Source organism: Symphodus melops, assembly GCF_947650265.1.
Source record: "Symphodus melops genome assembly, chromosome: 15".
In the NCBI taxonomy this organism is placed as follows: domain Eukaryota; kingdom Metazoa; phylum Chordata; class Actinopteri; order Labriformes; family Labridae; genus Symphodus; species Symphodus melops.
The window spans coordinates 12503114-12571577 of record NC_136705.1 but is presented as its reverse complement, the minus strand read 5'-3'; the positions used below and the strand labels follow the sequence as shown (position 1 = coordinate 12571577).

At 38.7% G+C, this 68464-nt stretch overlaps 1 protein-coding gene across 1 annotated transcript; it reads right to left on the bottom strand.

Moving 5' to 3' along the window:
• Positions 1 to 16987: 16987 nt before the first annotated feature.
• On the bottom strand, positions 16988 to 62529 carry LOC306835752 (contactin-associated protein-like 4). The gene is made up of 25 exons (XM_079362467.1): positions 62283 to 62529; positions 48319 to 48429; positions 41929 to 42122; positions 40323 to 40470; positions 35640 to 35843; positions 34307 to 34482; positions 34039 to 34185; positions 33097 to 33364; positions 32429 to 32578; positions 32149 to 32320; positions 30093 to 30199; positions 29398 to 29517; positions 28999 to 29196; positions 28378 to 28540; positions 27993 to 28120; positions 27692 to 27862; positions 27096 to 27314; positions 25411 to 25650; positions 24540 to 24773; positions 24066 to 24199; positions 22835 to 22922; positions 21801 to 22016; positions 20366 to 20437; positions 17380 to 18929; positions 16988 to 17346 (listed from the first exon to the last, which is right to left on the bottom strand). Exons 1-24 carry the CDS (start codon positions 62365 to 62367, stop codon positions 18730 to 18732), a joined length of 3945 nt encoding a protein of 1314 aa, XP_079218593.1. The 5' UTR covers positions 62368 to 62529; the 3' UTR covers positions 16988 to 17346; positions 17380 to 18729.
• Between the last annotated feature and the right edge of the window lie 5935 nt (positions 62530 to 68464).

The following is a 68464-nucleotide window of genomic DNA, read 5'->3' as shown; positions in this document are numbered from 1 at the left end:
TTGGTTGGTTGGTAGATGTGTGAGAACAGACATTGAACAATCAATGCAGACAATTAAAATGCAGATTAATTGAAGTGCCCAAATATTAAAGGAGCAAAGATTAGCATCAAGTGTCTAGACAATTGAGTGAAAACAGATGGGTGATCATGTCAACCATTAAGAAATAAAGGGATGACAGATTAGCATTAGGTATCAAACAATAGGGTGAAACCCAACATAATTAGGGTGATTGTCATTAAAGTGACCAGTGCTAAGGTAAAAATCTGAAGTGTTTACTTCATGTGCCATCTACAAACTTGTTTGCCTCTGTCCGTTGTAGCCTCACACTTTTAAACTATAGGAGCCGTATTGCTCATATATATATTTCTTGCACTCATAATATATGAGTGCAAGAAATGATGTTAGTTCATTGGATCTGGGAGTGGGAGGGGCTTGTGGATTTAATTGGTTTTAGTTGAGACAAGTAGAAAGTGGAGCCACAGTCTTTTGTCCTCTCTTCTCGTTTCGCAATGTTTTTGTATAGCCTTGGACTAACCTGCATTGTTTTTTTGTTCATTTTTCTTTAAGTAAACATTTACACTATGATCATGTGGTCCTGTTGGTTTTTTGGATGCAAATACCATACGAGAGGAGTTTTTGGAGCGTCAAGCTAAGGCTTCATTCAGTGAACACCTCTTTTGATTTTTCCCAGATTTGGTGCTCTCTTCCCCCCCCACAGTAAACAACAGATAGATGATGAGATGCGCCTCCACAAGTCACCACTGACTCACCATAGAGCCTACAGTAAACATACAACAAAATGTGGTTCAACAGGTCTGTGTGTAAATCTTAATCTGAAGCACATTAGCACTTCGCTCGACCCAGAATATAAAAATGTAGCTTCCAGCTGCCACGCCCTCTCCCTCAGTCAGGGTTTTAGTTCTTTGTTAGTACACTCTTCAACACCTTACCCCACTAATGCTGTCACACACCAACTTTCACCATTGACAATACAGATTAAAAGCACCTCATAGCTCTTGTTCTTAATAAATTATTCTCAACATTTCGTATCAAATTCCCATAAAGGTTTGTAAAGATATAGCAGACCTTGAATTTCCCTTATTGACATATCAGAATCGAGTGACAGTTTTGTATAAATGCTTAAATAGGTATGAGGTGTGGTACTCTGGAGCGTCCCTGGTATGAATGAAAAAATAAAGGCTGGAGTCTGCTGGTGCTCCAGCCTGAGGGCTCAGGGTGTGGCCAGCTGTCCCAAAGAGCCTTCAGAGTCACAGCAGACATGTCTGTTATGGAGCCTAACAACATGGAGGCAACAACAGTTATCACATTACACTTCACTTGAGTAAATCCATTTTAGTTAATCCTCTTCTTCTACATTTCAAAGGCAATTGTTGCCCTTTTCTATCTCATTGATTTTTCTTACATATGAATAATTGACACACGTGTCACGGGTGCGTTTGGATTGTCCCTCCTATCTTCTTTCACCCTCCTTTTTTCCTTAACCCCGGAAGCGTTTTAGTGGCAGGCATGATAAGAGTCGTTTGAATTCTCTAAAAGTTAAGGAAAGGTAGGTCAATGCTTCCTTAATAACCTCCTTTAGCATAGGAAACACTGGACCATCCTTTACGAGAGGAGATGAGAAAGTGCCGCCTCACCATTCCTTGCAGCCACAACTTTTATAGCGACTCGCACATCCGACCTCCCACTAAAACTAACGATCTGTTGGTGGACAAACGTGGAGACTGCATTTGGTTTCTATATTGATTTGACTGATAATTTGTCACATCCTTTCCTTTCTATGTGTGTGTTAATAAGGTCAACATTGCTTTTATACATGTTGTATCATGTTTCGTGGAGATGCTTAGTTGATGTTGATTTAATGTAAGAAATTGTAATAGGCCTAAAAAACCTTATTAAAAAAAGAAAACTTGATCAATCTCAAACCCAGAGGTGAACTATGAATGTGATGCTGGTGTTGTAAAACAAATACTGGTATGTTAAATAGCCTACCTTATATTTTAATTCCAAGCAGGTGGGTGATCTTGAAGTAAAGGAAACACAAGATGAGAATATGAAACAAAACTAGCACAAGAAACTCTTTTTGTTTTTGTTTTTTTTTACTAATCTTGCTAAGCCTGAGACATGGTCTACCGCAGTAGCTGAAACAATGATCTGGTGAAAAGTGGATGAAGAGCTGGGGTATATATTCTGCTGATTTGATGAGCTGATGGAGAGTAGGTGTGCAGGTCTTAGCAGGTGGATGCAATGAGCAGCAATCAGGAGGGAGTCATGACAATGGGGTGGAAAAGTCTCTCAGGTAAAACAACAACAAACAGTCAAAAGTTCACAAATCAGAATCTTCAAAGTTACCTTCAAAGTCAATTTTGCCTTACCTACTGGACATACAGAAAAATTGTGTCTATCAAATAATTGTGAATTCAATTTTGGCTCCCAAGTGGCTTTTCAGGTTTTTTGTAAAAATATGCATTATATCAAATGTTTATGATATAAACGCACTTTTATTTATACACTCTGCAGAGCTGCAGCTTGGAGAGAGGGAGAGAGAGAGAGAGAGAGAGAGAGAGAGAGAGAGAGAGAGAGAGAGAGAGAGAGAGAGAGAGAGAGAGAGAACCCAAATAAACAAGCGGCCCTGGCCAGGATTTTTGAAATATCAAGGTCAACATTCGAAAAACTTTTATTTTAGGCAAAACTGTTTAGTGTGTCTTTCTATGAGTGTGTTGCTGCAATCATAAACTATATAAAACTATAACTTAAGTATTGGTGTGTGCGGTGTTGCTGCCTCACAATAAATAACTATGGTGATCTCTAACTGTATATGAAGTGTTTGGTATAGGATACAGTGATTGAATGAGTGATATAGAGAGACTCTGGTCTGTGGATGTATCTGGGTCCTGGGCTGATAATGGGCTTCCTGGACCTGACTCCACATTCATCTCACTGGTTACTTCTCCTGCTCTTTCTCTCTCCTGCTCTTTCTCTCTCCTCTCCTCCTGTCTCATCCTCTGTTAAATTTTTGAAATGAAAAGCCTCAGTATACTGAGTCATGATTATTACTATTGTAATGCCATGTCTAGTCACAGTTTTACTTATCCATCCAAACATCCAAATAATATTATAAAATGCTGTTCAGCCTTGAACATGAACTTCAAATTTTTTGATTCATGTCCTTTGATTTTTCAGCCCAATCTACATTTACATCTTTATTGTCTTTCTGTTGCATCTATAGACTCATTCACTGTTTCTCATTCTCTTAGCTTATTACAGTTTTGGTCACCAAACACCTAAACACATAGACACTAAATGGTGACAATGTCTCAAAATGAAGGAACACTACACCAAATTCTCTTTCTAAAAAATCAAGTTCAAAATAAAAAGTTCTCCTCTCCTCTTTGCCTGATCATCACCTGCCTTTCTTGCTGCAACAAATGATAACTTCATTGACGCTGCCTCTTAAAACTATGTTACATCGTAGCTCCCATTCATTTAAATGCCGTTCTAAAAAATAGACCTGCAGTCATGTCGCGAGACTCGCGACCGTGTTTACTTTCGGTCTTAATGAAACCAAACTTAAAGAGAAATACAAGGAGGACATATGTCAACCTCTGTCTCTCCTGATCGTCTGCTGTGTGTATAACCCCTCCCCTCCCCCTGCTCAGTGAGGAAACTGACGCACATCTTCGGCAATGACTCCCATCTGGCTCCTAATGACGAGCCGGCTCCTGTCGTTCACTTCAAAGAGCAGAGTCATAGAGCCGTTACGTTTGCGTCAGATAATCTCTGTCTAATGTATAAAAGGGTTCAGGGAAAGATAGTCGGGGCTCAGACTTCGCGAACTGATCCAGCATCTGTCTGATGTCAGGGACACGTAGTGTTGAACCCAGAGACTCTGTAACTTCTATTCTTGATTCATCGGGTTAATAAACTCTGTTAACCTGAAAGAGACGCCTCCAGTCATTCCTCTCATCCCATCAAAAGAATGCGCAATGATTTGAGGTAATTATTTAGAGGAGTCAGATTTCGATTAACAACATTTAGGAAAAGGATCAAATACCAACTTTTATCCTTCAGTTCTAACCTCTAAAAGTCAATGGGGATTTTGAATGGGTTTGTGGTTAGACACCTGAAATAAGATCTGTGGTTAACACAAGCTAAAGAGATGTTGGTGTTTTGTTAGACGAGATAAACTACGTGCGCTAAGACCCCACTTGTGAATTTTAAAGTTTTTATGCGAACTTTAAACGGCGGTTGCTAACGAGTAGCTAACTGAAACTACAGTGGTTGTCACAGACATTAAACATCATCACGCCGGGAACTCTCTCCCTAATCCTCCTTACAGTTTCTAGTCATGTTTTTCAGTGCTCTTATAAATATTAGGTTAATAAACAACTTATTAAGCTAACTTTTAGCTATCTTGTCAAATCTGCTGATTAGATCGATGAAGCATAACGGTCGTGACGTCATTACAAATAGACCGCGGTGTAGTTCGCGAGCGCATAACGTTAACTTTTTACTTCTCTCGGCTGCATTAACTCTTCAAACTTCATATAAATTATGTTCATCAGTAAAGATTATCCCGCTGAACAAAACAGCAATGCATCAGAAACGTGTGTTTGACACAGAGCTTATTTTCTGCAATGATCCAAAATCCAATTAAAAAATCCCATAGGCAAATTTTCGTAGGAACCACCGGCGCCATTTTTTCGGGTTGGCCTACAAAAATACGTCATTACTATACCAGTCTATTATGTTAGGATGAAAGACTTTTCACTAAGGATATAAAACCTTCAGGGTAACCAAGTATTTCTATCTATAATCAGACTGCAAGTTGTTCCAAGCAAAAGGTGCTAAAACGTTCTTTACTAATTTGGGTCTCCCTTTGGTAACAACAAATTGCACAATGTCCAACAAACGACTGCTGCTTATGTCTAACTAAATATGATCTGGAGACAAGAAAACGTAAACACGATCACAGCTTACTAAAACACTTGACCTTTAAAAGTCCCTTTAACCACAATGATTCAAAATCAGTGAATCAGCAAAGAGCTGACTCAACAGATGTGCTTGGTAACATTTTCTTGTAATTTGGAGTGTAATGAAAGCAAAATATTTCCCAGCTTGCCCTGCTGTCACGTATACATTAAGATCGAAACAAACATGTACCTTTCAAATATGACAGAGTTTGTGGTCATAAATCTTGGATATCTACAACAAGATCTAGTCAAACATTTGGTCAGATGATCAATTTTTTTTTACTGTTTCCTTGCAACAAGGGGTGGCTCAACTTACCCTTTTATTCAACTTACCCGAGTCTCCCCTCCACGTGCTAAACAAAATAAATAAAATGAAGCCCATGTGACCACTTTTTTGCATAATCATTGGATATGAGTTCCCCACTCCTGATAGCATTGTCTGATTTTATTTAATAGCTGATTATTAAATAAACAGTACCATACTGGGCAGAGGACAGATGGGATGTAGGATTTATGGTTGTTTGTTCTGTTGGGGAATCCCAGATTACATGATGATTAGAGGAAGCTAACGTTCCCAATGATAGAAGAATATATATTTTTCTCCCTGTCTGCAGCTAATGAAGTGAAAGCAACTTCTAGTGATGAGGTAAGCTAAAGTCTTACCTCATCATTAGAAGTTGCTTTCATTTCATTCAAATGATACACCAAAGAAAAAAAAGGCATTGTTTATTGCCAAAGTTTTCTTATAAACCAAATGTTCTTTTTGATATAATCAGATTCATCAATCTTTTGGAGTGAACACGCAATTTAGTACTCTTTAATTGGAATCTTAGTAAAGTGTTAATGTATGTACAAACATTTTAAAATGATCTATTCCTGCAGATTAGGCAGACAGATTAGCCCCCATTTGTGTGTGAAAAACTGTGAAATCTTCTTCTAAGGGTTATTTCTGCCTACTGTTTACAATGCTGATGGTCTACTGCAGAAACTGATCTGTTTTGTTGTCTTTGCTGCTCTTACCCAGATAAAGTAGAAGAAGGATTTGTGTGCTGATGTTTCTGTTTTCTTCTTAGAATATTAGCGGTCCTTGTGAAATTTTTCTTTGGCTTTCAGACTACAAAGTGTGCTTCATTGTTTCCATGTGTAAAAGTGTGAACATTCTGCTGACCTCGGCTACAAGCCTCTCCTCTCAGATTGGTCCTGTGAGCCAAAGCAAATGCACTTCTTGATAAGTAATGTCTGCCTCGTTTGAAATATTCACACACCAGTTGTTTAAGAACCTGGTAATTAAGAACAATCTCTCGCCCCCCCCCACTTTCAACGTATTGTATATTTTAACTGCATACTGTCTATTTGCATAATTGATCCATATTTATATTATTATAGTGTTTTGGATATTTTGGATATGACATCTGCTGGACTGGTTCAACAGTATTTCATTGTACTTGTACAGTGACAAAGATATATCTTATCTCTTATCTTATCTTAAATAAGACAGACAAATAAGTGCCAAGATAAAACACAGAAGTTACTTGCTTTTCTATAATAGGAAAATAGAGTAATTACATTTTGTCCATAAAGGGCTTCCATACACACATTTGTCCTTTTCCCCCAGCTTTATATTTTTCAGAATGATACATAAAGGAGGCCTTTCACAAGGATTGATGTAAGTATCCCCCCTCTTTTTAAATGTTCATAGTATGTTAAGATTCAAAACCAAGTCACAGAAATTTAAAAAATATATATAACATGGGTTTAGTCAAGTTTTTCAAGTTAGATATTTTAATGTAAACATTTGCACGCAATTTTACATATTGTAACGTTACTAAGAAAGTTGAGGACAGCCCTGTGACTCAATCTATGAGATCTAATGACTCACACACAGTGCAGCATGACGAGTGTGGGAAGACAAAATGCTTCTGTGATACACAGGAAGGATTTTTCTGACATTGCAAATATCCTTAAGACACAACAGTCAAGTTTAGTTTTTCACTCCAGGCTGATTTTTTGCTGTGCCCACACTTCCCTTATCAGAAATATCCCCCTGTATGATCAATTAGTGTCTTTTGTAGCAGTAGTCTCAAAAACACAAAAAAATAATGTGAGGAAAAGATCAGTGATAACTACGGTAATTATACTATATTATTTTCCTAATCTTTAAACCTTTTATGATAAGCTTACATTTACACTTTCTTAAAACATGTTTGCACCTGGACAAGATTTGCTTCTAATCAATATCACATAAAGTCATCGCATTAAAAGTTAAGAAGATCAGGGGCGCTATCGTGTGAATGTGAAGGATTTAGACGTCTTTAGCCTGTGCTCTCCTCTACAACTTCTACAAAATTGCTTCACACCTCAGTAAACCTGCTCAGGGATTGATATTTTTTGCCTGTACACCTCTCATCTGGTGAACGTTGGAAATCTGAACGATGCCGCCAAAGAGAAACGCCTTGGGTAAAAACAAAACCATCGAGGAATGCTTTAGCAATGCTAGGGCTAGGTCTAATCTTAGTAATAGCCGTCCCAATGAGCTGAATCTATGGTTTGCATTCTGAATGACAAAACCGAAACATACAAGATATGTAAGAAAATGTCTAAGGTCAATTCTGGGGAAGCTTGATGAATGTTTTGATGCTTTTGAAACTGAGTTCAAGTCAATTCTCTTCGTGCAAACTGACCTGTGAAACTGCATGGTTAGTCAAGAGGAAACAACCAGCGCACTTGAGGAGCATGTGGTAGGTAGTTCTCTGAACCCCCTCTGCATATTACAGACTAAAACCCATCAGAGAATAGGTGTGTGTACCTCTGACTGCTCCTGATGCATGTGCATTCAGCATGCACTGCCTGCAGTGTTTAAGTGTTGTTTCACAGAGTCTGAGTGGAGACATTTACAGACTGAGACTACGATTGTGGAAGGATGTTGCTATCGTTATGTTAGCAACAGACATGCAGTGAACAGAGAAAAAATCGACCATTTGACTGGATCACGTTCGGTCCTATTGATCACGGATCAACTTTGTGATGTTGTACTAAAAGATAAGAGGGGTATGACACGTGCGAGCGTGTTTGTGTGTGTCTGTCTGTGTGTATTGGTGTATTAGACTCAGTGTGCAGCAGAGAGAGGAGCAGGCAGCTGCAGCTACATAAAATGTGCTCTATAGTCAAAGCATAGTTTTTATGACTTTATGGTAAAACATTTGTCTGTGCCAGATAGCCCTCTGAAATGTACTCGCAAAAGGGAAAATCTACCCACATTTGGTGCTGGGCTGGTGTTGATTTTGGACCCTGTTAATGCAATCAATTAATAAAGCGTCAATGTGAACCGGGACACGTTTGAATTGATTTTTAACTGCCCCTTTATTTATTATATCTTTAGTTTAAGATATGTTCAGCTGGAGGTAAGACTCCTTACACCTCACATTCCAGCGACCTGCTGGTGATTGGGTCCGTGTCTCTGAAGGTCATAGGCCTGGGCTCACTGTGGACCAGAGGCAGGAGCAGCACTGGGAAGACTAGAAATGTCAACACCTGGAAAGAGGAAGGAGACAGAAAATGACCGCTACACAGTATTAACTACCACAACCTAATATACTCCTGCTATATGTATGGAGAAAGTCAATGCAAAATATAAGGCACAAGAAGAGACAAAGGGGTGACCAAACTCAGTGTTACAGGGGTACTAGCCCCTGGCTATAACCACCCATTGTCACAGATACAGGCAGAAAAACAGGGAGGAGGACCCAATTCCAGGTAAAACAAAGAATATTTATTACACAACAGGCGAAAACAGAAACTTACTTAAACAATAAATCCAGAAAATCCAAAACAAAGTAAATCAAGGGAGCAGAGGGAAACAAACCTTCATGCATACGGGCCAAAATGCAGTTCAGGAGGACAGCCTGGAGGTCAACCAGACACGGAATAGTTCAGGCGGTTGATCAACCACGAGGACCAGTTCTGGGGGGCGGCCAGGTGACCAACCAGCAAAGGGCAGGACCTCAGCCAAGGGCCCAGGAGCCAGCAGAACCACCGATAATGGGCCAGGAGCCAGCCGGAACACCGATTAGGAGTCAGGGGTCAAGCCATTCCTCCAACAAGGATGAAACAAATACTGGAACCCCCAACGAGGAATCAGGAGCTGAAAGTACCGTTGATGGAGACACCAGAGTAGGCAAATCATCCCAAGGGGGCACAGGAGTAGACAGAACCTTCCATAGAGAAACAGGAGTGGATAGATCCTTCCACGGAGGCACAGAAGCGGGCAGGACCTCCCACGGAGAGACAGGAGCAAGGCAGACTGCTGAAGAGATGTCAGTATTTGGCCGGACCACCAAGGGAACACCAGGCATCGGCCGCACCACGGAGGGAATGTCAGCCATCGACTGGACCACGGAGGGAACATCAGACGTCGGCCAGAACACAGAAGGAAATGTCAGGAAACGGCCGGACCACCGAGGAGACGTCATCAGGTGTCAGCCAGACCGCAGAGGAGATGTTGTCAGTTGTCAGCCGGACCGCTGAGGAGACATTGTCAGGTGTCAGCCAGACCGCCGAGGGAACGTCAGGCCTCGGCCAGACCACTGAGGGAACATCCAGAGTCGGCTGGACCAACGAGGGAGGGTCAGGCCTTGTCTGGACCAACGAGGGGATGTCCAAAGTTGGCTGGACCGTCGAAATACCATTATCGGGAACGACGGCACTCTGCGGGACCAGGAAGCAGGAAGTGTTCTGCAGAATCAGGAACAGGAATCAGGGGGCGCTCTGTGGTACCAGGAACATAAAACTTGAAGCACTCTGCAGGACCAGAATCAGGGAGCGCTCAGTGGGTCCAGGAATCAGGGGACACAGGGGTAATATAGACACAGGGACCAGGTGTAATCAAAAACAGGTGAGACTGGTTACACAGGTAGGGACAATCTGGGCAATCAGACAGGTGGGAAACAGAAAAGGAGCAAAGAACAAGACCAGAAACACTAAGAACAACTACAAAGTAAAACATGGCACAGAAAACACAACCTAAACAAAATAAATAAACACTGAAGGCTAAACTAAGAAACAATAAACACCAAACTCAGAACCTTAAAACACAAGTAACGCAGGAAACAAACGTTCAGACAACATAGAAGGATACAAGGAGACAGAGAAACACAAAGTCCAAAATAAACATTAGATTAGGAAACATTAAAACACACAAGGGAAACAATCAACATACAGGACACAAGGGAAAAATGAAAACTAAAACAAGATGAAATACAGCACTAAACCATGACACCCATGGACTGTAGCATCCTCCTCTCCTTTGTGAGGCCTATAGGCAAACTGCCTGGAATCCAATGCATGTTTGGTGAACATCAGAATCTCAGAACTGACCACTTTCGGCAAAAAAAATTTATTAGAGCAATTAGCCTGAACACATCCTTTAGGGCACAGGTGTCAAACTCCAGTCCTCGAGGGCCGGCTTCCTCAGACTTTTAGATGTCTCCCTGCTCTAACACACCTGCTTTAAACCAATGTGAGGTCATTAAGCTCTGCAGAAGCCTGATAATGAGTCACTCATTGGATTCAGCTGCATCCGAGAAGGGAGACATCAAACAGTCTGAGGAAGCCGGCCCTCCAGGACTGGAGTTTGACACCCCTGCCTTAGGGTTTTAGGGCAAGTGGATTTAGAGACTGGGAAAAACCACAACATCTATCCAGAGAATGTTGTGTTCGCAAGAACTCATTGACTTAATTTATTCATGAAATAAAGATACAGTGAAATTCATGAAATTCAAAATCACATCTCTTTTGGACAGGACTACAGTAAACATCCACAGATATTGTCTGGGCCATGGCTTTCGGCGTTGCTGCCATTCCCAATCAAATGGCGCCACCCTGTGTCTGAAGGAGGAAGGTTTTCATGGCTTTTGCTGATAAAGATTTGTCTTTGTGAAGTTCGCTTGAAGAGGACTCTTAGTTTATTACTTGGATTAGTTACTTTTAGATTCATGTCATGTCCAACTTCATCAAAGTGAGCCCTCTACAGCATTCACAGTAGCTTACATTAGCTAATAACTTTCATGATGACTGGTAAGTGATAATACAAAAGCAGCAACTTCCTCTTTTGTGGGGCGCTGTAAGCATTGTGTACATTTTAAATATAGATGTGTTTTAGGGAGTCTTATCATTGACACAAAGTAACGTAAAGACAGGATTATGTGCAGCAGAGTTATGACAGTTTATACTTTGATGATGAGACATGGTGCTGAAACTAAAGTTTGCTATGCCACCCTAAGTTAGGGGAAAGAAAACAAGCATGACTTTTCACAACTGAATGTTTCTAAGGGGTCTAGAGAATAAAAGGAAGCTAAAGAAATCTGGATGAGATAGGAGTTTGTACTGCTGGAATGATGACTTACAATATCATACTACTCTGAAGTCTTGCCACTTTGAATATTGAAAATTTGATCATGAAAGAAAAGGGCTCAAAATAAATAATTCAAATTGGTGGCTTGGTGAAACACAATACAGAGAAGGAAGAGGCTAAGGAAATCTCTCTGGTGAGATAAAATGAAGACAAAAGCAACAATAAAGAGTGAGAGAGAGAGAGGGAATAAAGTTGTCAGTTGTCAAAGCAGACAAAAGGAAGAATCACCTTTGCTGTCTAAGCTGTCTGTCCTCTTTCCTTTGAAATCATGATAAATGAGAACACCAGCGCTGCTTTCAGAAGCTGACAGATGTTTGCAGCGACAACATTTCATTAGGTGTGATATCTAAAAGTTTATAGGTAAATATATGACACATTTCAAACATTGATGTCTTTTACTGATGAGTAAATCCTGCCTCTGTTTGAGATCTTTGTCACTGCTCTTATCCCGTCTGCCTCATCTATTCCTATTCCTATTCAAGTTAACAATTCAAAAGTTGCTTTATTTACAAAACATATCACATCACTCAGAAGAAGCCTTATCTCAACTACTTTACTTGTTTATGTTACCAAACTAAAAATTACCAATATAAACTTTTATACATGCTGCTGCGACCAGTCCTTAAACAAACTTGGGCTTCCAAAATAGCCCAGACCGAGGCCTTTTGGGTCCACTCTAGTGTCTTCAACAAAGGCAAACAATGATCCCATGTCACTTAAGTAATACTCAAGTTTGCATGCACTGCACCCTTGTGGCCTGCATGGTGCACAACACTAAATACATTGATAGAATACATTTATAATTAGATGCTTTAACCCAATCAACACACACATACTATTTCTTCCATAAATGACACAATCTGTGCTTAGTGTTTCCCATTTTATTACCCGAGGTCAAGTTCAAGACCAAGTTCTGAGAAGGTGATGATGGCTGTTTTCCCAGAAGCTCTGACAAAAATCGCCTGCTCTGATTGTTTTGACAGAAATCTCGCTCTCTCCAGCTCTCCCAATAGACAGAGCACATCACTGTTTTAACTTACTGACAAAATCAAACACACATACTGTAGAGCCAAGAATTCATATTAGCAAAAGGGCAACACAGAATATTTTATGGAAGCGAGATGAGCAGCTTGCTTCAGCTGAAGAGGACAAAGTTAAAAGCTCTCCCAGCTCTATGAGGCTCTACCTTCAGGCACAACTTTCTTGGATTTACACACAGGTTTTTAAAATAAACATCCTTACCTGTGCCTAAAACATGCTATGGGACATTTTACTTGTTTGGAAAAATGCACACCCCTCCCCTTATATTTGGTGAGGTTTCATGCGCCTAAGTTGTTTGTAAAAAATTATATTCCAAGAGGCTCCAAAAAACAATCTCATCACGTCATCACTCACAGTAAGTCTTGATAATTTTCCAAGTCCATGCACTAGAATTTGCTCTCTCTTTAAATGTTAGGAAAATGCTTCAGGAGTAAATAAAATATCTGTCCATTAGTTCAGGGATATAATGATGTTTAAAAATCAGAGTTGTTTGTTAAAGTACAATCTGTATCAAGAAATCAGAGTATTCAGTAACCATCAACAATCAAATCACATGTAACCAGATGAAAATGTGCCTTCTTATTGTGAATGGCTTTGACATCCTGAAACATGAGCTCAGCTTATCACTGCAAATAAATCCCCAAATTTTAAAATGTAATTGCAATGAATGGTGCAGGTTTGTGATTGTATGCACCAATAAATAACAAAGCAATCTACTGTGTGACCCATATGGCACCAGGCCTTTTATTTTAGTTTCCTAGGGAAATGAAAAGAAACACATTGTGTCATCCTACCCTCAAAATTAAAAGTTGGAAGGAGAGGTGCCGCTGGTTGCCTAGTGGCCAGTGTGCGTGCCCTTGTATGGAGGTTATAGTCATCCAAGGGGGCGGCAAGGTTTGATTCCCCACTCTCTCTTGGATCAGAGCCCGTCTTCTAAAATCAATGCATAATGTCTATGATCCCTGCTATTCCCCTTAGGGAAGCGAAACGAGTGGAGAGGATAAAAGACAAGGATCTCCTTCTGTCAGCTCAAGCAGCACACGGGTCTCTTCTGCCAAATCTGTTGTTCAAATAGATGCATCAGTTCGGAACGTAAGCTCAAAGCCACACCATCCCTAACAGCAACCAGCAACTTTAAGAGAACCACCTCTGTGTGTGTCAGTATCTGGCCCTTGAGCCAATTAGTAAACCAAGCAAAGTGCCCTATTGGTTTATAAAAACATCATTTAGGGCTGTGTAGTTAATTGACTCAGGAAGATAAATATGCCAATTTGTGCTTATACCGGTTTTAAATTGTTACTTATTGCAGCACTCTCTATGAATGTTAAAAAACTCTATCTGAACTCTAGATTGTTTTCAAACAAAAGTCCTTCATCAAAGACAGTGTTGAATAAATTAGGTTACGTTATGAAACTCAAAGTCAGTGGCTAGTTCAGATGAACTGTAAAGAGATATGTAGAAAACCGCTTTGAGCATAATTCAATATGTTTTCAGAGTTACAGGATGCAAAGTGTGAGAACCAAAAAGACATTCTCTGAAAGCACCAAGGGGCAATACACAAACACCAAAAAAGATGCATTATCACAGGGGACATCTGGGAAGCTCATTTCAAGGTCTAGTGTCACAGCTAGAGACAGTAGATGTTAACAAGTGCTCGAAAGGAGGCTTAATATTGGGGTTTATTGGGAATCAATTCAAATCGTTGATTTTCACTTAACTGATATGAAAGAAGAAGGACATATAGTCTGATTCACATGTTGTGCTCTAAAATGAGATATGTTTTTTCATTTGAAATGTATTGTATATTAGGACATGTGTTGTGATCTGTTATGGTTGTGTGGATAACTGAAACAAATTATTACAACAGAATGAAAAGAGAATTTAAACACATTAGACGAACAAAGAATTGCAGTAATGAGTCCCACAGTTTCTGTCTTTCCACAGTTATTAATGGTTATATCTTGATAACCAATGTAGCCTATTGGTCACACATTGGAGTCAATTTAGATGTTCTGGGTTAAAGTCCTTTGTTAAACCAGAAATTAGAATTTAGTGGTATCTTCCCATACTGGATTCTGCTGAAGCTTCAAAAGAGACCAAAGTGTAATACATTCTAATGATTGTATACTGTAGGTTAATTTAGATAATCAGTGGGGAAAACCATTAATGCTGAGTCCAGGCAATTGTTTACCTCAGCTGCAACCCATTAGACAAAAAAGGGGGGGGGGCAAAGTTTTCCTTCAGTAGACATAAGATTACAGTTTCCTCAAGGGGAGACACTTCATTTATCCTACAGGATGTTGAGTCCTCATCAGAACACACTTAAGAAAGTTCTGAGGCAATTTATCCCTAAGGCACACTGAGCTGTCAATAAGGGCTCATTTCTCGATTTGCTGAAATCTGTCACTGTCTTGCAGAGTTCAAGACCCTGGAAACAGTAATCCATCATTGCCTCTGTGCCCTGGACTCTTGGCTCTGACCTTGAGCCATAAACAGCATCACTGATGTGATAAAGCAACTGAGACTGAACAATTACCAAGGGTTCGATCACAGGACCTGGCCTGCTCATGGATGGTTATAAATATGGATGGTATGATTTGAACACTGCAAAAGCATTGTAAGCAGTTAAAGTTACTGTGGATGGTGATTGTGAACAAGCTCAAATAGAAACTTCCACACAGAGCTGCCACCTGTGCAACATAAATATGTACCTTGCAACAAGAAAGAGAAGAGAAGCTCAGAAGTGGTGAGTTCTTCGTTACAACAACAACTAGAACAACTAAGTTTCAGTTAGTTTGGTGATGTATTCAGAGTGACAGTTGATAATAAAGACATGAACATATTTACCAGTATATTTTTAAGAGCATTTTAAGGATGAATTGTGCAAAATCCTAACAACTTCTGAATCCTTTCAGTGAGTTTAATTGAAAAAAAAAAAGATTCATTGTGATTCTTCCAACTAAGTGCATGTGCAAAAATCAGGATTTACCCACTTTTAAACAAGAGGAGGGAGTAAAGTGTTGACAGTCAAACTGTGCTCCCTGGTGTGTAACTCATTGTGTTGCTCTATACTTGAGCAAGTTGATGAAAAACAAAGCATCCAGTATTGACAGCTAACACTGAAGCAACTCCATGATCCTGTGATCTTAGTGCTGTAAGGCCAGTTGCTCTGTTTCTTTCCGCACTGACATCTGCTGCTGGAAAAAGAAAAGAAAAGAAAAGTTGTTATGAACCAAATTTGAGTCAGTGGGAGTTTCGCATGAATGGTCCAACCTGTGGCCTGTGTGCCACTGACCCTTAACGACTGCGCTGTCAGCATGCACACTGAGGCAGTGAGCATGCTGTCAGCAGGGCTTTTTAACAGCAATGGCCAGCTGACACAAGGGACAGCTGGAACTTTAATGTGACACAGCTGGCAGTATCTTCCGGCAGAGAAATGTTTTAACACCAATAAAAGTTACATTTACATTCTGGATGCATTCTCCTGAATGATTATGATTGATGAGCAGTCAGTGAAAAATCAAAGCTGTGAACAGTCCATTTGTTAAAAGCTGTTTTTTGGAGCTGTTCCTTCTTGTGCTGCTGCAGACTCATGGGATTGCTAGTCAGATCACAGGCTAAAATGATGTCCGGTTGAAACCTGACAGCTTTATCAAGAGAGAAAATTGTTAGATTAAAATGTAGTTGTAACTTCTCAAAAAGGGTACGTAATGTTTACGGTTTCAATCTCCTACAACGTAAAGTACAAGGGTCAGTGTATCTTTTGCACAAAGTGGCTTTAGTGTCGTCTGATTTTTGCCCTCTGAACTCTACAGCACCTGTTTCTGCGAGTTTACCTTATGCTGAATGCAGTGTCTTGTTAAAACGAAGCTTAAAAAAAAATCACATTCAGGATAGTGTACTGTCAGACGATCCAACTTTTGTTGGAAGGGTTGTTCCTCATATTATTGTATTTGCTTCAAATCACTGTTTGACTTATTATTGGCTCTCTTTCACTGCTCCAGCACACTTCACTAAAGCATGTACATGTATTCTCTCTAATAAGATAAGATATTACTTAATGAGGCGTTATTGGAGGCATGGATGCTTTCCTCTCCGTTTCTAACACCTGCTGACAACTACTTTACACAGTCATCTGGAACATCTGAGTCCTAATGGCGTCTTAGTAAGTGTAAGCAAAGGGGGCCGACAGCAGGCATTTAAAGGCTTCATCACATCTCACAGCTCTGTGTTATTATTATTTCATATCCAGAGAGCCAAAGCTTGCTTGTGACTAAAATAAACCTGACGGCTGCAGCACCTGAATGCTTCACAAAGTAGTGGACAATGACGCTATCTCCTCTCTGCAGACAAAAGCAAGTGAATATTCCTTCAATAGCAACATGCTCAATGTAGAAATGTATGGTAATGACATTTGACTTTTACCTTAATTTAACAAATGTATTATTGATCCAGTTTCAAGTCTCTGGACTTTAAAAATCTGTTGCTTTCTGTAGGTTTTTAAAAGGTGTTCATTGATCATCCACAAAGTTTTCTTGCTCATTTAATCACAGACTTTTTTAATAGTGCTACTGGATGAGTCTGTAATGACTCCAATAAGGGGAAAAAAGTAAATAGAACTACACATGCACCATTGTAAGGAATCTGACTGAAAAGACAGAAAAAGAGCAGGCGTTTAATTAACACTGAACACAATTTTGTTTCTAACTTAAATAATTGTACACATTTAATTCAGTGAAGGCAAGTCTCTGAGAATTAATACAATTCTTCACACTGTCATCAACATTCGTACACAGTTCAAAGTAATGCCTAAAAGGAGGACAAACCACCTTTTTCACCTGAACCCAAAATAATTAGAAGTGACGTTCAGTCAGTAAATAGTTCTCACTGAAAACACTTGCTTCACTGACTCACATGACAGGACTTTGTCAAAACAACACCAGGCTGTGTTGGTGCTACAATATGAGATGCATGTATAAATGCTGGAGTCCATGTGTACTAAGGTTCCACTGAATTATACTCTTTAAGGGCACCTACAGGGATAAACTGTAGGCTACTGGTTGGTGCAGGTGTGTTTCTGAACCTTATTGGACAACACTTGTCATCCTCTGACAACCTGCTGGGTGGTGACAGTTAATTCTTTAACATTTGTATTCCTTTTGTTCTCCACACTTGTAACTACATTAATTTTATTAAAACAATTTAACAACTGTTTGTGTTTACGACATGAAATGTTCAGTCGGATCTATACATCTGTGCGTTCACAGACAAAAACGAAGCGATTGCATTGAAATATGAGTCAAGCTTTTGTTCAAGCCAAACGATTTAAAGTCAGTCCTTAAGAACTAAACGCACAGACTTGGAGAAAACTACAAATATGCAATGTGAACCTAGAAGAATGAAGGCAAGAAAGAAGAAGAAAGGCACAATAAATAAAATCAAACTAAAGCTATGAAAACAAGTGGGAATCAATCACTTACTAACAGCACGTCTTAAGATCATGTGAACATCAGATGCATTTGCATCTCATTGCTCAGCGGAGGATGCCGATTGTTCACACTACAGCCTTTAAACGTTCAGTTCTCTGCTCTATCAATTTCAGCTTCCCCTTGTAATAATGATGACACCTGGTGCTTTTGTTTTGAAAGTAGAGAAACGGAAGTATGGTGCTTTGTGCTCACCAGCCTTTGATAGGAGTGAGCCGAATAACTTTTAATCCAGTGTTAACAAAAGTCAAAACGAAATATTTTCACCACAGATCTAGTAAGGAAAAATCAAGAAATACTTTCTTGGATACTCACTGCGACTTATCCATCTACTTTGTTTCTCATCTTTCTCTACACAAGCCACACAAATAAAAATAGAAAAGGGGTAAAAATCTGATAGGTACATAAGACAATAAGAGACAGCTGATGCTCGCTTGAGCTGCATGTTGTTATGAAACAATGTATGACAGTGTTGTGACTCAATCTTTGTTTAAAGAAAATGCATTAAAATCTCTACCGACAAATGTTTTTACTTCTATAAAGTAAAGTGTAACAATAACATCGTAAAATATTTACAGTAATTGTTCAAATCTATTGACATAAACTCAAACCGTTCTTGTGTATTTACATACAGTTTTTACAAACACAACCACAGAGGCGAAAATAAAAGGAAACTATTATAACTATTGTGTTCTGTTTGCCCTCCTGTCTTGAAGAGTCAGTGCTCCGGCTCAGTTTTTTTCCGGTGTAAAGCACTAAGGCTTGACAAGGCATCTTTCACTCTGTGAGGTCAGACCTTCACCTAAATGAAATATTCTTTCTGGTTCTCTCTTAGACCATTCTGTGTGTGTGCAGCTGGGCTGCTGAATTCAAGCTCTGGGCTGTCCTCGGGTTTGACTGTTTTTGTCTCCTGGCTCTGACACGGGTCCTTCCTCCTGTAGAGGACTCGGGCCATTACAGCTGATGCAGACACGGTCACAAAGATCACCACTGCGATGACACCTACAGGGCAGAAAAAGGGGAAAAGTGTTGATGTGTCAGCTGTGTGAATGACGGCTTTCTGTACTCAAATTGAAGACTCTACTAGAGAAACAAAGACATTTCATGACTCAAATTTACTGAAGGCATCTTATCTTTTCGTTGGAATTTTTCATGATTTATTGTTTACTAACCATGAATAACTGTAAAACCATTTTTGATACTAATGAACAAGAAAAAAACAACTTTACATTGAAAGTGTGAACAAATGCATCTAACATAACATACATATGTTAACCTCTATCAAACAAATAAGCATTTTAAATTTTATCACGATAAATATTTTGACAAACTTAAATTTAAAATGTTACACTACAATATCTACCAGAGAGAATCCCATGATTTCATCATCTGTTGTTATATTGTTGATTGACCTCTGGTGGTGGAATTTAAAATACTGAGCATTTCACAATCGCTGATGCAGATAAATGGACATGTCTTTCTTTTTCAGGCTACTGTTAACAGAAAAACTGGAAAAATGATAGCAGAAATATCTGGAGGGGTGAATTTCACATCCTTTTTTTCTGAACACACTGATACCTCTCAGGTTGCTAATTGTAATCTAAAGCAGTCATGACCACGGTTCTCAGAGGCATGTCATTGCTTGAAGGCAGACGATTGGTTCTGAGGCCAAAAACAAAGTTACTGTACTTTATTTCCACTGACACAAGATGTCACAATCATTCAGTAGGCTACTTCACTTCCATTCTTTTGAAAAACTTCATTTAACCAAAACCATGATCCTATTGTAAACATTTCTCAAGTAGTTAATCTAACCAAACTGCGTCAATGGCAACGATTACCAGCATCTATTTCTGTTGAAAGGACGATAAGAGCAAAGAGATTATCCTATTTTCACAGCAGATGTGTCAATTATTACAAATTGCAGTGCGCCCTCTGGGCTGCTGATAGGTCACTTGGACTTTCTTTATATCTGTAAATGGGAGTGAAAATGACTACCAATGGGCCACTTAGTGGTTAGATTTCATCAAGGGCATTAACTTTGTTACTTTACCTTGGGACTGTAGTTTTCTTACTCACCCCATAATATATCATTTGGATCTTCAAGATGTCCGTTTCCTTGCATTTTTTTTTAACCCCCACATTTTGAAGTGAAACATGATAAAAATCCAACTTAAACTAGAAGTGCAGTCAATTTATTATTATACCAGCTCCCTGGGCTGTTTCAGCAATTTGGAGGCCTCTGCACCCATGTCAGCGATAAATCAAAGTTGTTTTACTTGGACTATTAAGTGATTTGCATTGTAGTAAGTTCTGCTTACTTGAACACAGTCATGCTGTTGAGGAGACAACATTTAAAGTGCTACACAGCAGGCAAGTTTGATGACAAAAGGACCACAGATAACCAAATAGATTTGAGTTAAACATTAACATTTTACCTCCAATCATGGCTGAGTCACTTCTGATGGCATTCACTAAAGGCTGACCCTGTCTCACTGATCCAGACTGGTCTAGAGTAAAGATAGGCAGGAGAAACAGAGTAAAGAAAGAGGAGCAGAATTAAAGGTACGAAGGAGACAAGACACATGAGGAGGAAGGATCACAGGAAAATAAATAAGTGATGAGGGAAAAAAAAAGTAGGAAAAGCTGGTGCAAAGATTGTGATAGAATAAAAGAGAAAGTAGAGGAGCACAGAGGTCCTTTGCAACATGGAAAATATAAATTAAGAGCAGTGCTGCAGTGAAACGCTCCAATACAAGAACCCTATAATACTCTGTATGTGTGACCTCATGGGACAGATATTCTAAAGGAAACTCATTAATTGCTTCATGTTATGTCCATTATCACAGTGTCCTTCCATTATAAAATACCCATTGGTCCCATTTTAAAGTTTGAGAGGTAGCACCCACACAGAAAGATGGACACGACCGCCTGTGAACACTTCAATAGTTTTAATTCATTTGGTCCCCTAGAGAGAGTGGGTGCTATAATTGCATGGCGCCATAATGTCTGTAAATACATTGAAAGGTCTTTGGGTTTGCCACTTGCTATCAATTTTCTCTAACTTATTACAGTTATTCTATAGATGGAGAGTCAACAGTACAGAATTACAGTTTGGAAATCAAGATATAGTTTTCATATTTCAAAGAAAATTAGAAAACTAATACAGCTTTTTATACCCTCCCTTTACACTCATTACTTGTTTATTTTTCTTTTAGATATAGATTATACATAAGAAAATAGGTTCTGAGTCTTAGCACTCCGTTGTCTTCCGTATTGCCCGACTGCCTAGTAAAAGGTCCTATTTTTAAAAGTACAGTCAAAATACCAATTTTTCAACAAGCAAACATATCATTGGATAAGTACTAGTTGCCAGAAGTCCTTACCTTTACAGTATTCAGCATTTGGAAAGACTATTCTTAAAGTACATTTAGTTTTAAACTCAGAATGTGGAATCAGGCCTTTATAGTTATTATTATCCGGAGCTGAAAAGTCTCAAACAAAATTGAGCATCTTCACTCGGTCACTCGTCAACCCTCCTATTTCACACAGTGAGAATAAGACTTTTTATATTTCCTCCTCTAATATATTCCTCTGAACAAATATGAATGATTTTGACCAAATTATGACAATCCAACTGTCTAATCTTTATGTTAATTCAAAATGAAACGTTGCTCTAAATCTGGCTTCAAACACTTCAGTGACGAAAACTGCCCTTCCTCCCAAGTCTTCTGCTGAAACTGGACAAATCTGTATTATTCTTTCAGTGCTATGGCAGCTACATCATTTCTTTCTGTATGAGACACTAAAATAACAACTTTAAATGAAGCTTATTGTGGAAACAGTGTTAAAAAAGAACAACATCTCTCTGACCTGACAGGTGATGTGTGGTTTCTGCTGTGTAAGAATAGGCAGAAGAGGAAGCACACGTGGACTGGATCAGCGATCCAGTGACAGTAACAGGGCTGGTGTCTGGATGGAGCAGAGCAGCTTTCAGAGGGCTGATGGAGTTAAAGAGGACACCAGACAGACAGCCTATAAAACCAAGAGAGGCAAGTCGAGACAGCTCCTGGTCCAAATCAGCAGATTCTGCAGAAACAGAGAATAATATTTATAAGTATGTCTCAGTAGTTCTGGATTATCACTGGAGAACCATCACACAGACTGTTCTTGAATATACTGCTGCATATATCCTAAACCCATGCAGGGGCATGTCAGGAATTTTTGGGTGGGGTGGCACTGGGTCACTGTGACCAAATCACCAGTATGAGTTTTTTTAATTAGTCCGGTCTCCAAATATAATTTATAACCATAACCCAAGATTCATTGAGCGCGTTTACATGGACTTGAGTGTCGCACAGAAATCTTTATTAAAACTTAATTTAAATAACCAATACACTCAACGTGCACGTCAATACTCAGTTTACCTGATACAAATGTGTTTTTTATATACAATATTAGAAAATGCAAGGGTCTATAGCATAATAAAACTTTCTGATACAAACAATTACAGACAATAATAAGCTACATTTTGATTTTGGGATAATCAAATTTACTTTGAGACAATTAAAATTGTTTTTCGGGACAGTTCTGGGACCTGGTGGGAAAAGTTAGTCTGGAGCCCTCCAACAAGGAAGAAAAATCCCTCTGTTCAGCAGAGTTTCAAAATGACCTACACAGGCACATTATCAGCACATCTGGAAAGAATCCTTAATGTGTGATCAACACAGAAGCTGTAATTGACACTTGACATGTAATTTCTATTATTCTCTTTGACTATTGACTTGTGTTAACAGGTGGACTGATTACTTAGATTCATTTCCATTGTTGTTGGGTTGGTCTGCATTTTTGTTTGCATGTTCTTTACAACATGCTTTACTTATTAAGAGTTTAGCTCTCTTCCTTACCTTGCACTCTGCCCAGAACAAGCGACCTGATGGCGTTGAATTCTACATCAGATGACAGGTTGAAGTCCTCTTTGGAGTTCTTGTCAATCTAAAAGGAAACTTAAGATTAATGGCCAATCATGTTTGCTTTTTTAGCAAATTAAAAAAAAAAAAAAAAAAAAAAGGAAACATAACCAAATGGAAAATTAACTACTTTTGTGAATGCAGACAAAAAGTAACTTTACATTTGTGTTAACATGATTGCTGATGTAAATTTCATTGAGCATGCCAAAAGATAAAACAAACAAAAAAAAAAACTGCATCAAGCAAAAGCACTGAATATATTTAAATGAGTACAACATTTTTATAATTTTGATGTACTTTTAAAAAGAGGATCTTGGATCTTTTCAGACAGCGCCATGGAACATCCTAATCTTGTATTTAAGTGTTCAAGCTCTTTAGAGAACCTTGTTATGACAGGAGCAAAAGTACAAGACAAGGGACTTTAAATAATGAAGGAATTTTGACTTTTGTCTCCATCATTTTTACCACAAACATTCATCCTTTTTCCAAATCTAACTCAACCTTTAAGAACATGATGCTGATACATAAGGAGGAAGAAACATCTACATCCCATAACATGACAGTTCCTAAATCAAACATCATCGCCAATGCTTTTTCTTTTAAGCAAGGCACCGAACCCCAAACAGCACTCTGACATCTCTCCATTTATGCATGTCCACCGGTCCTGCTTGTGCACGTGTGTGATTCAGGCCTGTATGTGTTAGAAGTGCATCTCTAAAATTACAGAGTGTGAACCACAATTTTCCCCTTGGGGATTAATAAAGTATATCAAATAAAATGTTATTCTTATGAAGCAAAAATGTTTGAACTTTAGCCACTTGATTCAAAGATGTCTTTGTAGGAAGTGTCTCAAGGTTAGTGTGATCTACTGAACAGAACAATTCTGAAGCCTTTGAATTGTTTTTAGCAGAAAGATTGGTTGCAGGTGTCTTAAAGAAAAAGGCCCTCTCGGAGGAGCCTATAACATGTTTTGTGACAACTTTTAACTGCAGCTCAACCTTCAATATGTGTGGACATTTTCAACAAGCGTTTCCCTGCAGCTTCCTTGCTGCTTATCCTCTTGGTCTCATATCCTCCTGAATTCGACTGATGGTGAGGAGACAAACTAACATACAGGCTGACTGAAGTTTTTAGGAAATGCTAAGTCTGTCGTGTATGTGCACGTTACCTGCAGAGAGACAACATCTGCTTGTCTACTGATGGTCACAGAATGTAGCTGTCCGTTTGCGAGATTCCCCACTTTGCTCCTCAGGATCTCAACTTCTTTACTTTTGTCAAGTCTGTACCTGACCTCCAGCCTGTCTGCAAACACAAATAGGCAGAACACACATTGATAAATGCACGTTAGATTGAAACACAGAGACACTATGAGCGCCACATGAACAAAATAAACGTTTCAAATCCAGTCTTTTAGATGTGACATTTCTAAAAACTTAGTTTATATTTATAGAAATCGTTTTTACTTTGAAGTTGATATTTCTCGATGTTCTTGGGCTCTATTTTGGCATGCAGTATAAATAGTAGAATTGAATTAATCAAAGAAGCATTTAAGATACTTAGATAAGGGAAGAGGAAATAGGCGAGTAAGAACAAGTGTTCCTGGATACAAACATAATAAATACAAGAGGATCGGCGCGCTCACCATGCTTGTTGAGCAGCACAGCCAGATACTCTCTGTGAAAAGAGCCGACGTAGAGCAGCAGGGTGGGACTCTGGCTGGTCCTGAAGCTCAGGGAGACATTTTCTGCTCTCAGGGTCGTGTCCGAGTAGATGGAGGAGGGTAGGGTGCTGCTGCTGCTCCTGTTGAAAACGCTCCACATCTGCTCCTTGAAGGTATAGGTGACAGATGTTTCTGACCTAAAGTTGGCTGAAACCTCTGCAAGGATGGAGAGAATGGTGGGTAGTTATTTTGCATGTGTGATGTATTATTATTTTTTTGTCTGTTGAAAAGGTTTAAACAAAGGAAAAATTTGGTTAACTGCTAATTATTTTCAGGTAAAAAGGCAAAATGAACAAACCTGTGCATTGCTTACTTCAGATTTCAAACACATTAACATTGTCTTCCCGAGATGGTGTGATTCGCATTTAAATTTGATTTAGCAAATAGGGTTTGTGTTAATGTTGAAGACATGTTGCAGCTAATCTCACATGGGAGCCCTATGAGTAAATTATCCTGTGGGTGAACAGCGACCCAGGAGCACTGACAAAAAACTAATTAGTAAGCTTGAGGGGAAAAAAAACGCTGCAGAAAACCATCAGATTGACTTGTCAACAACAGAATATAACACTCTGATAGTGTGCTGTTGTAATGACGTATAAAGCCTTCCGCCACCTTCCTTAGACATTGAGAGCAAAAAACGTACACATCCCCCCACAATGAGTGAAATGTCAATTATACATTTTCTGCATTCATTTTTTTGTAGTTTGAGTTGTTTTGACTTTTCAGAGTAATACTTGTCAGTGTGTCTCCGCGATGGCAGGTGCAGCTGTGAGATTAGGAACAAAGCCTGTACCTCTCTTGCAGAAAGCTCCTGTGAAAGCAGAACGGACACAGTTGCAGGAAAAGCTGTTTGGTCTTTCCACACAGCGACCTCCGTTCTGGCAGAGTGAGCCGTAGCTGTCGCAGTGTCCTGGACACCCTGCCTGAACACCGGGCGTGATCTTTGCTCTCTCCTCCAAGTCCAGAGTGACACCATTCATCTGCAGAGAGCGAATGCAACCCCGGAAGCCCTTCTGTCTGGACGCTGTTCCTCCTGAAGACACACGGGAGAAACTTCAGCATGCAATTTCTCCGTCCTCCATTTCTTGACTCTTCTCTTATATCTGTGTATATACAGGTAACCCTGTTTTTTTATGCTATGTTTATCATTTAGACCAAAAAATATATATATCAAAAGGTATCATTCAAAATACCTATTTTTTCATTAACTATTACAATGATATAACATAAAATTGTTAAAGACTGATATTTTGAGACAGTACTATTTCAGACTATTAAAAAAAAATTCTCTTCAAACTTCAAATGATGAGCTGAAATAAAATGCAAGAAAATATTTTTTTTCCAATTTTTCTAACCACTTCCTTGAAAAATTATAGCAGATAGGATTTTCTCAGCATATTGCAACGTGATATTCTTTCAACAATAAATGAAAAGCAACTCATCTCTTATACCCACATGGGGAACAACACTGACTCATCTGATTAGAACATCAACAAACAAAAATTCTCTGTCCCCCAACCTTCATGAATTTGAAACTCTCAAACTAAAGTTTTAAAATGATGGCATGATGTAGTACTGTATCCCACAAACTTTTCAATGGGTGGACTTTTTATGGGTTCTCTGTCAGGCCAGACCTCCTTCTGAATGTTGATAAGCTGTCAGTCTGCTTGTCCTTTCTGGCCTGCTGACCGTAACAGAACATACTTTTCTTTTCTTCCAGAGGAGAACTTAAACTGAAAAACAAATTGTTTTTTTTGAACTTTTATAATACAACCCCTGACTGTCTTCAGATGTCAGGCCCTGCAACATTATCATTGCCTCAGAGAACCAAATTATCAAGCTCAAGACTCCTTAAGCCTGTTATGATGAGATAAACAGCTTTCCACCACTGCATCGATGATGAGGTTCACATTAGGGCGTGACATCTCTCACTGAACACTGAACCGAGTTTACTGCAAAGAAACTGACATCTATGGCACAAATGCATTTTTTCCCCCTATATAAATACATATATACTTTTTTTTTTATAGGACTTTCTCAGTCCTGTGGATATACTGTATTGACCCTGAACAAGGAAGGACTTTTAACTCTCAATTTCAGTGGGGATCAATAATCACAGACAGCTATGCAAGTTAACCTCCTGTACAGGATGAAAAAGGATGAGAAGCAGAAATGTAGTCTTCAGTTCGGCTCAGGAGTTTTTTTTTTGCTGTCACAAACCACTTCCCTCCTGTGCAAAACAGATAAAGATGTGCATTCAATAAATACAAACCATACAAGTGTGTAAGTTGACAGAAACCTACAGAGTGAGAAAAGTAACTGCAACACTAACGGACGAAACAGAGTTGCAGAAAGGTTTGGAAATGTGAGCACACCTGTTTACCAGTTTGCACAAAAATGCAGCATTGATCTGCATGACTTCTAGAGCAGTGGTTCTGTCAAATGAAAATACATTTTGACTCACAGACACAAACGTACCTATAAACAACTGGCTGTTCAGCTGCAGGTGGATGTGCCCATCATAAGGCGCCTCGCGTGTCGCAGCAGGGAGGTCGTCCAGACGAAGCGACGCCTCTTTAATGTTACGCTCGGCTCGGATCCTATGCCACCTGTTGTTGTCCAGCGGGAAATCAGCCATCACACGAACCTCCAGCGGGCCGTTACCCACATCGAAGGAGAAGACTACCTCAGTAGAGGCTGTGTCAGGTAAGAAGAATAAAGTGATACCAACACACATTCCTCCTCATTCCTCACTTCTGTTTATCCCTGCAGTCCACACGTCACTTGCTACAGCTCGTCACTCAAAGGTTTGCTCAGGCAGAAACACAATATCCTCATGCTCCTGTCACAATTCAGAAAGGATAAGATCCAACTTTTTTCCTTAAATCTTCCTCTTTTCCAACAGTAACAAAGCAAAACAATCACGAAACAGAAGAAGAAACAACAATGCAATGTTTTGAGAACTTGAAGTTTAGAACTTGAGTTCACTCGGGTTCAAAATTGTATTCCAAAGACGAGCCACCTGCTCAAGATGTATTCACTTCTAAGAAAAGTCAGTAAACAGTTTTACTTACAGCTCAGTTCAATCCGAATGAAGTCTTTGATGCCCAGGTTTTCCAGAAAGACACCAGACGGTGAGGTTGTTTTAAACAGTAAGGAGATGTCGGCACTAAGCTCTCCTTGAAATGTGGGAAAGTGGAGGTACGATGTGTCTTTGTCAAAAAAAGCAGCATTCCAGGCGTTCTCTGAAAATAAATACAAATCCTATAAATCCCATTTCCTAATGTTTACCATTGTTTATCAGAGAATTGAGTTTATAGTTGCGCATTAACAAAAATATTGTAATCCTAATGCTTGGCTCTGGACTGGACTTACTGTCTCCATGGCAACGTAGATGCCCCACCCTGTAGGCGCTCTCAGAGCCAGGCCTCTGGACATCCCCCAGCACCAGGGTTCTAACAGGAAGGGTCTCCTTATGGGTCAGCAGACCTGAGTCATTAGCCCTGAAAAGGACAGGATGAAGAAGAGGAAGAGAGAAAACATCACTAGCAATAGAAACCAAAAAGAGAAAGACGATACAATAAAATCAGGGATCAGGGTGGCAATAAAACATTTTATCATTATTGTTTCCACCAGTGGAATAGCATATAAATACATTGGATACTTACCAGTCCAGGTGTTACACTTGAAAAGAGCATTTGTCTTAAACCAAGAAAATTCCCTTTTTTCTTCCCATTGATTTAAAGGAAACAGACAGTACCATTCGTTGCTGTCAGCATCACAGTTGCAGTGGCGTTTAAGGTCCACACAGTTCTCCTGCTGACCACAGGCACACTGCTTTCTGGCTGGTGAAGCCCCTCCCCAAAAAGTCTGCAACTGTCCTGCACCTGGACCACCTACCCACCAGCTGACAGGAGAGCCATCTGCAACAAATACATATTTTAAAACCACAACTGCAAGTACTCCATCTCAAATCGAACGATACCCGTCATCTTGTTTTTTCCCCCAAAATATTATTTTTAGTTTCTAAATTTAAATGTTGGTTAAATGGTCACCTGTCTCTCATTTATATATATATTTTTTCACAATAATTCAAATAATTTTCAGTACATATTGAATGTTATACCACCATGTGTTTGACATTTTAACTCTGCAACATTATTATGACAATTTACACTCACAAGTCCAATTATTAGCTCCTATCAAGTGTATTTTTAGAACCTATAAAGCTTTTTAGTATTAAAGACAACTAATGAATATTTTCATATGAGCCATATTTGTTTAAACTGATAGATGTGATACAGATTAAATGGTTTTAATCCATGTTAAAAAATGTTTTTCTATTAAAAAAGAGAGAGATGGTTTTAACATCAAGCCTTACCTGGTGTGTTGAGGCGTGACTTTTTGCAGTGATAAGTCAGTTCCTGTTCGCAATGCTCTGATTGGCTAATGATGGCTGACAGCTGCTCCTCTCCAGATGTGTACACAAAGTGAGCTGAGTGCTGAGTCTTTCCCAGTGTAGGTTGAACTCGGGTCAGCTCTGTGTTGTTATGCTGGATTTCAATCCAAGTGTTGTCCTCTGGTGGAGAGTGACACAAAAAAGAAAATATTATCCCTCTTTTCTATAGGTGTGTGTGTATAGGAGGGATTTGCCTTTCATATGCTTTACTCAGCATTACTACAGCGAAAAAAAGACAAAAGTGAAAAAAATATATAGGCTGAACATCATAGGGTCCGTATGGTGTGGAATGATATGTGGGTGTGTTATGATGCGAGCTACCTGACATATTGCAGTATATCAGCTGTGGTCTGATTGGTCCGCTGCCGTCCACATCGATGAAATAGTATCCTGAAGTGTTGCCTTTGTGTTTGTATGCTTCACAGGACTGCTCGTATATTGCTGAGAAGAGAAAGACGAACATAATCATGTCATCGCAGTTATCTCTTCTGACAATACCCTTACTTCATGTGGCAGATAACTGACAAGCAGACACTTAATTTGGTGTTCAGCAAACTATTCCACAATATCTGAGCTCTGCTTTCATATCTGCTTTAAAACAACTGTCACTCATACAGTAACCAACATTTATATTTTGAATAAAACATGGGCCATAAGGAGGGGCAGAGATGAATATTTTCTCTCTCCAGAGACGCAGCTGTGGGGCGGAATTTTTAGACTTATGAGCCTTTTTCAAAATTATCATTTTTTTTGGCCGTCTTTTCCATTCTTTCTGTATCTTTTTCCATTGTTTCTACTCCTATATTAGGTTTTTAAAGGCTACTACAATGATGGTCATATGTTTGAGCTTGACCTTCTGCTGCAGCATGTCTGCAGGGACCTCAAGGAGAACGCAGCAGGTTATCTCATTACACCACCATATGTAGTGCAAACATACTGTATACAAGTACACACAGACCACAGAGTCTGTACTGTGTGTGTGACCTTTAAACAACAACAAAGCTTGGTGCCCTTACAGCTGTGACAGGTGGCTCCACTGTAGCCGGTACTGGAGCAGTTACAGTGGAAGGTGCTCCATGATTGAGTGCAGCTGCCTCCGTGTTCGCAGTGACTCGGAGAACACCTAGGAAACAGAAACAAGCACTGATCTATAATTGATGCCTTGTTATATTTATTATTTGTGTTGAAACTACAGTGCAGTATTGTGTAATATAATAGATAGTATAGTATAACATAATAATCAGTCAGCTTAACCAGAAACAAGCTTGTTTCCTGTTGATCTGCAGCGCATTTTGGGGAAACTCTTCAGGGATTCCTCTGATTGAAAAACCTGCAGTTATTTTGTCCTCTAACTTCTTTTGACATTTCAAATAGACTGAGGCATCCAAAAAGCCTCCAGCAAAACATATTGGACAAACTTTTAATCAATACTTTTTACTTATGTGTCAGGACTCAGCTTGGGCTGCAAGAAAAAACAGACAAAGGAGCAAAAGGTGAAGAAAAAAAGGGGTTATAGGATTTTTATAGGATGGTAATAGGATACTTTGCGAGGCAAAAGACAAATGCAGGGGGGGCGACAGAGTGATATGTAAGAGAGGGAATCAAGGTCCAGAAATGGAAAAGAAGGAGGGAGGGAGGGAGCAACAAAGGGAATCAAGTTTGGGATGAATGGAGCTCAGCAGCAACTTGCCAAACTTATATTAGGAGGGGAAATGAGGTCAGCAAAATGTGACTGAGAAACTGAAAAAGAGAGCAGGAAAACTGCATGTTTTTTAATCTTTTTCTCTGTAGGACATTTAGTGATGGAAAAGTGCTTACTCAGCAGGCTCTCAGTTTGCTTTTTAGCAATAATTGATGTGGTTCCTTTTATTGAAATGCAGTTGGGATTAAGGCAGGTGCACTTTTCAATTTAGTCCACTTATTTGTGCTTTTAAATATACCCACAACAAATTCTGGTAGTCAATTGATGCCAGGATTATGTGCAAAAAGCGGGACACAAAATGTGTCTTTTCCTGAAACGATAAATATAGAATTTATGTGAGCAGTCCAGCTTGAGGCTGACAGTATGTCAGAAAAGTAGAACTGTAGGTTAGAGTTGAAGAGCCAGAGAAGTCAAATCAGTTCCTCAAGTTGCCATACTATTGTAACTACAGCTGTTCAGAGAAGAATATGGAAGTCATTTACTACGTCTTTGATTGATTTTATTGTTTTATTTATGGCATCGTCTTAGATTTATGCACTTTTGTGATTATTTATTTCTTATTGTTATATGGAAATTTCTGTTTAATTGTTTGGAGACATTTTTGTTGTTTAAATGTGCTATACAAATAAAGTGGATTGATTGGTACCAATAGGCTGTAGTGATTTGGAAAAAGTTCATGATTCCAGTCATGTACAAATAGAGAGCCCGTTCGTGCAATGCAGAAAAAGAGACACATTCTGTAATGAGCTATATTTAACTCAGTACATGATGATACAGAAATAGTGACTATTGATCATGTCCAATGCTAGTAATGGAATTTGTCAGTTTCTTGTTCAGTGCATCTGTGCCGGTTTAACAGTGATTTAGTCCCTCTGTGTTCTAAATGTATTTTGTTCATCAAGGGACCAAGATTTTTAAATCAAATAATGTCCAACTTTAAACTGACATCATGCCTCCTTTTATTGCAGTGCACACGGGTAAATATATCAGCTCTGAGACACAGTGCCCTCATCTTTAAATGGGCGTGTGCATCCTCAAAAGTGTAACGAACAAGGAAAACCACAAGGAAGCTGCAAGTAATATGATGCGTATAAAGGCAGACGAGGCCACAATCTTTTCTTAGACAGGAAATATTAGTCCATGTTGAGACGCTAGTGTCGCTCCTGTAACTCCCTCTGTTTGCTATTTGCTATTTGCTGCAGAGAAGGCTTCAAATTTAACAGTGGCAAAAAAACATAATGTTTCCTATTAGTTTTTCTCTTGCCAAAAACACTTTTCAAAATAAAGAAACAATGTCGAATCCCATTTAGCTGTGCAATTGCTTTGGTTATTATCCCATACGTATACATTTCCAAAGTTTTTCCTCTTACCTGTCAATGATGCCACACATGTCAATCTGCAGGTGACTGTAGTTTCCCATCAGCCTCTGCTGCACCATGATCAAATCCACAGGTTTGCTGTCAACAGTCAGTAGGCGCATACATCCCTGGAACGTCTTGTAGGGGTTCACACACTGCTGGCTGCTCCCTTCAGGAGGACAGCCTGCAGAGGACAGGGAAAAGATCTGTCAGATAATCGAACAACAGGAGGTTACCATGACGACCAATATTGACAGTGAGAATAATGCATGGGAATTTTTTCGTGTTATACCGCCAAAGAAAATGTGGCTTTCTGCGGTGACTAGGAATGAGGGACTGGCATGGGCAGTGGCTCCTTCCTCTCCGTCTACAGTGACAGCCAGAAGTCCTCGTCTGGAGATCAGCTCCACAGAGTGCCACTGACCATCACTCAGAGCTGAACCTGAGGACACAGATACATTATGCTTTGCACAAACATACACATGTTGATAATATTTTATTTTCATGACGTTTACTTCAACTGTTGCTTATTAACTACAGCAGGGAGATTTTCTCTCTTTTTTTCTCTTCGAGCACTCAATAAAGCCTTAAAGGTCTAACAACTATGTGGAGCCACAACAAACCTTTCTACTTTTTCACAAATAACCAGCGCTCATGAAGAAGTGACAAGCTTTTCTATGCATCTCGATTGTTTAGAGTCTCAACAACTTTAGTTCTTTGAGAGGTACAATTGGAGTCTGTTTATTGGTGAAGTCTAAAAGCTGGCATGACAACAGACTGTTTAATCACATTAATTCAAGCCAAAGAAGAAGCATTATGATACCAAAGTATAGTCCTTATGATACCTTCAGATTCTGAATGAATATGCAGAGTATGTTAAAAGAGACCAATTCCACACCAATGGAGGCAACAGCAGTGAAAATATTCTGATTGAAATCTAAAGCTTAGGGTCAAACTGACCTACATCTAGCTCCAGTGGCGCCCTGCCAGCTTTGTGGATCTGCAGATGGAGCGTTGCTTTGCTCAGGAACAACCAGACGGCACCTCCTTGCTTTGTGAGTTCAAAGGCCAGCAGCAGCCCTGCCTTGCCCCACGTCCTGAACTGAAGCTTCACAGACACACCGGTCGATGATGGTTCTGTAACAACTGGCAACCAGAGGAAGCTATGGGGACTGGTAAACGTCACGGCAATAGAAAGAGGTTCAGTGCAGGAAAAGGTCACATTACCCTGAGATGCATGAAAGAAAAGAAAGGAGGGAGTTGCAAATGGAGTAATTACTTTAGTGAAAGCGGGAAAACACAAAACGATGAAATTTCAAATATTTCAAAAGCTATTCCCCGATGCAGAAGTTGTCATTACCATGGTCATTAAAAAGCATGAATACATAACCATCATGTTAATATGCTGATTTAAATAAGCAGCTGCAACATTATACAACGAGTAGGAGCAGAAAAAGGATGAAAATGAAGAAAAGACAGTGGGAAATAAAAATCACTTTAAGAGACTTTGATTGGTGGGTCAGCTCTGTATGCAGTTTTAGTTTTAAGTGGTTGTAATTGGAGAGCATATTCTGCCAGGTAAACCAGCAGAGTTATTTTACAGGTCTGTCCCCACTGGGTTTCTATCTCCGGAGGAGTATGCAACACACAGAGGAAATGGCAGGTAAAGCATTATATAGTAATTCACACTAATGAGAATAGTTCTGTCGCGATTCAAATGGATACAATACATACGTGCTTACTGTAGGCCATGCATGCTTTTGCTTATGCACGCCAACATTTGTCAAATATATGTTCTTTTATTCCAGATCAAAAAATGTGTTTGCAGTACAGGTGTCCTAATATAGCCTGTAACCACACAAACAGACAAGCTTCTCATCAGCACACTGTGAGCCAATTTACCTTCACTGTGACCCGCTGGTCTTTCTGTTTGGCAAGGTCTATCAGGTTCACGCCGTTGTAAACAAGATTTTCCAAACAGCCATGAAAGTTTCTGTGCGACTCGACTGACCTCCGAGAGCCGAGACCCCGCGCCGCTCCCACACTCACCTGTGCAGGGAAACAAACATTAGCATACAGGCATAAAGTGGCAAATACAATTCAAGCAGTTTGACGGCAAGTGAATGCTTTGAAACTTGTGTGCCTTTAACACCGACACAGACAAACACACCTGGTCATGGTCCCATTGGGTTAATCTTTGAGGGATCTGCACCCATAGTGTGCTTTTATCTATGGTGATGTTTAGGTGAGTGCTGTGATGCTCCACTGAGAGGTGGTGCCAGTGTTGGTCATCCAACAGGTTGCCCAGAGACACCAGATGCTGACTTTCTGGTAAAAAACTCCTGCCTGGGGCACAGGAATATGAGATAGTAAAAATTATATTAAGTTGTTGAATCTCATAACTGTAATCTTGATATTAGAGATGCATTATAATCCTATAATGTATGACCTCTCTTGCATTATAAAGAGAGGTATGACCAAGCCTCTGTACAGCATGAATAGACTTACAACAAATGTGACTTAGCCTCGTCTTTGAGACTAAGCGCTCAGTTCCAACATTTAACTTATACGGTTTGTAGTTTAACATAGAAAGATATGTTTGGCATTACTAGATCACATAATCAACCTTTAAATATTTTTTGTAGCCTTAACCTTCATTTTCTTTTATCCTGAGGTAAAACAAGACACACAATGGTCCACATTAAATGCATATTAGTTTGGTTTACAGTAAATGTTCCCTGTTAAATGTTTAGATTAACTATTTGATAAATCGTTTCATTTCAATTTGTTTCCTCAAGAATGAGCTATTCAGCTTCTCTTTCCTGAACTGAAATTCTGTTCAAAGTTCTTTAAACCCCTATTTTTTTTCTTTGCAGGATGATACGACATCTCCTTATTGTCTGCTGTCAGCTTGGCATTAAGGCTCTTAAGGCTACACCTCAAAATCCAACTTCAGCAGAAGACATTGACAGGGTCTATCAGATCACTGCTTTGAAACTGATGCAGCATTCTCATTCAGTACAGCTTAATAATTAAACACAAATCTGTCAAGCAAGTCAAATATGCAACCTCTGAACCTGCCCACAACAAGGACACCTGAGGAACACTTGCTGAATGAAAAAGTCTGACAAATTAAAGAAATACACTGAAAGATATATTCAAGTTTACCACTGCTTATATACCTCTGTAGAGTGAGGCAAACTCACAAGTAGAAACGAAAAAGGGGTTCTTAAGCTGATAGAGAGGCACCCTGACTTTTAGTATCTAATATGTCAAAAAAAAGAAATGGTCTTTGAACAAATCTCAGTCCTGAGATAAAGGGAAACATGTTTATTTAGGATGAATTCAAGTCATATAAACATGTAAACTCTGCAGAAAGCCAAATTTAATACTGCACAGAGTCATTAAAATCCAACTACCAGGTTTCTTTAATTCCTTGCAGCACAAGCCTGATTTAGTGCTATCAGTCAGTGCGAATATGCACAAGAATTTAACAGTCATACCTTGTCTAAGGAGCAGGAGGAGCTTTCCTTTCTCTAACTCGAGTGTGAGGCTGTGCTCGCTCTGTCCCTCTGCATGAAGCAGTATCCCAGAATTCCTCAGGCTTTTAAATGTCACAGAAAGGCTCTCCCTTGTCATCTGCCTTGGTCGTTTAGTCAACCTGAAGAGAAGACTGTTTTGGCCATCAAAGCTCACCACGTCAGAGTCTGAAAAACAACAAACCACAGAGTTTCACTATTGATTTTCATAACAAAACATTTGTGAGCCGTCCCATGACTCTGCTTTTTTAAAATATTTTTCTCATCAGAAACATTAGTGTGCAACATGACAAGTGTGACGTGCTATAACACAAATTGTCTTTAGATCCTGACAGAAATAAGGAATGTGCTCTGAAAAAGGAAAAGAAAATCTGTCGTCCGTAGAAGTTGTAAACGTAAAAACTTTGACCAGTGTCTGCCATGAGCTAGCAATTTGATGAACCAATCATGCCTCCCTGTATCTCTACGTCTTGTGTGCACTAGCCCACACTCAAAGCATGTCACAGATAACAGAGTTTATACTGTGAGCCTACTTACCACTGAGTAAGACATGACTTAGTTATGCCATCACTGCGGCATATGCCACTCATGTGCAGCAGCATATGTCACTCATATGCAGTGTCTGGCATGTGCCGGCCTGACACATCTGTGGACCAGAACTGCATATGCCATCAGTGTAATTAATGCCACACGTGCCGCGGCATTAGCCATCAGTGGACAACATGGCTCTTAAGTGGACTAGACTGGCACAAGCTGCAGCCAGCCTGACGCAGCACATGACTGCTCTAGAAATTAATATGCAGTACAGTACCACTCATATGCCACCAGAACCTCCAAAAAATCCCCTAACATCCATAGTTAAAACCCAATAGGAAGAGTGCCAACATTTATTGAATTACTACGTAATGGCCAAAATTTCGCCTTTTAGCAGCGGTCATCCAGTCACCGCCAACTCAGTGTCACTGTTTTCTACACGTCAAAAGTTAAGTGAACCATGATTCTACCTCTAAGAGGCTTGGCCACAGCAAACTGTCAAACTTTAAAGAGCATATTGCAGGTCAAAAAATTTTTTTAATTAATATTTTATATAGTCTGTTAATGGCTGTAAAATAAGTAGGTTATTTTTTTAATATGTTCTACAACACATAAGTGCTCTAATTTAGAGGAGAAAGTGGCTGTTTTAGCATAGCCGTTTAGAACGTGCTTTTTTTTCAACAACGCGTCATATGACGTAACATGAGGGAGTCCCGTTCTCTGACTCTGCTTTGATCGGCTTTATGCGTCTGTGTATGAATGAATGAATGAAGCCTTTATTGCCCCTGGGGGAACTTGTCTTGCACAGAGAGCATCAAACACTTTACAAACAAACATTTAGAAGGCAGCACAAAAGAATTAAAGCACAAAAAACACACTAAAACATGATTAAAGAGGTGTGATGATACGTGGTAGTGAGTGAGAACAGACAGGATGCCTCCCTGCCATAGTTTGTAACTTGCGCGGCGCACATTCAGGTGCACAGTGTAAGTGGCTTGATTATTCAAAGTGTTTTTTGGTGAATTATTCCCACAACCTCAGAAACGATCGAACAGACACGTTGAATATTTCGGCATCAGACACAAAAGCGTTTCATTATTAATGATTTAAATCTCTGGCTGTTTAACATCAAATATTATATACGCAGACAGAAAGCGTTTAATGATTTGATCTGCTGGAATCCTCTGTTATATTCTCTAGTGTGAGCGTAATAGACACCGGACAGTCTGTTTTAATATATGTAGTCATACGATTTATTATAAATCCAACTCTGTTACAAGAGAGCGCGTGTGTGTGTGTGTGTGTGTGCGCAGTGGGGAAAGACGGAACGCGCAGTTTGGAAACGAAACGAAACACAACCTTTACTTCTGTCGGTCCTTTATCCCATTAAAATGTTAAACTTTTTGTAGTAGCCTAATATATGTGCACACATTAAACTGTGGAGTGTGTGCGCTGTTGTGCATGTTTGTGTGGATTACGTGCGCTGTGAACTCACGTCAGGAGAATCCTGCAGCATACACTGTATTTTCTATAACAACGTGAGCACTGGGCTGCATGAGGAATAAACAATAAAGACATGGTGCTGCATTTGCACAGGCCGTGTAATGGGTTCTATGTCTGTCTGTCTGTCTGTCTGTCTGTCTGTTTGTCTCTCTCTCGCGCTCTCTCTCTCGCGCGCGCACAGCGCGGCACCGTAATACGTTGTACAGATTTGCCGTTTTTACGAGCAACTCCCATACAATGTAAAGGTGAATGATTGGCACTTGCACCTTCTACAAATAGTTTTTTAATTGATTGAATGTGATTACAAACTTTATATATGCTGATGTGAACAAAGCACGAGCCCATATATGGCGAGCTGACACCTGTCACTCAGCAGGACGCCTGCTCCGGGTCTCTCCTCACACCACAACTTCACTTCTCTCCTGAGGCCGTTATTCCTCTAATCCTGCCTGTTTCTGCTCTCTATCACATCTAACAGGTTCAGAATAATCAGCCAGTGGACCATTATATGTAAAGGAATACATATTTTCTTCCTATTTATTGACGGGAATGACACTCGGATCCATGATTTTCTATGTTAAACAGACGGGGATTCAGCGGGACTCCCTCATGTTACGTCACAGCCAAATGCGGAAGTAAAAAGCAAAGACGTGCGAACACGTACTAAAACGTCTCCAGGAGACCCTGTGGGTTATTAATTTCAGAATTTCTTTAAAAACAGTATTGTTAACGTATTTTCCTATGATTAGTTAAGTTTTGTCTTTAACCTGCAATATGCTCTTTAATGGCTCTTTGCACCCCTGTGAAATTTAAAGTTTATTAACCATATGAGGGCTTAAAAAAATAATGGCGGACGTCCTGTTTTTTTGCAACTCTTGAAATAATGGCCCAATTTCGCGTTTCACAGGTGACCCATTTGATCATGCACTACCTAACTTTATTTGGTTTAATACCAGTTCTCATATTCTATCCATCAATCCACTATGGTCACGGTTATTCTTTCCGTGTTCATCTTTTTTATATAGCTCTAGTATATATTTAGTCTGTTCCGTTATCAACCATGCACCACTTCATTTTATTATTTAGTATCTGCCTACTTGCACATGTATATTTACACACACACACACGTATACATATTTCCCATTTACTGCACTATAGTTCTGTATGCTACTGCATATATTTCTGTTTACATCTTAGTCTGATTGCTTTGTACTTGCATCTTGAAACTTTATTCTTTTGCTGACACTTTATCTTTGGTACATTTTTAGTATAGCTGCACTCTCTTTCATTTACTGCTCTGTGTGCCTTTGAATCTCCCCCTGGGGACAAATACAGTTTTTTTAATTGAATCTGTCTAGTTTCAAATATGCAGATATTTATCCTTTCTGCTCAAAGCCATGAACCAAATAAAAATTAAAAAAAATCACAAAAAGAATTGGCCGAATTAGTGAATCAAAATAAAAAACATGACATAATTTGGACTACATTGAAAGCAAATATTTGATCTGCTGTTACTCTGAATTACAGCAACACAGCGTGCTCTTAAAAATCTCATGCCAACAGTGTCACTATCCAAGCTTCAAATTAGAAACGACAGGTCAGATGCATCAACTTCTACATCCAGTGAATTTCAGCTGGTGTTGCGGACAACGGCAATGGCTGCAGTTACAAACAACATTGTACATAAAACAATGAACGCCACTGTTAGTTGGAGTGGTCTTCCACTAACTGTCATTGCCACAGCTGTTGCATGTTCTCTTTCCTCCTCTGGCCTCACTCCCTCTCTTCACATGCTGTTTAGTGTTTTTGTTTTTTTTTACCCATTCCATACCTGTCCAGCAGGTGCCATGTGGGCTCCTGCTGTTCCCAACCCTGCTGCTCATACCTAATCAAACCCAAGATGCTGCCTCCTCTCCATCTGCTGTTTATCCTTCTCTAATGAACATTTTGGCACATTGAAAACACAGATAAAACTTATACTGAGAGAAGTCTCTAAGTCTGTGTTATGTTGGAGTTTCAGTTTTTCTGTTTTATGAAACTGTACAAAAAAGCTGATGGATTTATGGTTGAGCTGCTTCAATAACTCAGTTCATAAATAATAAACAGTGGCATTACGGTTTATTTCAAAAGGAAGGGGAAACTGGAAGCATGCTGTAGCTCACCCTCTGCTGCTTTGTGCATTAAAAATGCCAAATGACATAGATGAATGAGAAAAAGACAAATAAGACGATTGTAGTAAAATTGCATGAATGTCATCCGAGTCATGAAAATACCACATTGTATAATGATTTATTTAAATAAGGACAGTGCACATGAACATAAACATGTATATATGCCAGATTATAGCCATAGGCTAATTTCCATCTGCAGTCCCTTAATCTAATCATTTCTAAAAAGTAGATTCATTCGAACTTTGATTCTCCATTTACTCTGAACTCAGACAAATTACTAGAACTTCTTGTGGACTTTAAATGATTTCTTTTATATCTAGTTCATCCAGAATTGTTTTTCATCATTAATGATTTAAAAGATTCATTTGAATTCAGTGTAATCTCTACTGTCTCTTTCACAACTATTATAATGTGAGATTAAAAAAACACCCAAACTTACTGTAAGGACATCCGTAGGTCTCCAGTCTGAGTCCAATCCGACCATTGGGATTCCAGTCCAGGGGGATCAGGCGGACGTAGCGAGAAATCACTTGGTGCTGGAGTTTGTGCTCGACCACACTGTCTGCGTTATTGTTTCCTGAAATGGCCTGAATAAGACATCCACAGCTGCAGGTCTCAGTTTGATACGTTTCACACACTTGGTAAACACTTACACCATAGAGAATTTCATTTAAAAAACTCTGACTGTATCACATTCGTCGTGAATATTTTTTGTCTCTTGAAATTCAAGTCAGACAAATGTACACCCTTTTATAAAGAGCAGACATATTCTGTTCTTTATTCCACTTTCTTTGGGTGTGTTCTTTTCAAAATAATAAAAGTAGGTCAACATTTAGTTCAATCGTGTCCAAGTCTGAATATTGAAGTACAGTATGGGATCTCTTTGTCATTCAGAGTCTCTTGCCCTCAAAATAAATTTATATTTTTTAAAGGAAAAAAAGGAGAAGTATAAAAAGGAAATGCAATACTAAGAGTCAGAGGACTGATAAGTTAAGACTACAAATCAAACATATGATTCACAAAAAAATTGAGTGAAAAAAACTGCTTCTCATTTTTCGTCACTTTTCTCCTCTGGATTCAAAAATTTTACTGAATACACTAATTCTTTTGAAGAGTTGTTAAAAAACTGCTAACCTTTGGTAGAAAATATAGTTGTCTCATATTACAATCTGCAAATGTGTTTTCAGCGACTTATTTACAGACCATTTCATTATTTAAAATACTGGAAATCACTATCGTCTTCCTGTAGAGTGATGGAAAAGAATGACCTTGCTGCATCGAATGGCTGTTCTCAAGTTGTTGTTTCGTGAAAAGTTTCATTTTCTGTAGTAAAGTTAACATCATCACCTCCCATTACTGCAGGTGTCTTGTTTCAAAATAAAATCATGTTTTTATTAAATCAGGAAGTAATGTAACCTCTAGTCTTAAAGACGGTACCAAAATTGTACAAACAAGAAGCCCTTTTCTGCTCGCTCTTTTTGTGAAGAAGTCTCAGTCTGACATCCGTCTTATTTCTCAAGATAAAACTTGAATTTGATGCTGTTTCCCATGAAGATTGTTTTCAGTCTGTAGCAAGAGAGCATAACGTTTATTGAGGTTCACAGCATGCAAGAGAGCCTCTAGGTATAAAAATATGATTAGAACAAGGGATCTGTATGAGCGTATGAGATTCTGATTCCTTTGAATTTGATTAATTGGATGGTTTTTCTTGACATACAGCTTGAATTATTGGCCAAGCATTGTACACAGTGTCGGAGCACGTCTGGGAAAATGGGTTTAAGCTGATTTTTTTTTTGATGAATTTTGCACCTGAAGTGCAGTTATCTGTCCACTGTCTTGACTAACTTAATTTGGTTATCCCTTCTGTTAAACCAAACTCACTTTAAAAGGAGGAGAAAACTTGTGATGACTGGTAATTCCACCCATTAATTATCCATACAGCAGCTTATCCTGTTCAGTGTTGCAGGTTGTAGCTGGAGCCAATCCCAGCTATCCTTGGGTGAGAGGTGGGGTTGTTAAATGTTTATTAAAGAACATGCACTCACCCCTATACTGTCCTCCTGTCGATACTGTTTCCAATTGTGTCCTGTGTCGCTGAACATCAGCAGGTAGGCTGTCAGCCAATCAGAGCTGCCATAGCGACCCTGCGTAGCAAGAGCAGTGATTTGTGTCCGTTCACCGAGGTCTACCTCAAACCACTGATATCTGTCTGAATCCAGAGGAGACCAACCCCCTGCTCCTGGAAGGAGAAAGAAACACCTCATTGTGATCCAAAGAAGTTGTTACGGTCACGGGTTGAAAAACAGGGGAGGAAGACCCAACTGTATTTTCTTTATCAACATGTTTTTTGATGTTTAACTTGGAAGAGTCTGATAAGAATAATCAGTAGCTTTAGGACTGTTGTGTGCATAATAACTTCAGCTGTGCCATTTCTGGTCAACACTGCAATCCTTATACAATATTAAAGCGGGCAGTTCACAACATACCTTCATATTATCTAAGCACCAGGGCAGGGGAACACATGAAGACACACTGAATAATTAAAAAAACTAAAGCTGGGCGAGTGCTAAGCCAGAAGTGACAGAAAATCATACAGCGCAAGTTAATTTTGCTTTCACATACATTTGAACATGACAAAATGCACTCTCTTACCCCTGAACACAAAGACCCATTTCCTGATCAGCATTTTTGGTTCTTTTCATAAAAGGCTTTTGAGTGGCCTTTTTTTTTTGAAGTGTGGGCTTTCCCTCACTGTTAAATCTTCATATTTCACTTTTTTCCAAGCTGTAGTTGATGATTCAAACAAACTAAGTAAAGGCAGTTCAAGTTCCACTTGTAAAAATGACTCAATGCAAGATTTGATGATGATGCAATGCAAGATTTAATAACCAAATATGATTTTAAAATGCAAATATTACACGTGTTGTTTCAAAGGCCAGTTATTCCAGCAAAAATACTTGAAAATACGTTTTGTTTCTAAAACTTTACAATGCATATTAAATTATCCTTGAAGGATTTCATAAAGATGGAATACATGTATCCCTATTCACCAGCCACTGTGGCTAGTATTTTTCAGAAATTAGCTAGCATTTTCACGAGCCACAATTTTGTTGTTGGGAAAGCAAAGCTAAAGGAGAGGCGATAATCAGGAGTTTAGCAAGAGAAGGGTTAAAAAGAGGGAGACTCCAGCTTAAATTGGGAGTGTTGGCTGATTTGCAGATGCCTTTTGAGACGACCGCAATTCCAGATTTTTTTTCTGCCAACAGTTGTGTTGAAGAAAAGATCATGGTTAGGGATAAAATACGTCAGCAGCATATGCTCAATTACATATTAAGTTAAACTATGCTGGGTACAGTATATACTTTTGGTTCACAATGTAAGATTTTGTACAAGGCAAAGTCTTTCTTGTTTGCTCTATCATAAATAATACAACTTTACTGGATATCCACACTCAACTTTGAACATCAATACTGAATGCTTTTACAGTTTCTTCTTGCACAGATGACCTATACAGCCATACTTTTGGGAAGACAGTTTGATTTTCCCCCCCTTCGGCCATATCATCATAGTTTAATATCATCTGGACTTATTCTCCTAGTGTAAAACATATTGAAAAATAGGGTCAGGCAAAGCATGGGTAGCAGTTGCACATAAAAAAACTAACTCTTAAACTAAGTTTGACCCTTGATATGGAAGTGGCTACGTATCATGACTAAATTGATGAGGCTACTGAAATGTTGGTTTTCAAATTATCTCCACAGATAAGATTTTGTTGTTGGAAAGACGTGCGTTTTGTTTGTTTGTTTGCTGACTCGCTCGCTCGCTCGCTCGCTCATGTGGGAGTTTTGGCTTTTTGGAAATCTTTCTTGTATATAGTGTAAATAATATTTTTCCTGTTTTTTTTTTTTTCACATTTTTGTAAATAATGTTCGCTGCACTTTGGAGGCTGGTCAAAATAAATAAACCAATCACAGTCTGTGACTACGCCTGTGTTTTTACAACCTTTTTTGGGTGTTTGGAAGAAGAACCCTGTCACCCCCTCAAAGGGTCTTTTAAAGAGAGGACTAAATATCTTCAGGGAATAGGTGCTCACAAAAACCACCTCTAAAAATGATACCTCTTGGTGTTAACAAGGCCAATGAGGCTATAAATCACACTGATAGAACAAGGGCTGAGACATTTCCTTAAATTAAAACGTTCTCTATCTAAAAAAGGTGACCGCTCGCCTCTTAGTGACGTTAAAGACGAATCTCTCATTAATAAATGATAACCACAAACCATTTCAATGTCATATGTTCTGTCTCTACATTTATTTTGCTGTGCTGGTCAGATTCTCAAAATGTAATGATGTCTGAACAAAGTTATTTGAAAGCAAAACTTTCAGCTTGACTTTTTTTTTTTTTTTTTCATATGCTTTATTAATCCCTCGAGGGGAAATTCGGTTTTCACTCTGCATTAATGGAGAGGTCTCAGAGTGAGGTTGCTGCCCACAGCGGGCGCTCCAGAGCAGTTTTTGGGGTTCGGTGCCTTGCTCAGGGGCACCTCGGCAGTGCTCAGGAAAATGGACTGGCACCTCTCCAGCTACCAGACCAGTTTCCGGACTTGGTCCGTGCCGGGACTTGAACCGGCGACCCTCCGGTTCCCAAACCAAGTCCCTACAGACTGAGCTACTGCCGCCCAACTTGCTGCCTATTAAGGCTCTCATCTGTTTAGTTATAGACTTGTAAGAACCTTCAGTAGAAAATGAAAGTTTACATAAAGATACAAATATCCATGTGGTTTAAAAAAATACATTTTCGTTATTTTTGTTTTTGTTTTGTTTGTTTTTTTACCAGCTTCCTTTCCCATTGTAACTTCCCCACTGAAGTCAGAAATTCAAATTTTGGTTCCCAATCAGAATCTTATTATCAACGTTATAGAATTTATGGTGCAAAACTGATCATTCCCTAGAAAGCGGAAGTGGCTCTTTTTAGGTGAATTTGGAAGAACAAGGCTTATAAGAGAATATTTTTGGGAGAGTTTTTCCTCAGTAATAACCTGTAGTTGGTATTGTACCTGTGCTTTTTTCCATGATAGCATTTCAGCTAATGTCACCTGCGGATTAAACATAGAAACACAGCTGATCTGTTTCCTTTATTATAGCATGGGCTATGGTGGTGTTTGCCATTTTTAACAAACATAGGATAATATAGAGAGAGCCCTAAAAAGTCTGCAATGTTAAAGATTAGATCTATAAATCACTTAAGCCTGAACAACAAGTGAATGACCAAGGACACAAGCAGATCCTGTAGTTTCAGTTCTATAGTTGGAGTCTGGCCAAAGCATTTATTTGTATTTTATGGGCATACAAATATATATATAATGGTCTCTGGTTGGTTCTTACAATTAAAACGTGCTTCAGTATGTTTTGGGCAGAGAAGAAAAAAAGATCTTTAACAGGACTGTTTCCTCAGAGGCTTTTAATTTGGCTGGTAAATTAGAGGATGACTTCAGAAGATGAGGGGTGTTAGCAGCAGCTTGAGGAGATGAAAATATGCTGAGGTTAGTAATTTATTCGGTTAGGTTTCAGAAAAAAAGTTTTGAGAGTATAATTAAATTAGTTTGTATTTCACAAGTTTTGGTATATTGTGGATCCCCTGACACACAGTGTTGTGAATTGGATTATTAATTGACTGACGTGGCACATGTAAACCAGGTTACCACATTTATACAATTTCAGCAACATTTCCCTCTGACATGGAACAAAGGTCTTGTTTCTCCCATATTTAAAAATGGGGATAAATAGGATCCCAGTAATTACAGAGGAATAGATGTTAAAAGTAACCTCAGTAAACTCTTCTAGCATTCATTGTACAATATGTCCCAACCAGAAGCCAGATCAGCTTCTTATCCCAACCATCAAACATCAGACCATACACTTTGCACACAATCATCAAAAACCACACAAACGCAAATAAAGGGAAAAAGTTTGCTTGTTTTGTCGATCTAAAAACAACATTTGATACAATTTGGCACAATGAACTGTTCTTTCAACTCATTCAATGAGCAGGCTGAATGAAGTAATGAAACAGCAGGAGTGTTTGTTCACAACCTTTGACATCATACACAAAAAGGGAAACAGTTCCTGCCATCTTCCAGGTAGTACAATTCAATACTGTCTTTTGTTGTGTCAAAAAAACAAAAACAAAACAGCACTTCCATTTGATTTTGGTTCTTGTATGGAAATGAACAACTCTTCTTGGCAGATCTGGTTAAAAACCGCATTGTGTTTCTCTGAGCCTTTTGCAACAGGGTTTATTTTCTTCTGGTGACAACAGTTATGTTTGTGCAGAGTGTGACTGTCAGTGTGTTTGAAGCTGACACTTCTCTTTGAAGTTGTATGCTGTGTCCTGCGGACAAAGTCACTGGAAAGAACAAAGACAGAGGAACGTCTCCTTTTTACAGGCTATTTTATCTACACAACCAGCTAAAACACTTCAGGGGGGAATCGGTAAGACTAAAGTAAAGACGTACGTTATTGATGTGTAACTGCTAAATTTTAAATGGGAATAAGGTATCAGTGTAAAGATAAGGAAAAGATAAAAATAACCAATAGCTGATTTGTTGCAGGCTTTAGGCAATGCATGTTTTTTGAGATAACATCCAGTCTCTTGGTAATCAGTTAAAATATATAATCCCATGCTATTCCTTAATTGAACTTGAACTAGAAAATGTTTCTTTCAGTGTATAGGTTGAGAGTTAAATGTTGGTTGGAGAGCTGTTTACTTGCAGTGGATGCAGTAGTTATTAGAAAAACACTTCAGACCCACATGTGTGGCTTCCTTTCCTTGACCTCTCAACAATACACAATAAGAAACATCAATTATTATCCTAGTTTATTATTGCTGTGACTTGCACGGCCGCGTTCCTCACACTCTCTTTTAAAAAAAAAAAAGATTTATTTTGGGCATTTTTAGCCTTTATTATAGAGCGTGGACAGTGGATAGGGTCGGAGGCTTATTCTTGGAATTTTTATGTCCTTTGCAACCAGAGTCTGAGCAATAGGGTCCAGCGGGAGAGGCCCTGGCAACACTCCATTTCGCATACCGCTCTGATGACTTACGCAGTCCAGCTACGCCAACAACATGCATATCTTTACAGAGGGAAATTCATCTACCGACCATAGAGGTTAGTCCAAAACCATGATATATATTAGTCAAATATCTAAACGTAATCCATTTAAACACGTAGAAAATCCCGCTTTTTATATTAATTATTGAATTTAAACATGTTTTCTTTAACTCTGTGGGTTACTAAATAATTTATCTTTATCAAAAAAATTAACTAAATAAACTATTTTTAAGCAAAGTTAGCAACATTAGCTGTGTACAGATCGTACAGATCTTCAGATGTTGGCAAAAATGTGTTATAAAATAGAAAGGTAGTGGTAAAAGATGCATATATTACTAAAGTCATATTTGCTATCATTACTTCAGGTCTATGTACATTTATATGAAAACGGATGGAAATAATGTGAGAGAGCATGTGTGTGTGTTTCTCTGCATTACTGTGGAGTTGGTAAATGAATCTGTTTCATAAAGGTTTCTGTTTGTATGGACTTTTTCTCTGGTTCTTTTCCTCGTAATGCCAATTAGAAGATTTTGTGTATCTCATTATGTTTTTATTATCCTGAATTTAGACCAAAGGAAGAAGAAAGATGGCTGATACAGATACCAGAAGTAAGTGTAGTAATCAGGGTTATGTCTAAAACGTTATGTATCCCATTTTGATGTATGAGGTTCATTGGAGGGTTATAAAAAAATGCTGAATGTTTCATACATTTTTCATGCTGTACCCCTTGCCTTCTCACGTGATGTCTCCCTTACTCTTTTCTCCTCACAGCGAACACCTTTGCACTGTGGAAGGTAGCCGGAGAGAGCATGCAAACTCCTCACTGAGAGACTCCTGTCAGACGGGGATTCAAACCAGGAACCTCATCACTTTTATTACTGAACCACCGTTCAGACAATGTGTTGTAAATAAAGTAAAGTATACATTGATTTGAACCTTTTCTCCCCTGTTTTAAGCTGTAAAAAATATTACTTCTCATGTTCTTCTGGGGCAATGACAGAAGTCACAGCTGGGCAACAAATAGCTTTAAAAGTACTTCAACACTAACTGATATTTACAACGAGAGCTATGTAAGATCTGTCATATGTTACGTAAAATCCTGTTTTTTCTATCCTCAAATAACTTGTTTAAAACAAACTTCACAGAAAAATGTGCGAGAGACTTGAGAGCCCTGGATTTACCTGTTTGTAATTGGATAGGAAATGTGCAACCTTAACATCCGTGTGAAAAGTGTTTTGAAATACTTCACAATAAAAATGTATTCATCGAAACACATGAGAAGTAGAGATAAGTCCAGATGGTTTGCAGTAGTTCTTGTCACTCACCCTCTCTGCGGTTCAGCTTAGCGAAGCCAGGCCCATGGCTGCCAGACAACTGAGAGGAGCTTCTGAAGGAGGACGGCAGGAGATTGTGTACCAGCGGGCTATGGCACACTGCTGTAAACCATAGAACAGAAAAAAACAGTACATTTGATTAATTATATACTTTGTAAGAAATAAGTTACAGCTACAGTTACAGTAGCAGTGAACCAGAGTGTATAGAGATGTAAGGGCAAAGAGTGCCATTTTGTATAGCTCAGTCTTTCATTGTTTTTCACTTATTGTATAGGGTTTTATTTTTGTATGTTCTTCAGAGCCTGGACTTTAAATATGTTCCTGTACTTGTCTTTTTATTTTTTACTGTGAATTAATACGTTTGACTGCAATCTGGAATTTTTCCTAATTTTTGGTTCTAAGCCACGATAGGTCCTCCTTACAGTATAGTATTGCATACTAACATGAAGACGCTCACGAGGTACTGTATATGAGACATTTAAAAAAGTAAAGGGATATGGTCCCCAGGTCTGAATTTTAAAGCCAAAGCAGAAGTGTCTTAAACTTACATTCTTTCTAAAGGACTTCGTTGGACGAAAAAAGTTGTATGTGTTTCGATGTGTACGACACCGAGTGAATGCGCCATAAAATCCACTTCAACGGGAGTGGCCTGCAGGCATTGTGGGAGTTGCTGTCTTTCATCCAGATGAGCCAAAAAGACGCTTGGAGTGTATTATTACTTTACAATACTTTTTTTTTGCATTATCTCTATCTTTGGATTTTGCTCTTAATACATTTATTAATGAGTGTCTGCTTACACCATTTCCATAGGAAGAAAGTCTCTATCAACCATTTGTAACTTAAAGGGGTTTGAAAGACAATAGAATGTGTCAAGAAAAACATAATTAAAAACATTATATTTAACAAGGTACAGCAGATGTGCCAGTGACAGATTGGGAGGGGAATTGTGGTGTTCTGAGCGTCTGTCCCAGTTGTCTGCAGTAAATCTATAGTGGACAGCCCTGCAATTACATCAATCTGCAAGAGACAGAATACAAATGCAACCGCCCCCCCCACCAAAAAAAAAAAAAAAACTCAATTTACTTTGCAGCTGCAAATTGGGCTTTTGTTTACAAGTGTATCAACTGATACACGGTATGAGAAGCACACACCAGAAAGCAGAGAAAATGTAACAACCAAGTTTTTCCTCTCTCCACTTTATGGAGATATGTTGAGACAGACAGACAGACAGACAGACAGACAGACAGACAGACAGACAGACAGACAGACAGACAGACAGACAGACAGACAGACAGACAGACAGACAGACAGACAGACAGACAGACAGACACTTTATTGATCCCGAGGGAAATTCAGGATTGAGATTGAGTTTCAGCTCATACAAAGGGAAGGAACAACAACAGTTTTCATTCACCAGAATTCACTTCATTACTCAAGTAATGTGTTTTGAGTTGTGCTCCACATGAAATCTATGACTCTGCACAACATGGCCTAACACAGCAACCACTGAACTTGAGCAGTCTAACACAAACAAACACAAGTGCAGCATATCCTACTGTTCCATGATAAATTATACTTATTGACCTAGAAATGAGGTGATCTTGCTCACTGGTTGACAGAACCAACAACATTTATTTATGCAAGAAAGAGATTGTATGGAGGTTTCTTAAAACAAATCCAATTTTCTCTGCTTTGAATAAACTGAATAAAGCAGCAGAGCACAAACTCCCCGAACACATCACAGTAGAGCTAAATGTTGAGTAAGAAATGAACTACAATTGGACAGCACTGACCCTGATGGAGAAAATAATCCTTTAAAAAGTTAGGATTGGATCTTTTTGACTGTCCTTGGGGCTTTGGCGATGTCTTTCTTCTGGGATCTCAGTTCTAAAAGTTCTGTAAGGAAAAGGTAAGCTTTGAATACTTTTCTTAAGATCAGGAAATATATGCATGAGATTGAAACTGGTAATTTGTAAAGAAAATGACTTTAATTGTTGCTGTATGCCAGCTTTAGAAAGACATGTCATTATGCCTATTATTCAGAGAGCTGAACAAAATTTCCAATCTGCTCAGAGTGACGCTCAGAGTAAAAGCTACACATATATTGAATGTGTGTTGTTAAACACACATTCAAGTTAACTCACTTAACTTTTTTATCAAATTTGGTGTTTTTAATCTTAATAAATGTACTGAAATAGACTGAGTGTTAAGGAGCTCCATCACCCTCAGTCTTCACAGAGGTGTAGTAAATAATTTGTGCTCACATGAAGAGCACTTTGAGTCTGATAGCGCTCTTACCTGAAAGACTTGAATTTCCCTCGGGATCAATAAAGTAAGTATCTATCCATCCCTCCATCCATCTGACATCTCGGGTATCTTTGTGTCCTGCACATCCTCAACATGCATGTAACTGTTATTTACTCAGCCTGCTGAGCTCAAGTGTATTCTTTTCATGCATCTGTAATGCCTCGCCTACACCTCCACATTAAAAGTGCTGCTATAATAGCAGCATGCATGATTATATCAAGCTGATGAGCATCTGCCTCACAACAGCGTGTCTGATATTAGGAGTTTCAGAGCTTTTTAGGGGGGGGGGGGGGTCTAATAACTCATAGTTCAGTGATGTTACCTTTTTAGCCGTGCATCGCTGAGCACATCAGTTACAACAATAATGGATATGTGCCCTCTACCTTGAACTATAGTTGTATAAATCTTCTTAGAGAAAACATGTCCAATTGAATATACATATTACTTCTAATACTGTACATGTTTTTTTAAATTTAGGTCAGAGGTAAAGTACGAGTGCATGCCTTTTCCCGTTCATTGATGCAGTCAATAAAGTTTAAATATTGTAAAGAGAGCGAGAGGGCAGCATAAATTGCGCAGCGTGCAATGTAAATTTACACAACATTTTACATTTTTTTGGGTATTTTAATCATGGTGACACTAAGGTAGCCTGAAAACTCTGTGACTCTCTTCTCTGTTGAAGAAACAACAGTAATTATTTAATAAAAAACACTTTAATTGCAATGATGAAAGCTGCGTGGGCGCTGCATGGGTGGAAAAACAATCCCTGATATAATCACTAAATGTTTCTTCCCACTCATTAAAACTATTTGTAATCCCAGGATAATGACGACTTACAGGGGAGTTGAATTGTAGGGACATGTTCAGCCTAAACTGTGAGTGCTAATTAATTAAAATATTGAAAACCTGTAAGAGAAAAGTTTTCTGTGCCACTTAAACAATACTTTTGAGGTCATCAGTTGACTAAAATTCAGAAGGTGTTTCATTTACTATTCTGCGTTTTGTAGAGCCGTTTTTTTCTGCCTTCTTCCTATTATGCCTTTCTGCTCTGTCAAACAGCAGCTGAGCTGTGAGGATCAACTCATTCTCTGCAATGGGTGCTGATGTCAGAAACTGTCATCTATCAGTCATTAACACACCACGTACACTGGTGTTTTGTCATTAGTACTACCTTGTGACCTGATCGTTCTTCAGCTTATCCAGTCAAAAAATGTCAGTAGTTCCATATATTATCTTTGTACACTCTAATGTCACACAAGCCGTTGTCCAAGCTATTTTTTTTACTTTATATATATTTTAATATTTTTCTGGGAGTCTAAAAGTGTGTGGGTGGGGAACAACATGTAGGAAAGGAACTACAGGCCAGGATTTGAACCCGGGCCACCCTCTTGGAGGACCAAAGCCTCTATGAGGAGCGCCCAGTAACCAATGCACCACCAGCCAAATGTAAGGAAACTTGTACAGTTATCCAATGAGAGTGTAGGTTAGGAGCTTTCTAAAGCCTGTAATGTACTTGAATAGTTTTAAATTGAATTGGATGCTTCAGGGTCTTCAGATAAACTGACCCTTTAGAACATGTGCTTACCTTAAATTATGCTATGATGGGCCGTAAATCGAATAGATTAAGTCAGGCTCTAAACACATTACCTGTAGGAGCAGTGAGCGTTCTTTCGACTTCTGGTTTTACCAAACCTGACTCATTCTGAGAGGACTAGACAAATATAAGGAGGCAGGGAAACATGAGCTTGTTTCCTGGCTCTGGTTAAAAAAACAAACAAAGAAACCTGGTTTGAATTAAACAGTAAATGCAGTGATATTTAACAGGAATGGGAGCAATGTTGTGCAGCTGTGTGTGTAACAAGTGGAAGTGCATTGTTAAATCCCCCACCTTATCAATGCCCATCATATTAACAGGATCATACTGCACCAAAGACTTTTAGACTTTTTCTTTTTGGACTTTGCTGCAGTCTCTGTGCTTTCAGTAGCAACACACTGAACTGCTTTGTAATAATCGACACACACAAATCTATTGCAAAAACCATGACACAGAGAGAGCACACAGAGACTTAAGAAAGTAAAAAAAGAGACAAAATAGCTCCGCATCACAGATTAATGATCCTCTAGGCTTCAGCAACTTTGAGCAGAATCTGCTTGTAGTCTGCTCTCCCACTGAGAGGGCCTGACCTTCTGTATGGGGAAGAATGTTAAGTTTCAAAAGTGTATGTTATTCATGCGGGATGTGGTAAGGGACAGAAAAGTTAGATGTTTTTTGTGGGGGCTGCTTTTATGATCACTGATGCATGTCTTCAGTGTACTCACTGCCTCACCCATGTATAATTTAGGGTATCGGAAAGCAAGTAAGTACAGTAGCAGTGCAGGAGGCCCAGTGAGAGATTTCTCTTACATTCGTACATTCGTGGCAGCCTTTCATACTGTTTTGTCTTGATAACTTTCTTTCTTCGCTCACAAAGCTTCCGACCATTTAGGTAGTTCAGGTAGTTCCGATTTTTCTCTGCTTTAAATCCTGTCCTGCTAAATTTTCTTCTTTTCCTTTATTTTATTTAAGTTCTTGCTATTTTGGTTTTTCTATTTTGGTTAACTGTTTTTACACCAATACTCCAAGACACTTTCCTTGTATCTGAACATGTACTTGTTAATTAGAAAAAAATGTGATTCAGAAATTTTGACAGTTTTAAATTTGACAGGGCTGAAATTGACTTGTAAATCTTTAATTATGAATTCTTGGGTGTTTGTATCTATGTCTAGAATTCGCTGTATTTTTCCACAACTGTTTTCACACTCCAACTTTTGTAGTTATTTATCGGTCATTAGAATACGACGAGATCACAACGGGTACTGTTATTTTTAAATGTTTTATATTTATTTTTACTTAAGATTGTTCTCAAAGTTTGCGCTAGCCTTAGACCATCAAAACATCATCTTATGCATGTTTTTCTATTGTTATAATTGCAGTTGGTAGCTATATGAAATCTTAATTGGAATGAAAAGTTTGGTATCTTTTTTCCAATTGCACTGCCCTTTTGTACTGTATGTATGCATGTATGGATTTTTGTGTGTATGGCTACATTACAGTACACATGCCTCTGACCAGCAGTTCCCACAGGGTAGCTTCTGTCCGCGTCACTGGAGCGTGAACACAGCCATGAGCAGCTGTACTGTTTTGATGTTTAAGTGATATATTGATGTGATGTACAATTGGGAGTCTTTATACATGTGTTGTATTTTGATCTGCTCTGTTCGGTTTGATGCATTCTTGCAGCGGGCTGAAATTGAACAGGCATGTGGAGACAAAAAAACCCCAACAACACTGCATTGCATGGATAGAAAAAAACACTTCACAATGCTAATTCTTACGATGCGTAACACACCTAGCCTTCTTAGACATTGCAATAGCCCAAAATGTACATAAACATTAATGGCAGACGATGATTGTTTGTGTGTGCATGCATTTGAAGTGCATGTTAGTGACACATGAATGTCTAGTTCAACGCCTACAGTGCTGCTGCAGTCGTACTTCATTGTGGCTCAGTTTCTGCCTCTGCCCCCAGGAAACATTAAAACATAATCACCTGTTGAAAAGTTCTGCTCCGATAACTAACATCTCTTCTTTTATTGATTTCTGAGGCATTAATGAGGCACAAACTAAGCTATTCATCAGCACTTCTCGGGTTGGCGGGCATTCAGAGTCACACACAAGCAGATTTTTAAAAGGGGCTTGTTGACATTAAGAACTCAACCCAGGCTTTCTGTTTGAATGCGCAGATTTGTCAAATTCCCCCAAATGTCTACAGCCCATGAAAAGTAATGCTTCAGTTTAGACAAAATGATGTACAGATGATGCAATCTGTGTTTGCAATAAAAGGTATTCAAATGGGCACTGAATCATTTCAGGTAAGTCATTGATCAATACATGGATCAATAACAGCAATGCTAATTACTTTAATTGGCCATGAGATGACATGACTGATTCAGTTATACCATTATGACCAATGTATGTGAGCAATTATAAAAGAACCCCTCGGTAACTTATGTGTTTGACCTCAGCATAACATTTCCTGAAATATGTGCTTATGCATGTTTTTAAAAGTACTCATCTCTGTAGAGCATTTGTGTTGCAATAACTGAGTCACACATTTTCCTAAAACGTACCCTTAAATTTTGTTGTAAACATAGACTGATGAAATCCTTTTATTTGAAATTCTTATTGGTGAAATGCAGTCACTCACTGCTACACCAACAGTTTGACTGAGTGTTAGACCTACTACACGTCCTCTAAGGTGATGACAGTGCTGTTTGATGAATGAGTGTGTGTTTAGGGAGTTGGAATCAGCCTTCAGCAGATATCAATGTGTCTCAAACTCAGATGGATGAACTGCCCGTCTCAGTCGTATCACTTAACCACTTGTCCCTGGGTAAATAAATCTAGATTCCAAACTGACGGACATAACGTTACACCTGATGGCTGCCACCGCTTTTATGTAGCCTTGACTTCATCAGATCACATTCATAGGTCCATTTCTCTGAACACTCATTTTCATAAATGACAGTAAAAAAGAAATATGAGCGAGGGTTTCTCCCCAGCTTCCTCTCCCTTTTAACATCTCCACAGTGACAAACTCAAGAGTCTCATGAATCTTAAAGGACACAGAGGACTTGAAGTAAACAACAATCACACTAATTAGATTCACTAGTCACAGCCACATGTAACTCCAGACATTCAGCTCAAGGAAAATATTACACTCTGATATCCTTTGTGAAGGCATCAACCAACTTCTTATTTTTAAATGATTATCAAAAGTTATTCTGTAATATTTTACAAAGAGAAGGTCTTGGATTATGTTTTTTATAGAGACATGATGACCTCAGCCCACCATGAGAAAAACATTGAACTATAACATCTCCTTTTAACTGTCAGAAACATCAGTTATACAGTAAGCGAACAAATCCAATTGTCACGGTGGGTGTTGAAAAACACGGAGGACCCAAGTGCAGAAAACACTGAAAATGATTTATTTAAACTAGATGGTCAAATCAAAACTTACTTTCCGAAACAAAATCGAGAAGACACTGGAGACACTGATCAAGAACATCCAACATAAGAGAGGTTACCAAAGACTGAATAGACAACACGAAAGAAGGAACACTAAGATTAAATAGACACAGAGGTAATCAAACACAGGTAAGACTGGTTACACAGGTGAGGACAATCAGGGTAACAAACACTGGAGGGAAACTGATGTGAAAAACATGTATTTGTTCTCTTGTTCTTAAAACGTTCAATGAACTGGATTTAAAATGACAGAAGGTCAAGGGAAGAGATTTCAAACGCACCTTAACATAGCTGATATAAACACAAATCTGCCAGATAGCTTCAATGCTCAGAAGATGAACTGAAATCCCATTTTAGATAATCCTCTTCCTGCATTTTAAACATCTTTCATGTATTATTTAAAAAAAAAAAAAATGATAATGCACATCATTCACCAGACATTTTCTCTGAACCAAAAAGATCTTCAGAACTTAAATGGTTACACATGCTCACTCTCATTCACACTCGTCATTTTTAAAAAACGGGTCTGGACAGTTTGACTAAATTTGAAAACAACTAACCCAGTGTGATGAACCAAACACTAAACTTTCACCATTATTAATGATCTCATTGGTGATGAGATCCAAATGGAAATCAGACATACAACAGATGATGCACTTTAAAGTCTGTGGAGATGGTAAACTGAATTAGAATGATTTCAGCAGATATGAAGATAGTTAAACCCTTATTTGCGTGTCTGATCTGTGTGATGTTATAGTCTAGATGACTTTAAAGCTGTTGTTTTACCCTTTCATAATCTCGCACTCCCAATATTACCCCAGAGTCTCCCACATCTTATGCAAGCTGATTTAAACAAGAACGCATGCTAAAGTTAATAAAAAAGAAATGAGGGTAATGAAGGGATGATTAATTTATTCAGACCTCTTCACACTGGGCACGGATCATGCAACTGCAGAACAGCACTGCTGGAGCTGGTGGGGATTCTGAGATTTGCTCAAGAATTGTGGAAGCATAAAACAAGCTACTCCCTTTACTTACTCAAAGAAGAGAGCTCTGCTCCCACTGTGGCTTCTGTAAAGGTGGTTACTGTCCTGTTCACTAAATTGTGCTGAAAAAAACACATGTGAGCATGTAGTCTTGAAATACTCTCTGCTCAGTGAAAAGGGAGTTTAATACTTTTTTCCACATCATGAAAGGATCACCAAGACAGCCAATAGTTTAACTTTGATGTGGGATTCAAGATACGCAGCAAAAAAACATACAGCAGAAGCAACATAGAAACCTCTGCAGTCACTGTGAGAATGGGTGTGAATGGGTAGGTGTGTCCTGCGGTGTAAAAAGCGTTTTGAGTACTCTGAAGACTAGAAAAGCGCTATACAAGCTCAAGTCCGAACATGTCGAGATTTGATTTGACTTTGGATTTGATTTTTTTCTATAATATTATTTTACAGTGTGGGGTTGTATAGGTGTTTGCATAGCTTACAAATTGCACTGTTAATGTCAATAGTTGCAAAAACAATATATTTTAAGATCAATAGCAAAAGTTGGAAGCTCATTCATTCATTCTTTTATTTGGCTGCACAGTAACAACTCCAGTAATACTGCACATCTTATTGTCTTTATGTGGGGTCATTGTGCAATGACATTGTACATTGATCATTTATATAAATAAAAATGATATGATTTAGATTTAGAAAGTTGCAAATTTCCATCTGTAGTCCCAAATAAAAGTTTTGCAGGACATACAATATGACAATAATAGGACAATAATAAAAAACACCTGAAAACACAATGTACAATATCCGTTCACTGTTACCACTCATTATTAGCTGGGATGGTTCATTATTTTTTAAGTTATGTGTTTGAAAAAAAAAAAAAAAAGGGTCCTACCATTTCACTTTAAATATATCGCTAGATGAATGTAACTGGTATCTTTTCTAGCTGACATGTTTGTACAATGCAGCTCTGAGGCCTTACAAATAACACACCACAATCTTTCATCAACATCTGCAGTCTGCACCTCTTAACCTTCATACAGCTTTTGGACAAAACAGCTGACTGTGACAGAAGACACAAACAACACTTCCTCTGTCTTCTTTCTTTAGAGGCAGAGCCCACTGACAAGATAGTTTTAAATTGAGATCCTCTCCTCTGAGACGGGTGACTGTGACTGGTGAGTCAGTTGTTATCTGAAAACAGCATGAGCACAAAATATGTGGACCAGCCACATTTGTAGGCATTTGGTGCAAACACACAGCATGGTGCTGCTCAGTATTCCCTGGCTTTCCTTCACGTGCAGTTATCTGTTTCTTATCTCAGGATGCACACTCACACATTAACCCTCAAACTGATACATGTGCACCAGCTAACAGGTTCAAGGAGCAGCGGTGTTATCTGTCATTACAGCACGCACGCCACTCTGAATCAGCTGAGAGGAGAGATAGCAATCCCAAGGAGGTCTTGTGCAACCACTCTGAAGACATTAAATAGAGAGAGAGACATACACGCACACACAGAGAACGAGTCTCCTGCGCCTCTTTTGTGTGTCAAAAGTTGCACGAATTTTCTCCGATAGCTACCCAAGAGCTTACTTTTTCCTCTGCAAAAGCACATTCTGGATGTCAGCAGCAAGGACAGCTTCTACTTACTGCTTGTATGAGGAACTCCTATGTGTATAATTGAAGGAGATACTGGCCGTATATCCCCAGCTGGACAAACAAGGTTCACACAATTTGTTATTGCTCTTTTTTGCATGGAAAATTACAAGCCTAAAAGTAGGTGTGAGTGTAAATTAGCCTGTGGAGGAAATTAAGTATAAACTTTGAATTTTAATTGACAGAAAATATGAGGGTTTACCAAAACTCTAAGCTGATTTAAGTATCTTGGATTCTTTTTTTTAAAATGCTTTGCCTCCCTTTGTTACAGTATAAAAAAAATCCTTGCAATGCTTGTGCTATCAGAATAAAATAATTATAGTCACATTTTAACCTCACACAAGTTTACAGTTGCATGTGTTCACAATTACAGCAGTTTGACTGATTAGCCCCCTTAGTTTTTTTCTTAATGACACCTAGTTATACCAGAAAGTGGCCCAGCAAAAGTTAAACCTGTGTCTTTGGGAATAAAAGACGCTTGTTGTTTTAATGAATGTAGCTGTTGAGCTAACATCTATCAGAAAGCTTGTTAACTGGGAGCATTTAAGTACAGTACAGAGAAAAAAAAAAGACAAAAGGGCCTCTGCACTTTCAGTATGATTCTCTGGCATGAATTTGACAATTATTACCGAAGCATACAGAACATCACAGTTTACACAACAGTTTCATCACCACAGTTTGGCTGTTTAAGATCGTATAATAAGGAGGATTCATTTCATTTTGTTGCTACGCACCTTCAGGTTACAGACATTTCCTTCCACTTCCTGTCAGTATCTATCCTTTCAGTTGCTTTTAATCTTCTGTTTCTGTTGCAGAAACATCAGCATCTGCTACAGCAAGTAGTTGATCGTCTGAAATGGCTTGAGAATGCTTTGTAAAGTGACAAGGTGTCTGGTTTGAAATACAAGTCCCAAACATTTAAAAATGTCATGATGCCTGCCAATTCTCAACCATCCCCTACCCTGCAGTTTTCATGACACATCTTTGGTTTGTAATATATCGCTCCCACTCCAGATGTTACTGTTGAGTGTCAGCTAATATCTGTTATAGAGGTCTCTCAAGTGATTCCTCGATCAAAGGCTCAGCTCATTTCATGACTACAAATGTAGTTTTTATCACAATCTGTTCTAGAATTTAAAAATCGACATATGGGACCAAAGTTGCCATAACACATGTATATACGTAACATCTCTGACTGAAAAATGTCGTCAACACCTAAGTTTAAACACAAGGAGAGTGTGTCTCTAAAGCCAATTTCTATTGCTGCATTCCATTTACCTCTAAACTGGGAAGTTATAGCTGGGAATAACATCACACCCAAGTTGAGGGTGTTCCAGGTGTGGGAAAAGCAACATGGACATCCACAGAAGTAGCTTTGTTTTGTTGGCTAATGCCAAATGATAACCACACACTACATGATAGTTTGAGCAAAAAAATAACATGACATGTCCACAGAGAGCACTTACTATCAGTGTGATTGATTTAATCACACAACAGAGGAGCAAGCAGCTAATAAACTTAGTTGCAGTTTTCACATATGGTTAATTTACTGTATATCGTAGCCATGTTGGATTCTAGCTCGGGCTACTCCGAGTTCCTTCGACTTTCTGACTAGTAAATACGACTTCAGAAGGCGTTCCAGTTGACACTTCCGACTGGAAAATTTAAATTTCCTACTTCCCAGTTCAACCGGAGTGCATATGACAGCTGTATTGATTGAAACCAGGGATGATTTTGTATACATATAAACTGACCAAACTATACTAAAATGTAAAGTAATGCAACAGGGCCAAAAACTGCCAAATTTTTAAGCTGTACTTCAAGTGTTAGACACAGCCAAGCTAATTCGGGCAACATAACTTAACCATCCTGTGTTCATTTTGTTGGAATGTTTTTAGATTTTCCTGCAAATATAAGAGAATAAAATGTCTGGCTGTGAGATAAATTGCACTGCAACTGTATTGCGTCATACAGACTGTCCAAAAAGTCTGATCGAGGTGTTTTTGTGTTAAGAAAGATTGTGTATGCATTTTATTTCTTGTTGGTCAAATTTAATTTCTTCCTTGCTTAAAAATGACAAAACAGTTACAGTATTCAAACTTTGTCATTTAAAGTCTGTCTCTGTGTATGTTGTAGATCATCAACCTCCTGTATCAAGATATTATGAAGACCTTGACTCAGTAATCATTATTGGGAGAAATTGGACTGTTTTTTTTAATCCAGTGGTGAATTCTCCTATAAAATCAGGACAACCACAGTATGGTGAATTTTAAGGTCCTGATTACATTAGATTAGATTAAAAAGCAAATAAAAAATATAACCTTTTTGTGTCGAGCGACACAAACTCCAAACTCCTTCATTGGTACCCAATATTGATATTGTTTGCCAGTGAGGTGTAAATAAGCCCATTATTAAAGTATTGGACAAATCTCCAATCACTTCCATTATTTCTTCGGGTTTTTTTTTTTTTTTTTTTAATATAGTAAGGCTGCTCATAACAGCCTGTCAGCCATCATAGGGCTCAATCATCCTGTCACAGAAAGGTCCTTCTGGCCACTGCTTCCCCTAAATTTGCTTCTTGCTGTTTTAGTGCTGGGCAAGGTCACTGTGACCATCTGCAGAATCTGAAACATCTGCCCTCTCACGACAGTTTTACCACCTCTGTTCACTCTGACAAATAGTTGGAGACAGACCTTGCCTGCGGCTCTGGCTGAGCATAACACAAAGTCAAATAAAATATAAGGAGAGGTCTGGGCACCTGAGATTATTAAGTCGGTGATGTACTGTTTGTTTGTCCCTTTTTTCAGGAGGTTTCTCAGAGATGTGTTATGGATTTCAGAGAGACTTTGTGCTTTTCTTCAAGTAATGGTTTCGACTTGGCACTGAACTCGTCCAAACAATTCTTTTTTTTTCAAGGTTTTTAAAGCTCTTTGTTTTACCCTTTTAAGCCCACAATGTCCAAAGATCTCTCTCCAGCAGATATTTTATGTCAGCAGGATTCTAACACTTTATGTATTGTGCTCACACTGAATCTTTAGCTGTATTTAATGTCTAATACTATGAAATCTTATTGGCCGAGGCATGCTGACTGAGCACACATTTTAGACCCATTTACCCTCAGGTGCTGATTTCATTCATGTGTTCACAGTATTGTCACAACTGTTAACTTCATAGCTCAGTTGACATTGCCACCAACTGCGAACATCGGCTTTAATGGACTTATATAAAATACTTGAGGGTCAGTCTAAATTTTTCAACCACAACTTACTTATGAACAACAACATTAAGATTTTACAATTACAGCTGATATTTGTGCATAATCACCACCAATCCTTTGCAGTGCTAGGTTCGCTATTATGGTATGATTACAGATCTGGAGCCAAAACAAAATGGGTTCTTCTTCAGGCTAATCAACACCAAAACCAAAGTTTGATAAAAATCTGTCACATAGTGAAATGCAATCCTGCTGACAAGCAGCAGAAAAAAAACAAACAAACTATTTGTTTCTTTGTAGTTCTAAATTTTAAAGTGCAACTATATATAACTTCTGCAGCCTGTGCAGCTCCAGTGGAGCAAGTTCGGGTTGTGTGCCTTAATAAAGCGCAACTTTTCTATTTCCTGAGATTAAAGGTTTTCATGCTTTCCACTCAGATTCTCATTGTTCCAATAAAGAACTGTGCCTGGACATCCGCGCATAGAATTAATAAGACAATGCATTTAAACATCTGTCTATTAATATAAGATTTTTGTTTTCAAATGATAAGATACCTTTTCAAAATAATATTTAGTTGGAATGTGCATTATGATGTGAGTTCACACTTTGTTGAACATGTGAGAAAGATGAACTCTGCACTCAGCATCAGTTCCACAACCTTACATCTGTCCCCTACTGTATACTTAAAAAACAAAACTCACTTACTCACCAGTTCCAGTTGCCACAAATGAGCAGAAAAGTATCAGTGTGACCGGTGCAATAGTTCCCCAGACTTTTTTACTCCAAAAATCCATGATGAAGCAGAGGGATGCTGCAGGAAAAGCAACAAGGTGAGATAGAGGGACAGTGTGCCTCTCCTCTCCTTTTTACTCCAACTCTACTCCTGTACAAGCTTACACCCTTCCTGGTGAATATTACACTTGTACGTCTGCAGCACTTGCCAACATTTGCCTTGCTCCTCAGAAATGACAGCAAAGAGCAGGAGGCTAGTTTCTGTTTGGCTGCACTCTGCAGAGTGAGGGGAAAGAGAAGAGGAGGAAGAGAAATAGGGGGGGAGAGAGAGAGAGCGTGCAAGAGAGCTTTTCACAGCTGTTGTCACAGCTTCAGTGAAAGGTACTTTAGTCATTAAAAGGACTGGCGTGCTCTGCTAAAATATTCCAACAGTAAACCTACTGCAGTCTTGACTATTGTGACCATTTTTGAGAAGTCATCCTTTCAGGTCTCAGTCGGTTCTGAGCTGTTGCCCACAGCCTGTCTGACATCATGTTAAGCAGCTGTGCAGGTCTACTGGCTGTGAGAGAGATCCCAGGCAGAATGAGTCACTACAAAATAAATTCAAAGCCGGTCGCTGACAAAGAATACATAAATTAGTAAGACTGTTTAATTGTAATTATGTGTGTAGTTAAAATTAATTGTTATATCATTTATGCTGTCACGTACAGTTATTCTCATTCCTCTGTATGTTATGTTTGGTTAATTTAATGAGGTACAGTAAAACTAGAAAATGTTGACCAAATTAAAAGCAGAGTTAAAAAAAAAAAGTTCAGGCTTATAATGCCTCTGGCATTAAAGTTAAAATGAGCATAAAACATTGAATGATTTTCACTTCAATTCAAATCAACTGGGAACAGAGATGTTCTTAACATTGCTTATTACCATTGCTAGAAATTTGACTAGATTTTCAGGCAATTTTGATGAACTTCATCCAAAGTCAATCTTTAATTCTAGTGTAAAAACCAGGACATTTTGTCTCTTAACTGATGTTAAATGTATGAAACTGATCATTTAGGAGCTTTCTGTAATTTGCCTGACGTCTGACCATGACACATATAAACATTGATGTTTTGTCGCTGATGGTCTGGTAGACTGTTGAAGATCAAAAAGAGGCACTCAATTTTATGTCAGTCTTTTTGCATGATAAGATTAACATTTCTCACATTAAGCTAGGGTTTTCTGCATGTTTAGAGGACTGGGATAGACTTGCAGGCTTGTGTCAACCTGCGGCAGACGTGTCTAGGACTGTTTTTTGTATATTAGGCGCTATCGGCTAGTTAGGTTCACCAACATCCCAAAGAAAAGACATCATCTTTTGAGACAAAAAGCCCTCAAGAAACCTTATTGATGATCAGGAACAACAGGAAGTCAGATCATGTTAATGCGGCTCTCTTCTTCCGTCCGTAACAGATACCCACAAAAATGGATACTCTATAATAAAACAGTGAGCCAATTTGCAACCATTCACAGTATTATGAAACACTGCTGGTTATACCATGTGGGAATTTGGGCGAGGCAAATTAATAAATATATAGTCTGCTGGGAGTGGCAGTTTGTGGCTGGTTTTTTACTTTACTTTAATCTCTTGATTCATTATCACACGGTTTTTGTGCAACAGCTACAGTAGACACCAAAACCTTTGTAGGTCAGAAAAACAGACAATGGGGATGTAAAATCAGAAAATGTCTGATGTTGTTCTCAAACGTATTGAGAAGCAACCAAATGATTGCCAAATTCAACAACTCTTAAATAAAATGTCAACTATTGTCCATCTTCTGTCATTTTGAAATTGCAAATTAAAGCATGAGTGACACGTCTCTTAATAGATGAGATTCAGCTGTGAACACGAGAAAACTGGATCTTTGGTTGGTCTCTTCATTTTTTTAATACTTCTCAATTTCATGGATGTTATTAGCTTGTAAAAAAGAATAATTGGAAGACCTCTGTAGTCCCGAGGATTCTAAAATGGCTGTTACACGCATTAACACAAAGGGTCTTTACTCACAGTCTTCATTAGGCTACTAAACCCTTCAACAAATATAGTTTAAACCAAACAAAAAAATATTATAAATTAAGACTTTTATATAAAAAGTAAAGTCCTAGTAACCAATTATAATTGACATATGAGAGAAATCTGTGTGACAATAAGAGAAGAATTGCTTTACTTCTAGAAAGTGTTGCAGTTGAGACCACACTGAGATCAAGACATACCCAAGTGCAGAGTGCTTCGAGACTGAGAAAAGACCAAGACACAACGGATCGAGACTGAGTCAAGACCATGACTGAAGCAGGGTGAGACCAAGACAACGAGGCATGTCCCTCACTAAGACTGTAAAACCAGAAAGGTTGTTGCACTCTAACTGGGGAGGAAAAAAACAAAACAAAACTATGAATGTATTGAAGTTATTTGTTCTTTAAGAAAGGAATGTCTTCCTTCTTCACAGCCATTAATAGCCTGTCAGTTATGGTCTTAACTGGTTTTGATTTATAACCTGGAGCCCGCTCAGTCTGATATCGAGACAAGACTGAGTAAAAATACTTCTGATTCCGAGATTAGACCTTCAAAAAGTGGTATTGAGAAGAAACCTTGAGATCAAGACTGATTTCCTCCTCTACAACACTACTTCTAGAGAAAGAATCTGTTGTGCAGTTTTTTAGCAATACCTCCTGCTTCTGAGATGAAACAAATGCATGAAAAGAGGACGGATGATACGTCTCCCTTTAAAAGGACGCATGTTTTTGTCACATCTGATAACAGCATTTCAAATGATCTGAAAACCACGTCTCAATTTGAAGGTAAGAGATTTAACTTTCTGGTCTAAATAAGGTTTGCACGCATAGTACTTTGCAAATACGTCCGAGGGTCTGTGGTCTTTATTAGTTTTATCATAAGTATTGCAACTCCTGAATCACAGATTGTTTTCACTGACATGATGTCTTAACTTACAGCCACAGGGATTTTGGAGAGGCTATTCAGCAGCGCTGGGGTAGGTGGCATGCGAATGAGGCAGGCTGGTGTGAAAGGCAGGAGAAACACTGACCTATGAAGAGTAAGAGAGACAAGAAATGCAGAAAAATGTGAGTTTTGTGTCAGGGTGCGGGTAAAAAAAAACAAAACAGTGAGGCAGGACCTAAGTGCAGAAAAAAACTAAATATTTATTTAAACAAAAATCCAAAAGAACAAAACTTACTCAAGAACTAAATGTAACAAATCCAAAAGAAGAAAAACTGGAAAAACTGAAAGTGACCAGGACCATAAGACAACTACATTAAGAGACTGCAAAAGACAATGAACTTACACAGGGGGGGGGAACACAAAGACTAAATAGATGGGGTAATCACACACAGGTGAGACTAATGAGACAGGTGATGCTAATCAGGGTAATCAAGTCTGGAGGGAAACCAGAGGGAAAGACCAGAAACACTGAGGACAATTACAAAGTAAAACCTGACACTGAAAACACAACTGAAATAAGATATTACAAAATAAAACAGGAAACACTTAAGACTACACTATAAGAAACACAAAACACCAAACTAGGATACACTAACACACAGGGAAACACACTCAGGGAAAAAATGAGAACTAAAACAAGACAGGAAATCAAAACTAAATCATGATATTTTGTGCATTTTGGTCTTTTTGGTGACTACAAATCAGAGGACAAGCCCTTTGTTATGCTGCTGAAACTTTGGACTGCATAGCCCGCTTCAATATCAACAGCTTCTGTACCAGGGGTGCACACACTAACCACTAGGCCAACAGTGCCCCATGCAGTGTAAATATTCACTACTTACAATTTTTTTCCTGTGGAAGATTAAAAAGGTTTGGACTGACATAAGGCATCTAGCTTTCTTTTAACAGTCAAATGTATTACCCATTGTGATCCCTGCTGTGGAAAATGTCAACAAAGGTTTTAAAGGCAGCAAATGATGACCTTATCTGACTTGTTTGAAGTTAAACAAGTCAGATAAGGTTTGACATTGTTTGGGAGGTAAATCACTTGTTTTGCTGCATCACTTCGCTCAGCGTCCTCATCCTCCTACCAGACACTATTTTAAGTCATTTTTGTTTTGCATACCAAATGAGGCCAGCCAATGACTGATACTCTCCTGCTTTATATTCACTACACCTGCTACAGGCTGTGTACAAATGTAGGCTTTGAAGCCAGTGGGCTAAAACAGAAAAGACTCTTAGAACTTTAAAGGTGAGCAGAGATTATTCAGAAAAGAAAAAAGTCCTCCTATATCTTCATAGAAGTAAAAGTAGAGTTATGTAAGGTAAGAAGTTAGCTTAATTAAAAGCTCACATGTCAAGCCTCAAACTTCTTTGTTATTTACGGGGGCATGAGGCATTTATACATATTTATACATTTCTGCATGGACAATAAATTATAATTGGAGAACTTCCAACAAAAGACATGAATCTCCTGGTCTGTTTCAGACAGACTCAGGTTGAGCCAATCACTATGGTTTGATATTGGTACGGTTCAATAAAACTTTAAGTACAGAGAAGCATCGACACACATTTGTTGCTACTGATATGGAAATTTCTACTTCATACTCAATCAATGTTTAACAATAACAAATGTATAAAAAGATTATATAATGTTTTCTAAAAATGTACATCATGTAGAGTACTCTGTAGCAAAGTAAACTCTTTTTCAATGGACATTTGGAGTGTTAAAGGGATACTTCACCCATTTACATGAAGCTGTGTATCATTAGAAACATGGTAGTAGTGTTGAATGATTGTGAGTCCAGCCCTCATTTTGCCCTGAGACGAGAAAAATGTGTTTTTCTTTGCTTGAAAGTTTTCTTCATGTGATGCAAAAAGCGTCATATTGCATCACATGATGAAAACTTCCAGGCAAAGAAAAACATCTAATGATACACAGCTTCATGCAAATGGGTGAAGTATCCTTTAAAACGTGTTCTGCCAAGCCCTGTGGGCAATTTCAAGTTTGTTTAGGGATCTTTACGTACAAACTTCTTTGAACTTGAGCGATCTCATTTGACACAACTAATTCTGATGGTTATGTGCTGGCTTTTGCCCATTTCTTCCTCCACCTGTTAATACTCCCTGGTCACCTTGAACATGAATGAAAGATGATCCTGATGCACACAGACTGACTTGTTTATGAGGGCTCTCTGCACAGCACAGACATGCCTTGTTGATTGGGCTGCCTGAAAAAGTTACTGGGAAGAATAACTGTTTTTTTTATTACTCAGTCAAGTACAAAACCCTCTCTGAAACAATATTACAAACAACAGAGCTCAGCCACTAAAAGACTTCAGGTGTATGGCCAGCTAAACCCCCTGCTGCTCATCTCACACATAGGCTTGTTTCCATTATCGATTCCAGTTTGTTTTCCATTATTGACCACAAGAAATGTTTGTTTTCTTTGTGTTACACTTGACCTCCAAACAGCTACCTTGGATACCATCTCTTCATGAATAATGTTCAGAAACACCTATGAACAGGTGTGATCGGCCTTAGAAAATAATCCATGCCCGGAAACCTGATACAATGTTGCTGAAGGAATCATTAATTTTGTATGATGAAGATTTTCCCTCAGGCTGTACTGAAAAGTGCTGGGATGAGGGAGAGCATGGGCCTGAAGGAATTTCAGGCTACAAGAACAAACAGCTGCAGTGTTGTGGGCTGGGAAAAGTTGATCAAAACACAACAGAAGCAGCTGATGGGTTTCAATGAGAAATTCCCCAGAGATGTATCTTGTTTCATTCAGGTTTTTTTTTTGAAGCCAGTAGGGGAGTTTTTCCCTTTCACTTTAACTCTTAAGCATTAAATGGCTGCGATTTTCCAATTTTTTTGGACTGATCCTGATTGATTCTTTTAATAGTTTGCAGAGGTTTACAGAGGAGTTTGAAAACAGTGACCAACACTTATTTTAATGCTTTAAGACAATTTTTTCCTTTGTCTACTTCTTCTGCATCTTTTTTTTTTTTTTTTTACATCATATCTTACGTTGGGAGACCCCCTCCCCCCCTTCCTCTTGACAGGGATATGCTGCACTCCAGTTGAACTGGGAAGTGGGAAATTCTGAGTTCCCAATCGGAAGTGTCGACTGGAACACCCCCTGAGGTCGTATTTAA

Bases quoted from the DNA above. Each gene is read 5' to 3' on its own strand.
- LOC306835752 (XM_079362467.1), bottom strand. From the start codon at position 62,367: ATGGATTTTTGGAGTAAAAAAGTCTGGGGAACTATTGCACCGGTCACA. The intron at 24,200-24,539 runs GTGAGCGCGCCG...TTGTGTTTGCAG, and splicing joins TGTGCTGCTCAACAAGCATG to ACAGGCTGGAGGTCAGGTAC. The intron at 22,017-22,834 runs GTAAGGAAGAGA...CTGTTTCTGCAG, and splicing joins TGTTCTGGGCAGAGTGCAAG to AATCTGCTGATTTGGACCAG.